The 72,089-nt window shown below is 43.8% G+C and overlaps 1 pseudogene; it reads right to left on the bottom strand.

Annotated features, from left to right (window-relative positions):
- Nucleotides 1-45,698: 45,698 nt before the first annotated feature.
- LOC134369106 (histone-lysine N-methyltransferase PRDM9-like) lies at nucleotides 45,699-66,422 on the bottom strand (annotated as a pseudogene).
- Nucleotides 66,423-72,089: the final 5,667 nt, after the last annotated feature.

Here is a 72,089-nt window from a genome sequence, read left to right as displayed (position 1 = left end):
CAGGTTAGGTTTATGTTTAGGTTTAGGGTTCTGGTCCAGGTTAGGTTTCTGGTTAGGGTTAGGGTTAGGGTTATGCCTGGAGTTTGGGTTAGGTTTAGGTTTCTGGTTCGAGTTCTAATTCGGGTCAGGGTTTTGGTTAGGGCTCGGTTTAGGGTTCGGGTTAGTGTTAAGTTTAGTATTCCATTAGGATTAGGGATCGGTTCCTTTGTAGGGTCAGAGTTAGTGTACAGGTTCAGGTTCGGGATCAGTTCAGGGTTAGGATTAGGGTTAGGTTTAGGGCTAGGATTAGGGTTACAGTTCGGTTTAGACTTAGGTTGAAGGTTAGGGTTAGGGTTCAGGTTCAGGTTAGGGTTCAGGTAATGGTTAGGGTTAGGATTCTGGTCCAGATGTGGGTTAGTGTTAGGGTTAGTTTTAGGGTTAGGGGTAGGGTATGGGTTAGGGTTAGGTATCGGGTTTCGGTTACATTTAGGTTAAGGGTTAATGTTTGGATTCTGGTTAGGTTTAGCATTAGGGTTATGGTTAGGTTTAGGTTACGGGTTAGGGTTCTGTTTATGGTTAGGTTTATGGTCCAGGTTCCGGTTCTAGTTCGTGTTTGGGTTCGGGGTAAGTGTTAGTGGTCGGGTTCGCATTCAGGTTAGGGTTAGGGGTAGGGGTACCATTAGGCTTCGATTTAGGGTTAGGGTTAAGGTTCCATTTGGGGATACGATTCGGGTTTGGGTTAGGTTTATGGTTAGGGTTCAGGTTAGGGTTACCCTTTGTGTTCGGCTTCTGGTTAGGTTTAGGTTTAGGGTTAGGGATCGGGTTCTGTTTATGTTTAGGGATATGGTTAGGATCAGGTTTTCAGTTCGGGTTTCTGTTAGGGTTAGGCCTAGTGTTATGGTTCAGATTCGGGTTCGAGTTGGGTTTGGTTTAGGGTTGGGGTTCAGGTTCGGTTTTGGCTTCTGGTTAGCATTAGGGTTAGGGTTGGGTTTCGAGTTCGGGGTCAGATTCGGGTAATGGTTAGGGTTAGGGTTATTGTTTTGGTTAGGGTTTGGGTTCGGATTAGGGTTAGGTTTAAGGCTATGGTTATGATCCGGGTTCAGGTCGGGTTTGGGTTTCATGAAGGGTTAGGGTTAGCGTTAGGCGTCTGGTTCGAGTTCGGGTTAGACTTAGGGATAGGGTCAGTGTTGGGGTTAGGTTTGGTTTAGAGTACGGGTTAGTTTTAGGGTTTGTGTTCTGGTTTGGTTTCGAGTTCAAATTTGGCTTATGGCAGGGTTCCAGGTCCGGTTTTTGTTCAGGTTAAGGTTAGGGTTAAGGTTAGGGCTTGGGTAAGGTTTAGGGTTCAGGTTAGTGTTCGTGTTTGTGTTATGGCTAGGGTGAGTGTTAGGGTAAGGTTTAGGATAAGGGTTATTGTTCAGGTTAGGATTATGGTTCGGGATAGGTCTCTGGTTAGGTTTGGTGTTAGGGTGAGTGTAAGGTTTGGTTTCGGGGGCAGTTTCGGGTTTTGGTTCTGCTTCGGGTTCGGGTTAGTGTTAGGGTTTGGGTTTTCTTTCCAGTTCGGGTTAGGGTTATGGTAGTTTGAGGGTTCCGATTTTGGTTTGGGGTCTGGATAGGGTTTGTTTTAGGGTTCGGGTTCTGTTTTGGGTTCGGGTTCGGGTTCGGGTTAGGGTTATTTTTAGGTTTAGGGATTGTGTTTAGGATTAGGGTTCGTGTTATCGTTCAGGTTTGCCCTATGGTTAGGCTTAGAGGTAGTGTTAGGTTTAGGGTTTAGGTTAGGGTTAGGGTTAGGGGGAGGGTTTTCTTTCGGGTTCGGATTATTGTTAGGTTAGTGTTATGGTTCCGTTCTTTCTGTATATTTAACCATGTTATCTGCACAGAGGGACAAATTGACTTTCTCCTTTCCAACTTGGATGCCCTTTATCTCTTTCTCTGGCTCTATTCACAATTGCTAAGATTTGGAACCAACCTAAATGTCCATCAGTAGATAATTGGATAAAGAAAATATAATTTTCACAATATTGCTCTGGTCAGAACTTCCAGTTCTATGTTAAATAAGAGTGGAGAGAGTCGGCATCCTTGTCTTGTTCCAGTTCCCCATTCAGTATGCTGTTATGTGTGGGCTTATATATGGCTTTTATTGTATGAGATTATTTCTATACCGAATTTGTTGAGAGTCTTTATAATGAAGTGATGTTGAATATTATCAAATTTTTTTCTGCATCAAGATCTATATATTATTTTGATGATTTGGTGTGTTACATTTCTTGATTTTCATGTATAGAACCATCTTTGCTTCCCTGGGATAAATCCCAGTTCATTATGGTACATAATGTTTTTGATGTGTTTTTGGATTCAGTTTTCTACTATTTTATTGAGATTTTTTGTATCTATGATTATGAAAAATATTGGACAATAGTTTTCTATTTTTTTTGTGTCCTTGCCTGGTTTTGGTGTCAGGCTAATGCTGGCCTAGTTGTATGACTTTGGAAGAATTCAGTTCACTCTGATTTTTTGAAATATTTGAATGTTGTATTATTATTAGTTCTTCTTTAAATGATTGGTAGAATTCAGCAGTAAAGCCATCTGGCCTTGCACTTTTCTTTGTTGAGAGACTTAGTAAAAACATAAAAATATAATTCGATCTTGTTCTCTGTTATTGGTGTATTTAGTTTTTCTATCTCTTCTTGGTTCAGACTTGGCATGTCATATATGTTTAGGAATTCCTCTATTTTGTCTAGGATAGAGAAATAAAAATTTTGAATTTACTGGCATATAGTTATTCATAATGGTCTCTGTTGATCTTTTATTTTTTAGTGGTATCATTTGTAATGACTCTATTTGCATATATCATTTTGTTTACTTGGGTCTTTTTTCTTTATTTCTTTGTTAGTCTGGCTAATGGTTTGTCAATTTTGCTTATGTTCTTAAAGACCTACTCTTCATTTATTGGTCTTTTATATTGCATTTTTAATGTCAATTTTATTTGTGTCTACTCGGATTCTTATTATTTCTATTCTTTTCCTTGTTTGGGGGTTAGTTTGTTCTTTCTTTTCTAGTGCCTTGAGGTGCATTGCTAGGTTTTTTATTTGATAGCTTTAGATTTTTTTGATATAGGCATTTATTTCAATAGACTTTTTTCTTGCCTTGGCAGTGTCACCTAAGTATTGTTATGCTGCATATCTGTATTCATTTGATCCAAGTTTTTAAAAATTATTTCCTTCTTAATCTATTTGTTCCATTGTTTGTTTAAGAACATGTTGTTTGATTTTAAAGTATTTGTGTCACTTTGAAAGTTTCTCTTATTATTAATATCTAGTTTATTCCATTATGGTCAGAAAAATACTTGGCATGATTTTTATTTTTTTGGCCTTGTTGAAATTTATTTTGTTATCTAACGTGGTCAATCCTGGACTATGCCCTATGTGTTGAAAAAAAAATGTGTACTCTACAGCTGTTGTATAAAATGTTATGTAAATATATCAGTTCTGTCTTGTCCATGAAACCATTTAAACAGCATGTTCTTTTAAAAAAAATTTTCATTATGTTTTTGTTCTAATGATCTGTCCAATGATGTGAGTGGTCTTTGAAGTCCCTATTATTCTGTTGACAACTATCTCTCTGTTCAGATCTAAGAATATCAACTTTATATACCTGGGTGCTCTGATGTTGGGTGCATATATATTTATAACTTATTCTCTCATTTTATTGATTCCTTTATCATTATATAATGCCCATCTTCATCTTTTAGAATAGATTTTGATTTAAAGTGTGTTTTATCTGATGTAAGTATAGCTACTTTTCACTTTTGATTTCCATTTGCAGAAAATATCTTTTTCCTTCCCTTCACTTTCATTCTGTGTGTGTCTTTGCAATCTTCACCACTTTGGGCCTAAGATGTTCCCCAGTGGAACCTTAACATGCATTAACTTCTGGGAGTTTAAATGAGGTGAATGATATTACTTTTTTGTGTATATGTGCAGATGGGATGGTAGTTTGCTTATTTCCTGCATCAATACTGTGGTCAAGTTTTCTTCTAACATACCTCAAAAATATTTATAACTTCCCACCAAAGGAGGAAGCTATAAAAACAAACAAACAAACAAAAGAATGCCAAGTTGATTGGACAAACAAAATTCTGCTTATTACCATCATTTTGTATCTGCTGCTTTTGTAATAGTAAAAAAAAACAGACATTATTATGAAAAAACTTTGCTTATCTCTTTTCTGGTCTGGCTTCTCTCCAAAATTATTTATAAACTTGCTTTTCTGCCTGAATCATTCAATACCAGACTCATTTAGTTTATCTCTGGGAGCCACATGATTTTTCTCTAAGAATAGTGGTAAATTTTTCATATTATTTAACTTTAAATTCATCATCTCCAATCTCAACTGTGCCCGTCATTCTAGACCAGGTTGTACTTTGAAGTTATTTAAACTGTGCCTTCATAGGGGCAACAGATTCTGATACCAAATTTTTTGGTTTTGAATTTTTACTCTATTGCTGACTACCTGTGTAACTTTGTGAACAGTATTTAATAATATCTGTGCCTATGTTTTCTCGTTTATTAAATAAGGATAATAATTTACCCTAGTATTATTTTTTTAACTATAAGTACATTACTTAAAAGAGAGCTGTGTATAAGTAAACGTGATATAAATGTTCTCTTATTGTTAGCAATCTTTAATTTTTATTCTTCTCCAGATTCTTTCCATTCAAATTTAAACATGCATGTGTTTTTCACATCTTAAGAATATTTATTTGTCCCACATCTGCCCCCAGGGAACATTCAGTTTCTTATGTCCAATTTATAGCCCAACGCCTCATTTCTGCACTTGAAATCTTTACATTCTTGTCTTCTTCCATTAATATCACTCATGCAAGCATCTTTTACACTCTGACTTTGGAGTCCCCAACTATTAAAAAATCTTCAGCTAAGATCATCTTTTGTTTAATAAAATTTTGGTTACTAAAATTCTTGCTTCTTTGACTTCTCTGCATCATTTTACATGGTTGAGATATTTTTTATGGTGTTCCATGCTAGTTTTCTTTTCTTTCTAAAAAATTTTTCTTTATAATTGGCACATAATAACAACACGTTTATGGAGATACAGCATAATATTTAAATGCATGTGTACATTTTTCTAATGATCAAATGAGAATAGTTAGCATATTTATCACTTAAACAATTTATTTGTGGCGATAACATTCAAGACTCTGTTTTCTAGGTAGTGTAAAATGAACAATGCAGTATATTTATCTGAAGTCACCCTACCATGTAATAGAAAACCAGAACATACCTTTTCTATCTTTTACTTTGTATCAATTGACTAACCCATATGCAATTGATTATTGCTATTTGCATTTACCCTACAATGAAAGAAAATACTGCAACTTATGTCTTCTATCTAATTGTAACTTTGTACCCATTGACCACTTTCTCTTTATTTTCCCTCACCCTGCTCTTCCCCGCCTCTCATAACCACTATTTTACTTTCTACTTATATAGAAATAATGTGCTAAGATTCCAATATGAGTGAGATTACGCATCATTTGTCTTTCTGTACTTGGTTTATCTCACTTAACATATTATTCTCCAGATTTATTTATGTTGTCACAACTGAGAGAATATACTATATGTAAATTTATTTATGTTCTCTCTATTCTCTTTCATTGTTCTCTGTACGTTTTTATGCCAGTATTATGCTACTTTGGTTACTATATTTTTGTAGAAATTTTGATGTCAGGTACTGCGATGCCCACAGATTTATACTTTTTGCTCAGGATTGCTTTGGCTATTTGGAGTCTTTCATGGTTTTCCACAAATTATTTATTTTTTTCTATTTGTGTAAGATTATCATTGGTATTTTTGTAGGGAGTGTGCTAGATATATAGAGTACTTTGGGTAGTGTAAATATTTTAATGTAAATAATTTTTTAGTTTATGAACACAAGATATCATTCTAATTAATTGCCTATTTCAATTTCTTTTGTAAATGTTTTATAGTTTTTATCACAGAGACTTTTAACCTCGTTTAAATTTATCACTAGTTATTTATTTTATTGTAGTTGTTGTAAATGCAATTACTTTCTCAGTATTTTTAGATAGTTTGCTGTTGGTGTTTAGAAACATTAACATTTTTGCGTGAGATTTTTTTTAATCCTGAAAGTATACTACATTCATTAGTTATAACAGTTTTTGTAAAGTCTTTAAAGTTTATATATGTAATAAAGTTTATGTATGTAATCACATTGCTTGCAAATAGATATCTGATTTCCTACTTTACAAATTGTATGTCTTTATTCTGTTGTCTGATATTTTTGGATAGTACTTCCAGGACTTTGTTTTAAAAAAGCAGCATAAGTTGGCAACTTTTCCTTCTTCAAGTTCTTAGAGAAAAAAATCTTTTAACTTCCCTCTTTCAGTATGATGTGGTTTTGTCATATATCACTCTTATTGTGTTTGACAATGTTTTTCTCTGCTTCCTTTTACAAAATATTTTATTATAAAACGATATAGAATCTTGTAAAGTGCTTTTGTGCATATTTCTTGGTTCTGTTATTATGATTTATCACTTTTATTAATTTGCATATGTTGAATCATCCTTATATTACTGGAACAAATCTTACTTGATCATGGTGAATAATCTTTTAAATGTGATGTTGGATTTTGTTTGCTAGTATTTGCTGAGAATTTTTGCATTTAGGTTTATCAGCAATTGGTCTTTATTTATTTATTTTTATGTCTTTGCTTTTTGATACCAGTATAATGCTAGACTCATAATAAGTTTAGAAGTGTTCTCTTCCTTTCAATTTTTTGATGGCATTAAAGAAAAAAAAAAATTGTTTGTTGCTTTTGTTTTGTTTTTAGTGTTTGGTAGAATTTAACAGTGAAGTCACCAGGCCCTGAACTTCCATTTGACAGATGGCCTTATTACTGATTCAACCTTATTGCTCATTATTGGTCTCCTCGTGTTTTCCATTTCCTCATGACTTGTTCTTCATACATTGTAATTGTACAGAAATTTAGGTATTTTTTGCTAGTTTTTCCTGTTTGTTGAAATGTAGTTGTACAAAATGCTATTTTATTATCCATTTTATTTCTGTGATTTCAATTGTAATGTCTTCTTTTTATTCATGTGAGTTTTCTCTTTATTTTTAAAGGTAGTCTAAAGTTTTGTCAACTTTGTTTATCTTTTCAAAAAACACTGCTTGTTTTATCGACTTTTTAAATTTTTAAATCTATATCTTTTCTAATCTTTGTTGCTTTTTCTTCTACAAATTCTGGGTATATCAATTTTTTTTTTTTTTTTTTTTAGTTTCTTAAATTGTAAAATTAGGTTGTTAATTTTACACCTTTCTTCTTACTGTAGACACTCTTTGCTATAAATTTTCCTCTTGAACTGTGAATGTTGTAATGTATAGACATGTTGTGTTGAGTTTTCATTTTAATTTGTCTCAGAAATTTTTCAGTTTTCTAATTTTGTTAAAAACCCATTGATTCAGAAGCAAATTGTTCAATTTCTATGTATGTGAAGAGTTTTTAATGTTCCTTTTACTACTAATTTCTAGTTTAATTTCATTGTGGTAAGCAAAGATACGTTCTATGATTTCAATATTTTTCTTAAATTTTAAGGCTTATTTTGTCACCCTACATAGGGCCTACTTTAGAGAATGTTTTGTGTGCTGTTTATAAGAATGTGTATTGTTTAGATGTTAGATAAAAAGCTTTCTACATGTTTTGTGTATTTGGCCCTTTTAATCTAGAACTTTGATGTTTCTTTGCTGATCATTTGTGCATATAATCTCTTTATTGCTAAAAGTGGGGTGTTTAACTCTCCTTTATTGCAATGAGTCAATATCATTCTTTAGGTTTATAAATATTTGCCTTTTATGTTTGCATGCTCTGGTGTTTGGTGCATTTATATTTAAAATTATTATATGCTTCTGGTGTTTTGGCTTCTTTATCACTATGTAATGCCATTATTTCTGTTTTTTCTTTTGATACATTATTAGTGAATTGTATTTATCTGATATAAATATAGCTACTTTTATTGGTCTTTATTTCTATTCATAGTGACTCCATTTTGTTCAAATTCTAAATTAAAAGGTATTTTTCTTACTCTTGCAACCTGAACGGCATAGCTTGCAGCTCGACATTAGAATACAATGATTTTGGTTCACATGTTTCTCTTAATTATTGTCTGTGGAGTAGTGAGCAAACAGACATTTGGGGTTTTGGTAACAAATGGATTATTTTTTCCCCATTTCTTCACTTTCAGCCTGTGAGTGTCTTTTTAGATGAAGTTTGTTTTGCGGAGGCAGCATGTGGTTAGGTTTATTTGTTAAAATGTATTAACCTACTCTAATCCTTTAATTAAAAACTGTACTGTATTTACATTTAGAATTATTGTTACATTAGTAGTCACTACAGCTATTTCATCACTTGTTTTTTTGTTCATATTTTTTGCTTTTGTAGTCTCTTTTAACTTTTTTTTTCTTCTCTTACTGTCCTTCTTGGTATTTAAGTGATTATCTCTGGTGGCATATTTTAATTCTATGCTATTTATTTTCAGTATATATATTATAAGGTTATTTTATGTTTACCATGTGTTGGGAAAATAGAATAGTTTGGTCAGGGCCCTCACCTCAGGCCCAGTTGGGTGTGGTTTTAGCACATCTTTGTAAGCAAATTGTGCGTGTGTGTGTGTGTGTGTGTGAAGTTAGTACAAATACACACCAATGTATCTTTTTAGTGTTGTTGCTATTCTTGAGTTCTTCAGAAAGAGAGAGAGAGAGAGAGAGAGAGAGAGAGAGCAGTTTTAGTGAATGAGACAGGTGGACATCTGCCTAAGGCATCTGCCCTGTGCAGCCATGTTTTCCCACCTTTTGCTCCATGACATTTTGGCTGGTTACCCAGCTTATAGACTTATGTGAAGGAGTCTGGTGACGCAGCCTGGCGTGTGTGGGGTCTCGTGACCCAGACTGGCATCTGAAGAGTTTGTGAGCCAGTCTGTGAATGGGCTTGAGGGGCCTGGGAGCTCCAGACCCAGCCCTAGTGCAACAGTTGGCCCAGTCAGCAGGATTACCGGCAGGTAAAAGAGCCCGACAACTGGTATGGTTGCCTACCTTTACAATTGGTGATGTTGACAGGATTCCAGACCTTAGCTGTGGTTCCACAATTGGTGTAGTTGGCAGGATTAAGAGTGCCACACCATGATACTGACAATAAACGTCTTACAGTTATAATAGGTTATTTAAAACTGATAACAACATAACTTTTATTAGAAACAAAAGGATGAAGCAAAAGCATACTCTAAACTTTAACTTTATTACTTTTTACCTTCTGAGTTTTTAATGTCTCTGTTTACATATTTCATTCTGTCTCTTAACCAGTCCTCATAGTTATTACTTTCAACATTTTCTTTTTAGTCTCTATTAAAAATATGTTATTTACTCTCCACATTTACAATATTAGAATATTTTAAACTTGTCTGTATATTTATATTACCAAACAGTTGTATACTGTCTATATTTTGTTGTTACAAATTAATATCTTCTTTTTTCAGACTGAAGAATTTTCTGTAGCATTTCTTTTAGGATGGGTCTGGTGTTGATAAATTTCTTCAGGTTTTTCTTGTCAAAACTCTCTTCTTGCTAAAATGGTAGCTTTGCTGAACAATAGTTTTGGTTGGCAGTGTCTTTCTTACCTTTCATTTATCAGCACTCTAAACATATTATCTCAATCTCTCCTAGCTTGTGAGATTTCTTCTGATAAATCCACTGAAAATCGTATTGAGGATCCTTGAAATGTGACGTATTTCTTTTTGCTGCTTTTAGCATGCTTCTTTATCACTGATTTTGATAATTTGATTATTTTGTGCCTAAGAAATATGGTAATCCCATTTGGGTTGAATATGACTAGTAAATTCTGAGATCCATGTACCTGAGTGCTGTTGTCTTTCTTCAAGTGTAGAGAACTTTCAGCCATTATTCTAAAATATGTTTCTAGGCCATATTTGGTTTGTTTCCTTTGTAATTTATTTGCTTGGTTATAGTTTTCCATAATGTTTACAGGCCTTTCTCATTCTTTGTCTGTCTATCTGTTATCTATCCTCTATATAATCTATTTATTTTTGTTTCTCAGATTCGGTGGCTCCAGGCGTCCCTGGGCTTGTGGCCACATCACTCCAGTCTCTGCCTCTGTCTTTGCATGGCTTCTTCTCTGTGTCTGTGTCTCTTCTGCCCCTTATAAGGACAGCTGTCATTGGATTTAGGACCACCCTGATCCAGAATGACCTCATCTCAAGGTCCCTAACTAATCACATCTGCAAAGACCCTGTGTCCACATAAAATCCTCTTCAAGGTTCTGGGTGGACATTAATTTGGGGGTGTCCCGCTCCCCCCACTGCAGGTTTTATTATGAGGTCCATCTCTGGTCTCCACATTTTTTCTTCAACAAATAAGACTAGCCGAGACCCAGGAAGACTAATAAATCCAGTTTTATAAAGCATCTTTCACACGACCAGATGTTTAGCTCTGTTTGTGGCAACATAAGAAGAGAGCCACAGAAGCAGTAAAGTCACAGGTGTGAAACTGCCAGCAGCAGCAGGGCAGATCAGCAGACACTGGTCTCGGACGCTGAGAAGATACTGTGCCAAGTGCATGGCAGCCCCAGCACTGTCCTCTGAGAACACTCAACACCCAGGATGGAACAGGGTCTGGATGGGCAGGCAGCTGACCTCACGGTGTCTGCGTATGACCGGCAGGCCCTGGACCCAGCCCCTGAGCGGAAGCCCGGTCTCCCCCCACATCGAGTCTTCCCCATGGAGATAGCAAACTCCAAAAAGGTGGACAGAGATCATCATTGGTGACAGCAATAACCACCTGCACAGAGACAGAGCCAACGGGTCCCAGGGCTGGGAGAGGAGGGCATCCCTGCGACCTAATTCTAACCCTCCCCACCAGGAGAAGAGCCAGGACTGGAGAAAACACAAACTGATGTTCTCAACCTGTAGAGGGTCCAGCGAAGCCAGCAGATGCACATGTTCTGTCTCCTAAATGCTCTGTCCTCTGGACACTCTGTCATCGATGGTCTATCCCCTGGATGCTCTGTTCCCTGGAAGCTCTGTCCACTGAACACTTGGTTCCCTGGACACTTTGTCCCCTATTTGCGCGGCCTCTGTGTACATTGTTCTCTGGACACGCTGTCCTAAATGCTCTCTCCTCTGTGTACTTGGTCTTCTGTCTCATCTCCTGATTATTCCATCCACTGCCTGCTTGACCCCAGGTCCCCATCCCCCAGGAGGAACCCCTCTTTTGGCTCTGCCTGAAACCCTGCTCTGCTCTGTCACCCAGGGATTTGGGGAGCACAGAGGTCTGTCCTGGATGTGGACACTGCTGTCCTCTGAAGGGCAGAGATGGCCGTGTGGCCATCGTGGGCTTTGCAGCCAGCAAAGGACCAGGACCTGGTCAGCTGAAGGAAAGAGGAAGATCTCTACTAACTCAGGCAGCGACCTCACTGAGTGACTGCCCCATGGGCAGGCAAGAGGCCCCCTTGTGGGGAGGCTGGTGGGAGGGGATGCTGATATCCATGCAACTACCTCCGGGTCCAAGGTGCAAGATGTATCAGAGTCCCAGGAGCAGCAGGGCTGACACAGTGGGTGATAGGAGACACCCCTGGGGGAGATGGTGAAAAGGTGGAACCCCAACATGGCCCCAAACCCTGAGCCTCTGCAGTGGGGAAAACCCTCCCATTCCTCCAACAGGGACCAAACTCAAAGGGAAAATCCAGGAGAGTGGCTTGGACCCATCCAAGCAGTTGGCTGCGTGGACACTTCTGCAGTAGGAGAGGAAGGCCATCTAGTGGGGATGGAGGGAGTGGCTCTGCAAGCAGCCATGGCTGGGAGACCTGGGACAATTTCTCAGTGCTGGCAGGACATGTGCTGAGGCAGAGAGCTTGGCTGAGTGATCCTGACGGAGTGTCGAAAAGGCTGGTCCAGGAGGTGGCAAATGCCATCCAACCCAGGCAGCATGATGGGCATGGCCTGTGAAGACCTCAGTGCGGAAAGCTTTGGGCCACCTGGCAGAGAAGTCCAAGCACAGGACCGTGACTACTCAGAGAGGACCTGGAAGGCTCAAGTGTGTGTCCTCTCAGAATAAAGATTCAAGTCTGTGATTCCTAGGAAACCCTCATGGGAGCCAACACCACCTGCTTTTCGGAGGATTAGGACAAAACCTCTCATTCAGGTTAGGATTGTGGTACCAAGTCTAAGGACAATGACGACTCAGCACCCAGTGAGACAGTGTGATGGCCTCTAGGGCCACTGGCCTGTAGGATTACTGACCTCCGGTGTTGCTGACCTCTGACCAGCTGGCCAGCCTGCCCCTAGGGCATTAACAAGCAAAAAGAAGCCCAGAGACTTTAAGAACCAGCCTGACATCAGCCCCTAACATCAGCCTTGAAGTGTGCTTTGTTACAGTCCATGAATCAGTATTGACACATTATTGTTAACTAACACACACTGGGGGCTCACTCTCAGTGTTGTGCATTTTGTGGGGTTGGGCAAATGTGTAGAGAGCACTAACATTTATGGAGCAAATGTATTTCACAGGGCCTGTTTTCCAGGGCCGTGTGGCTTCAGGTTTAGCCTAACCATTTAAAATTACATATAGAAATGTTAACCTTGCAAAAGACAGGAAACTTTCTTCAGGCTAGGGTCTCTGATGTGGATGGAGAGTTGTGGCAAAGCAAGGTTGCTGGCTCAAGGACAGACAAGTTACTGATTGATGCGTAAAGATACTGGGAAATCGCTGCAGGGAAAAACAGTGTTTTCTAAGATCAAACTTTTGTTGGTGGACCGACTTAACCTTTTGCACATTGCATTATGGAATGCACGTTGCTGTTTCACGTTGCTGAATTTTACCAGCCTCTACTGTTAAACTACAATTGATCATAAGTACACCTATGTTCCCTTCCTGTAACTTCCTGGTCTGGAGAATAAATGTGGGCAGAGAACCCCAGTGTGTAGTTAATTTCCCATAGGAAGGAATGCTTCTGTCTTGAGGGTTCCAGGAAATTAACCCCTTCGGGTCTCTCACTGCTCAGAAGAAATGGGCTTTAAGTAACCCTTTTTGTGGCTCCATCAACCAGGGGAAGAACGGTGACAAATCCATGTGAGGGAAAGCAACAAAATGCAAAAGGTCATGTATCCCCATTCAAGTTGTAGTTTCACTGCCCTGAACATCCTCTGTGCTCCACTGGTCCATCCCTCCCTCCCCTGACCCCTGCCAACCAGATCTATTTACTGTCTCCATGGTTTTTTGCATTTTACAGGTGTCATGTGGATAGAATCATACAGGATGCACCTTTTTAGATGGCTCCTCTCACTCAGCAACATGCATTTCATGTTCATCCGTGTCTTTACATAGCTCAATAGCTTATTTCTTTTTATTGCTGAGTAATGCTCCATGGTGTAGTTGTAGCAGAGTTTGTTTTCTGCTCACCTACTGGAGGATTTCCTGCTTGCTTCCAAGCTTTGGCAATTATGAACAAAGCTCCTATAAACACGTGTGGGCACATTTTTGTGTGGACATAGCTTTTCTGCTCGGTTGCTAAATGCCAGGAAGCATGATTGCTGCGTCGCAACAGAGTGTTTAGTGCTGTTAAGAAACTGCCAATCATCTTCCAAAACCACCCCACCATTACATATTCCAGTCTTTCTTTTCTTTCTTTCTTTCTTTTTTTTTTTTTTTGAAAAATTTCTGTAACCTACTACTGTCTGCCTAAACTAACAATCGTACCTTGTTTCCTGCCGATTCCTTAAAGAGCCATGGGGAGTTTAGTCTCCCCAGAAGGTCTGTCCACCCCTGCGGGCTGTACCAGCTTCCATCCAACAGACCGAGCTCTGAAAATGATGCCATCTGGTATCAAAGACGTCCCCCATTAGTCCTCACAGTCAGCTCAGCATAAGCACAGACACGGTCACTCTCCCTCACCCTGTCCCCTATCCCCTCCATTTCCTTCAAGGCCGGGGCATTCTGAAAACCTCTGGCACAAAACGGGATCTTAGGGGAAACAACGAAGCCGTTAGTGTCAGGATAGCTGCCCATCCGCTTCTCAGAACTTAGGCTCTTCCCCCAACACCCTCCTTCCTAAGTTCAAACCCTATGAAGCTTCACTAGACTGTACGGAGGCAGACACTGACCTTTCAGTCTCCCCTCGAGGTTCACTGGAGATAAACTGTCTTATTTGATAACATTTGGCTTGGAGTCCTTAAGTCTCTTGGTCTCGCTGACCTAACACACCCATCCCTGGTCACAGGGCTGCAACCTTTCAAAAGTTCAGCAGAAATACAGCAGGTGCAGAGATACACCACGCACACATGGCAAAACCTCAGCAAGTCGTGAGTCACTAGCAAGCATCTCTAAGTGTTCATTTTGCTCTTCTTTCCATTTTTCCGTGTATTAGAAGAATTTCAAAATGCAAGTATTGGGTCAAGCAACCTAGTCGAAGGGGAAAAGTCTTCCCAGTATATGTGGCTGAGGAGACTCCCCTTTGAGAATCTGCCCCAGGGAGGAACCAAAAGGTCCTGAAGAAATGTGAGAATGGAGGTGCTCATCCCAGTGTTATTTACTGTAGAAAAACATGAAATAAATGAAACACCTGCCAGTTCGATTGTACATTCAGGTGGTGAAATACTGTGCAGCCCAGAAAGCCGTGTTTTTGGAGCACGTTTGAAATGTTTCCACAACGCGTGCACACGAGGAGGCTGCAGGAAGTCGGAGCTGGCTCTCAGAGGATGGTGAGGAGGTTTTTGTTTCTTCACTGTACTGGACACCTGGGGCTGCTGGGCTGGGCAGGCATCGTGCAGGAATCAGACACAAGCCCACCCCTGCGACCCTTGCTGAGGTGTCAGCGGTGAGAACTAGAGGGCATTTTGTAGTGAAGTCGTGGTGGGCTCCAGGCACCTGCAGACCCACCTGTGGCTCTGGCCCAGCAGGTCAGGTGGGTGACTTGTGGCTCTCTGGCCATGAGGCAGGTGGTGAATCTGAGGTTCTCATAACAGTGGGTGTTTGTTGCCCCATATGGAATGCTCTCCTGGTTTACTGTCTGTCCCAGCAGGAATGGCAGGGATGGAAGAATGCTGTGGTCGAGGCAGGAGGAGGATGCAAAACCCCCTCAGGACCTTTGAATTCCACCCCCAGTGTCAGGGGCATTTCTAATACCACCATGTACATTTCCACCCTCTCCAAGGGATCTTCCATGCACATGCTGGACACACCATTAGCAAAAGCAAGTGATTAACGGCAGGAGAAAAGAGTTCACTTGTACCTCCCTTCCCAGTGTTCCCAGTGTTCCCGGTATCCCCAGTATTCCCAATGTTCCAAGTGTTCCCAGATTTCCTGGTGTTCCTAGTATTCCCAGTGTTCCCCGTGTTCCCAGTATACCGGGTGTTCTCGTGTTCCATGTGTTCCCGGTGTTCCCCGTGTTCCCAGTGTTCCTGGTGTTCCCCGTGTTCCAAACATTCCCAGATTTGCTGGTGTTCCGAGTATTTCCAGCGTTCCCCATGTTCCTGGTGTTCCCAGTGTTCCCCATGTCCTCAGTATTCCCAATGTTCCCAGTGTTCCTAGATTTCCCAGTGTCCTAGTGTTCCCTGTGTTCCCAGTGTTCCCAGTATTCCCATTGTTCCTGGTATTGCAAGTGTTCACCATCCTCACCAGTCGTGCTCAGCCGGGTCCGCTCCCAGAGGACTAGGTTCACATTGGCCTTGCCCAGCTCCAGGATCCCTGATGTGAGAATCTGTACCTGGGCTGAGGTCCCCTCCCCTGTCCCCTGGGACCCGCTGCCCATCCCCCAGTTTGACCCCTCAGTCAGGAGCACCTTCCAGTGGGCCTCATGTCCTCCCACGTTAATGAAGGTGGCCTAGTCCCTGTGGACTGTCTTCCTCACTCCAGACCAGGACTTGGAGACCAGTTCCAGCACCCTGTTCCTTCACAGGAGGACAAGTCAGCACTTTGAAAACACGAGCCACGGGCCTCCACATCTGAGACACTGGATGGTGCAGCAGGCAGAACCAACTGCACACCCTCGTTTGCCCACACGCATGGCGAGACCCTTGTGGCCACATCACTCCAGTCTCTCCCTCCATCTTCATGTGGCTTCTCCTCTGTGTCTGTGTCTTATCTCCTTCTGCCTCTTTTAAGTATTGGGTCTCGGGGCTGGCTTAGCTCAGCACAGCTATGTTAAGTGGCTTTTCCACTGTTCCCCTCCTGGCAAGGGGTAAACATTACCTTCATCATCAAGGGAAAGTCTTGTGCATTGTGTCCGCAGGCTTCAGGCTGGATTGCTTTGAACCAAGACAGTGGCTCATTGGGAGCCTGTGCCTTAACCAACCAGATGTTATCAGACCACAAGGGTGGTTTCACTTGCATACCACTGATTTCAAAACTGCCCCTTACTCTGCCAGAACCCGCAAAGCCTTATAATCCTCCTGCTTTCCTTTGTTGGTGGAAACTAACCTGGCTCAGTCTCCCTTCCATGTTACTGGAATAAAGGTTTTTGGCTGAAATAGTGCCTGGCTCGGTCTCTCTCTCTTTCCCTATTCTGTGTCTCACTGTATCTAATAATAAGGGCCTTGTGATGACACTGAACCCACTCACACAATCTGGAGCAATCTCTGCATCTCAGGATCCTTAACCAAATCACATCTGCCAGGTCCCTTTGCCATGTGTGGGGCCGACTCACAGGTTCTGGGATGGGGACGTGGGCATCTTTGGGGACAACATTCAGCTGACCACAAAGTCTCACATACAAGAGGTGGAATTCTAGCACAAGAGCCCCAGCTGCAGGCACATCTCCAGGTGACCCTTGCTAAGAGGGAATGCCACGAGTACCCTGACTGGTTCCAGGAGAGCTTTGGGGCATAAGGAGCATCTGCCTTGTGGTGGGAACTGCTCAGACCCCTGTGTCCTGGAGACCTGGCAGGGCTGGCAGGAAGTCAGGGGCAGGGTCACACAGAAGGAACAGTGCCATGCGAGGATGCGGCTGCCCCTCCCCTCCCCATCTCTGCTCACAGCACCTGCCTCAGAGCTGAACTCTGACCTGCCAGGGAGCCAGCCCAGCTGAGGGGCCTTGGAAGAAGCACCCCCCCCAAATGAGCCCAAACGAGAGGGGAGTCTTCAGTGGTGGCCCTGCACTGCACATCCCAGGCCCTCAGAGAGACTCTGTGGTGACAGTGGGTGGACGTCCTCCCCAACTTTGCGTTGAAACAGAGCAAGGACAGCCCAGGCATCCCTTGTGCATGGATAGGTGGATACACATGGTCTGTCCACACCATGGAGATGGTTCACCCGAGGCCTGAAGCTGTGACATGCTGATGCGGGTGAGCCTCACACAAGGAGCGGAGGGGAGGACGCCAGACACACACGGCACAGAGCATGTGAGGTTTTTCACACGTGTGTACAGAACAGGCGAGTCCACAGGGACAGAAAGCAGATCAATGCTAGCCGGGGCGGGGACTGGGGTGACTGCTGATGGGGACGGGGTCTCCTTTTGGGGTGATGAGAATATCCCGGGTTAACAACACCGTGATGTATTAAAAACCAGTGAGTCGTTCACGTTTGAATGGTGAAAATGATTTTAAAAAGCCAAACCATCTCAGAGAAAAACGTCATTGGAATTTTGGGAGGCATTGCATTGAATTTGTAGATCACTTTGGGTAATATGGACATTTTCACAATGTTCATTCTTCCAATCCAAGAGCATGGGATACTGTTCCATCTTCTCGTGTCCTCTTTATTTGCTCTCAACAGTGGTTTGTATTTCTCTTTGCAGAGAATTTTCACATCCTTGGTCAGCTTTATTCCTAAATTTTTTAATTTTATTTATTTTTTTTCTTTTTTTTGTGGCTCTTGTACATGGGTTAGCTTTCTTGATTTCTTTTTCTGCATGTTCACGGGGGAAGTATAAAAATGGTACTGATTTTTGTGTGTTCATTTTGTATCCTGCAACTTTGCTGATATCATTTATCAACTCCAAGAGTTTTTCTGTAGAGGCTTTACTGTGTTTGATATGTAGGATCATGTCATCTGCACACAGGGACAGTTTGACTTCATCCTTTCCAGTCTGGGTGCCCTTTATTTCCTTCTCTTCACTGATTGCGCTGGCAAGTACTTCCGACACTATGTTGAATACCAGTGGTGAGAGTGGGCATCCTTGTCTAGTTCCTGTTCTTAAAGGAAAAGCTTTCAGCTTTTCCCCATTCAGGATGATGTTGGCAGTGGGTTTATCATATATGGCTTTAATTATGTTGAGATACTTTCCATCTATGCCTAACTTGTAGAGAGTCTTTATCATGAAAGGATGTTGAATTTTGTCAAATGCTTTTTCAGCATCAATAGAGATGATCATATGGTTTTTGTCTTTGCTTTTATTAATGTGGTGTATCACATTTATTATTTGCATATTTTGAACCAACCTTGCATCCCTGGGATGAATCCCACTTGATCATGGTGTATAATTTTCTGTATGTGTTGCTGTATTCTGTTAGCTGGTATTTGATTGAGGATTCTTACATCTCTATTCATCAAGGATGTTGGCCTATAATTTTCTGTTTTTGATTCATATTTGGTTTTGGAATTGGTGATAGTTGCCTCACAGAATGAGTTTGGAAAAATGGCCTCTGTTTCAATCTTTCGGAACAGTTTGTAGAGAATTGGTATCAGTTCCTCTCTGAAGATTTGGTAGAACTTGCAGCGAACCCATCCAGTTCTGGGCTTTTCTTTGTTGGGAGCCTTCTGATAACAGCTTCAATCTCTTTTATTGTTATTGGTCTGTTCAGATTTTGTATATCTTCTTTCTTCAGTTTTGGTAACTTGTATGCATCCAGAGATTTATCCATTTCCTCCAGATTTTCAAATCCAGACATTTATATGGAACAACAAAAGACCATGCATAGCCAAAGCAATCCTGAACAAAGAAAAATGAAGCTGGAGGCATAACACTCCCTGACTTTAAATTATATTACAAAGCTATAATAACCAAAACAGTATGGTACTGGTGTAAAAACAGAAACATGGACCAATGGAACAGAATAGAGAACCCAGAAATTAAGCCATATGCCTTCAACATCTGATCTTTGAGAAAGGCAGCAAGTCTACATACTTGGGAAGAGACTGCCTTTTCAACAAATGTGCTGGGAAAACTGGATAATCATATGTAGGAGAATGAAACTAGACACATGTCTGTCACCATATACCAGAAACAACTCAAAATGGATTAAAGGATTATATATACATCCTGGAAAATAAAACTCCTTAAAGAAAACATAGGGGAGGGCTGACCGCATGGCGCACTTGGGAGAGAGCAGCGCTCCCGCTATGCAGGTTCGGATCCTACATAGGGATGGCCGGTGTGCTCTCTGGCTGAGCACAGTGCAGGCGACACCAAGTCAAGGGTTGCGATCCCCTTACCGGTCACGAAAAGGACAAAAAAAAAAAAAAAAAAAAAAAAAGAAAGAAAAAAAAAAGAAAAAGAAAATATAGGGGAAACGCTCCAGGAAATAGGAGTGGGTACAGAATTCATGAATAGGACCCCCAAAGCACAGGGAACTAAAGGTAAAATAAACAAATGGGATTATATCAAACTAAAAAGCTTCTGCACAGCAAAAGAAACAATCAACAGAGGAAAAAAACAACCAACAGAGTAGGAGAAAATATTTGCAACATATACATCTGACAAAGGTTTACTATCCATAATATACAAGGAACCCAAACAAATTTACAAGAAAATAACAAATAAACCTATTAAAAAATGGGCAAAGCAGCTGAACAGATATTTCTCACAGGAAGATATACGAATGGCCAACAGACATGTGAAAAAGTGTCCAATATCACTCCTACATCTGGGAAATGCAAATCAAAACCACACTGAGATACTATCTCACCCCAGTTAGGATGGTTAACATCTGAAACACTGACAATGATAAGTGCTGGAGAGGTAGTGGAGAAAAAGGAACTCTCATCCACTTTTTGTGGGGCTGCAAAATGGTACGGCCTTTATGGAAAACGATATGGAGCTTCCTGAAGGAATTACAGAGAGATCTACCATATGACCCAGAGATCCCACTGCTGGGAATAGACCCAGATTAATGGAAATCATCATGCCAAAGGGATACATGCACTCCAATGTTTATTGCAGCTCTGTATACAATAGCCAAGAGCTGGAACCAGCTGAAATGTTCATCATCTGATGAGTGGATAAGGAAACTGTGGTACATCTACACAATGGAATTCTACTCTGCGATAAAAAAGAAAGATATACTACCATTCACAAAAACATGGATGGACTTAGAGAAAATTATATTAAGTGAAACAAGTCAGGGACAGAGAGAAATATCACATGTTCTCACTTATTTGTGGGAGCTAAATATGAACAAGTGAATAAATACACAAACAAATAACAGTTGGGGGGGAAGAAGACAGAAGAAGCACAAAAATTCCTTGAAGTATTTAGGCCAACTGCACAGATATGATGTGGAGGTGGGGGAGGAGAAAGGGTAAAGAGGAACAGATAAAGGGGCATGAAAATCAAGTACAACGTATTTTGAGAAGTAAAATTAAATTAAATTAAATTCAAAACAAACAAACAAATAATAATAATAAAAAGCCAAACCAGAGCAGCAGCCCCAGGCCCATGCTGACACCTGCTGACCCAGGACCTGTTCCTGGGAATGGGCTGGGATACAGCAAGGTTGTTTTCTTCAACTACAGTTCCCAGTGCTGCTCTGATGGGCCACCATCAGCCCATCTGGGCAGCCAGCCCCACCCTGCCAAGGCCAACCCAAGGCAGGCAGGCCCAGGAGGGCCAGACCCCACAGACCCAGAGGTCTTAATAAATCGCCTTCCCTGCAGCCACAGTGCACCTGAGGCTGCACTTCCTGCCTCCCATCAGTGCTGCAGGGCTGCAGGCCAGGAGGGGTGTGAGGACTCCCGGGCCCTGCAGCATCCAGCTCAAGTGGCCTGCGGGACCCACCGCAGGCAGAGCTGGACAGCGAGCTACTGCTAAGGTAGGTGCGGCTCCCACACTTGCCATCTGAAGTTCTCCTACAGCAGGCAGACATCGGAAGCAAGAAAAAAGCCCTAAGGAGGCATAGCCTAGGTTAATCCACCCAGATAAAAAGAGCGCCTGGGGCCAGAAACCAGGAGGCGTGACTCAACTCCAGCACTGTGTGCCTCTCACCTGGCTCCCATCCAGTGTCTGCTCCTTGGTGTCTAAAATCTTTGCACACATCTGGCCTGGTGTTCCCTGCGAGGGATGGGTGAGCCACCACAGGAGCAGCCAGCACAGGGACAGCTCACATTCATAAGAGGCTGGCTCTGGGGGCCTGCAAGCTTTTTCATGAGGACTGACCACTGGTGACTGTGAGAAAGTCCCCGTCTCCCTGGGGACTTGGTCTCAACTTCAGAATCCTGTTCATTTGCAATGCAAATGTCAGGAGTGGGTTTTCACAGATGTGGCTGGTGGCTTCCTAATCACCAGTGTGAATGGTGATGCTGGAGTCTCCACAATCAGAGGTTGACTGAGATGTGCCTGCCCCTCCTACTGTGGCTTGAGTATGGTGGGGGATCTGGTCATGGGCTGCAGCCTCTGGGATGGGTCCAAGGCATGAACTCCAGCAGCCTGTGACCAGACACTGTGCTATGACTCCCGGTGACCCCGAGGATGACTCTAAGGGGTGTGTGATCCAGCCTCTACAACCCTTTAAGGAGACCCACACTCCCAGGAGCCTACACAATGGGGACTGCAGGAGTGTCCTGGGGCAGCCATAGCAAAGGACCACAAACTGGGGACTTAACACAACAGGAATTGATTCTCCCCCAGCTATGGAGGCAGAAGTCTGAGATCCACAGAAGGCAGGGCCACGCTCCCTCCGGAGGCTCCAGGGGAGGATCCTTCCCACCTCTTCCAGCTCCTGGTGGCTCGAGGAGTCCCTGGGCTCGTGGGCACATCATTCTGGTCTCTGCTTCCATCTTCACATGGCTTCTCCTCTGTGTCTGTTTCCTCTTCCATGTCTTATGAGGACACCTGTCATTGGATTTAGGGCCCACTCTAATCCTAGATCATGTCATCTCAAAATTATTAATTACATCTGCAAGCACTCTTTTTCCAAATAAGGTCCCCTGAACGGGTACTGGGGATAAATCTATCGGGGGCACTATCCAACCCACTACAGTGTGTAATAAAATAACCTTTTGTGTGGGAGGTGACCGAGGTCTGGAGCAGACTGTTACAAATAGCACTGGGCAGGGTCTGGGCTGAACAAGGGTGCCGAAGGCCCTTCTGGTGGAAGGTCCATGGCCCGGCCTGTCAGAGTATGAGCCTGTCTGCAGCGAGGCTGTGCCAGTACCAGACCCAGAATGAGTTACCTTGGAAAGCTGGTTCTTCTGGAATTCATCATTAAGACCATCTTGTAACCAATAATTACAGGGTTAGAAGAAATCGTTCACAAGACACATGATGGCACTGCTGTCTTAGGCTCAACAGGAATGAAATGGATGTTTAAAACAAGGAAAGCTCGGGCAGTTGCAAAGTGTGGCTGTCGAGGAAACTAAGCAGGCTTCACGGTTTCAGGGAAGCCTCTCCTGAATGCAGACAGCAGAGTTGGGTGAGGCTGGACCCCAGGGTTCTTCCCGAGGGCATACATTTAAGCACCGTCGCGTGAGTAATGGTCTTGAGACACATCTCTGCAGCGTGGGCTGTGGTTGAGGAAGTGTGAGCTACATTAAGTCTCATTTTCTGTCACAGCTGGGGAGGGGTTTGCAAAGCACTTTTGTGTTTAGGAAAAAGTCGAGGTTATGAAGAGTCCCGACACACCAGGGGCTGGAAGGAGGAGGCATCCGTTCCCTCACGTCAGCATTTAGGGATGCAGGTGGACAGCTCTGCTGCTGTGGTGACTCAAGCCCAGCCTGTGTCCTCCTGGCTTGTCACCTTCCTCCTGGGTGGAGGATCAGCAGCAGGACAGGTGGGTGGTTGTGCGGGGTGACCACGGGGCACAGCGTCCTTCCTTCCTCCTCACATCAGGCCGGCTGGGGTTCACCTCACCTCCACCCACTTCCCACTGGAAACTTGGGGTCATTGCGCCTGAGCTGCAGGGTGGGGCAGGTGGGAGATGTTGTCTGGACACAATCTCAGGACAAAGGAAAGCAGACTGTGGTGGGTGCTGGGTAGCTCCAACACTGTGGGGTGAGCTGGACTCTGGGCACAATGATGCCTGAGGTGCAGGTCAGTGCAGACCAGACCCCCGATGCAGTGTGGCTGTGGGAATCCTGTAAGAGGGGCGTGTGGTAGCTGCCAGCCTGACGCTAACAGTGGCGGTGATCATGCCAAACAACTGCAGTTTTGCATCAGGCATGGGAGTGGAGTTCCTGGAGAAAATCGCAGGAATAAAGTCGCCTTCTGAGAGTGTATGTAGCTGTGTTCAACATGGATGCAGTCATGTTATGCACAAAATTTCTCCTATTGCTTCCTCTATTTGTCTGCACATTATACACCCTTATCTATCCTGTTGAATAATCCAGCTAAGTCCATGCAGATGGCTGTGGGCCACCGTGCTGCAGCAACTGGCTGGTCAGCACGCAGTCAGGGGCCAGGCCCACAGGGATGTTGCCATTCTCTTTCTTGGTGTGTTGGGGCACTCGTGGTATGTCGCTGCTTTGTAGTGAGCACTCGGGTGAACATGCTTGTAACGGAAACATTTTCAGGGTTTATGAGGGAAAGTGGCAATTAACCTGTCACTCAGCTGATTCCAGCCCAGCCTCCCAGAGAGCCTGCAAGTGGGACAGCCGTACTTACAGGAAGCCCGCTTTGTTTAACAACACAAACCAGCAAATTCGCTGTAATTGCAGACACTTGGTAGAGAATGGCCAATAGCTTGTCTGACATCAACCTGCATAGTTAAAATTCCCAGGTGCCATAAGTCTCTGTTGCCGAGAAAATATCCAGCACTCTCAATTGAGAGGCATTAAGTGCTCTCAGCACCCCACATAGCATTAGGGTCTCACCTTGTGTTCACAGGGCAGCTTAGGGCTGGGGCCACACGTGTGACACACCCTTTCACAAAAGGATACCATGTGTGTGCAGAAGGCCAACTAGAGGTGCCTGGTAGCTCTGATGAGATCTGCAGAACTGCTTCTGTTTCCGCTGCCCCCAGGGAGGTCACTGAGGCCCAAAGATGCCAGCAGACCCCAGGCACCACTTCATCGCATGACAGGTAAACTCCTGGTCAGGGCCCGACACAGAACACCCATCTTAGCAGACAGTGGCCTCCTTGGCCACAGAACACACTAATCTTTGGAACCCAAGGGACACACCTAGAGGTCCCAAGTGGGGACCACTCCTGGATTCAGGAGGCCACAAATGAGTTTGGAATGATGGTCAAAATTAGTAGAACAGATGCAACTGTCCAGAAGAGCCTGGTGTGGCCTGAGCACACTCAGGTGAGGACACCTGGAGTCCCATGTTTGTGTGGTGAGTTGGGCGAGAGACCAGGTCAAGGCTGAGGCATGGGCACAATGGTTTCTACCCTGGTTCTCCACACATCAGACACTCTGTGAGCCCAGCATCCCTCCCCAGTGAACCATCTGCCCCTGCAGAACAGCAGCGTCCCTGCTCCAAGGCTGAAATCCCTTCGTCACGTGGGAGATGTTGCTGGGAGGTGCAGGGAGCATGGAGCTGGAGGCAGAGTTGCATGGAGTTTCAACATTGACAGCGTGCACCCTGGGACAGCAGACTCTGCTATCCATGCGCCCAGGGCAGCCCCTAACTGCTCAGCATCGCAGCCTCGAGGCTGCCAGTTAGGGTTAGAAGAGTCCCAGTCTAAGCATGGCTGTGATGCTCAGCATAGTCAATTATGCACAGTGTCGAATACTCGAAAGCACTCACGCATCAAGCACACGTCGCAGCCAGACCAGCCAGACTGACAGAGGGAGCAAGAGGCTGCTTCCTGAAGGTTATGTACACCAAGGCACAGCCCTCTCCTCAGGACACCCCCAGGTCCCTGGGGACCCTGTAAAGTTACAGCGAACATACAAGGGGGGTGCGTGGGCTCCTTGAGTCTGGGATCTGATTTTACTCTGTGTGAGCCTGCCAGGGCCACCATAACAAAGTCCTACAGCCTGGGCGGCTTAAACAACAGACATTTATTTCTCCCAGTCCTGGAGGCTGGAAGTCTGAGATCAGGACGTGGCAGGGCTGGTTTTTCCTGAGGCCTCTCTCCTTGTAGACACCATCTTCTTCCTCTATCCTCACATGGTCATCCCTCTGTGTGTGTCTGTGTCCTAATCTTCTTTTCTTATAAGGACACCAGTCCTCTTGGATCGGGACTCACCCTAGTGACCTCATTTTATCTCAATCACCTCTTTAAAGACCCTGTCTCCAAACACAGTCACATTCTGAGGTCCTGGGGTCAGGGCTCCAACACATGAGCTTTAAGGGGACTTGGCGCAGCCCATGCACCCTACTTAGGGCTAAAATGTGTTCTAGTCCCTCTCGCCTCAAGTCCCATGGGGTGATGTGGTGGCTTGGGGGACACTCTATGAGCAGGGGTTGGAGTCCCAGCTGGGAAATCCACTGGCACTTTTAATCCCATGGTGAGGGGGCCAATCCCCTCCTGAGTTGAGCGGTTCTGGGGTGTCTTCCATCAGGCTGTGTCACCTCGACCTTCTGGGGCACTCATGCAACCCACCCAGGAGTGCTTGGTGTCAGGAAGCTAAGGGGCATCCTGGAGAGGACTTCGGGGCTGTGTGATGTCCCCCCTGACAGATGCTCAGCAAACATGGAGACCCTCAGGAGTTGGGAGTTGGGGTGCCCGGGTCCGACGTTTGGTTCCGGAAGCCTCATGGGTCTGGGTGTGTGATGCTGGGGGCGAGGAGTGCATTAGGTGGTGACGCAGGTGGGGGCTTGACGGGGCTGTGGCTGCAGGTGGCATGAGTGGTGGGATTAGATTCTGGAGGAGGAACCGTTAGGAGCACTAAGGTGCAGAGCTAGGGCGTGAAGGGGAGTGGGAGATAGTGGACAGCCCCTGTGTCTGGCTCAGAGCAAACCCCCGGGGTGGGCACAGCAAACCCCATCTCTGCTGACTGGATGCCTCTTAGACCCCAGGGGAGGTGGCCACTTGGTGGCTGCATAGATGCAGCTGGAGCTGGGGAGAGGAGCCCAGGTGGAGGCGGCACTGCTGGTGTCATCAGCATAGCGATGACAAGGAAGGGGCAAGGGGACGTCTGTCACCAGCAGACCACAAGAGTGGTCAGGGGCCATCTTTGCTGAGGCAGGTTCTGAGCCACACAAGGCAGCGGCCTCGATGGCTTGAGCCTCTCAGTTCAGATGCGTCACACCTCTAAATCCAGCTGCTGTGAAGTTGCCATGGCACAGGCTGGTGGCTCAGAGGGCTGCCCTGCTGGGCATCACTGGGGTGTCGGGCAGCAGAGACCCTCTGCCCCGGGGAGGGTCTAGCGTTGTCAGCACTGCCTCCTGGCTATGGGACTTTCCACCTGTGCTGTGGTTTCCATGGTTCCCACTCTGCATGGCACTGTGCATCGAGTAAGTCACCCTGCCCACCCCCAAGGTGTCCATGGCATGTTTGGATGACAGATATGGGGTGGAGAAGCTGCTGCTTCGGCTATGAAGGGAAGCAATTGGATCCCTGCCTTCTTCTCAGCCCTGAGCCCAAACTGTTGCTGCTGCAAATGGCCTGTTCATCTGACTGTCCAAAAACTAAATAGCAAGTTTTTACCTGTTCCCAGCTGCAACAGGACTTCCACAGGCTTGAGGGGAATCATGGCCCCCAGGGACAGGAACACTGGGACAGATTCTCTCCCACTCCTTCTCCATCTCCCAGACACCTGCAGAATAAAAGAGACTTCGGGGTTTTATTTGGGTTTTTTTTGGAGGATCTCTTGGGGGAACTTAGGGGAAAAAAGTCCAAAAAATCATACCTTCAAAAAAGACGGAAGAATTATTTCATGATTCCAGCACCTTAAATATCGTGAAGGAACTTTTGTGAACCAGCAGTAAGTGCTTGATGAGGACACATGATTTCAACGCAGAGAGACGGTGAAACTTCATAGCAGACTCAGAACCTACTTACAGCACGCTTGCGGCATCGCCAGGGCTAGACTGGGCTCTGGGTGTTTAGGAGTGAAAAGGGCAGTCTGTGCAATAGGTTCCTGGGGCTGCCACAACAGAGGACCACAGGCTGGGCAGCTCGAACAGCTGAAGCTTGAACAGCAAGGTGTCCCCTCTCACTGTTCTGGGGCACAAGCCCAAGATCGAGTGTCGGCAGGACTGGCTCCTTCTGAGGCTGTGGGGAAGAACCTGCCCCACACTTCTCTCCCAGCTTCCAACGGCCACAGCGGCCTTGGTTTGTAGACAGCCAGCTTCCCCCTATCATAGACAGCCAGCTTCCCCCATCCATGTCTTTCCTATACCCAGATTTCCTCTTTCAAAAAGGACCCCAGTCGTACTGGATTATAGGCCCACGACAATGACCTCATCTTACCCTGATCGTTTGTAAAGACCCTATTCGCAGGTACTGGGGATTACAACTTTTTGGGGAAACACAATTCAAGCCATACCAGTCTGCCTTTGAAAGATATACAAGCAATCAACGACATACATAATAATATGGAGAGCTAACTTTTATTGAGTACTTACCATGTGCCAGACATGGTGCTAAGTGTGTTATACACATTCATTAGCCCTGCAACAGCTCTGTGAGGTAGCACTATGGGCTGAATTGGGCTCCCCCACCCCAATTCATAAGTTGAAGCCCTAACCCCCAGTAGCTCAGAATGTGACTATATGTGGTCTCACGGTGATAAAATGAGGTTGCTAGGCCTGGCCCTAATTCAATGTCCTGTTCTTATAAGAAGAGGGAATTTGGGCACAAAGAAAGGATGCTTGTACACAGTGAAAAGACCACGCGAGGACCCAGGGAGAAGAGGACCTCACGAGAAACTGGCCCTGCCACACCTCGATCTTGGCCAGGACTCTGAGAGGATAGAGCTCTGCTGCTGAAGCCCTGTTCATGGTATTTTGTTATGGCAGCCCTGACAAACTCGTACAGGCAGGAACATATACTCTCCCTGTTCTTCTGACAAAGAAACTGAGGCACAGAGTGTTACCAACCGGCCAGGCTTGCCCTGCCCTCTCGCATTAAACAAATGACCTCGAAGTCCAAAATCTGATGCAAGGATTGGAAGGTTTATTCAGATTACACGTACTCAACTAAATGTCTAACCAAGCAAACAAACAAAGAGAAAAGAGGAGCAGTGGAACCAGTTCAGCCTAGACCCAATCGGCAGGGCCAACCTACCCCATTAACAAGAATTGAAAAAGAAATTCTCCCCCTTGTTTTCAGCATAAAGAAGAAAAGTACCAACTAGATTTAAATCAAAAAAACAAAGCATAGCCAGGAGCCCTCCACGGTGCACCTGCACAGATGTGGATACAATCCAAGGAAACAGAAGAGGTCTCGGAAAGTCAGAGAAAGGTAAAGAGAATAAAGCATTGCCTTGTCAGAACTTAGGACAGGGACTCCAGGAGAGATCTGCCAGCAGCAGAGACATGAGAGCAAAATAGTCCCAGTGGCCACTTGCCTCTTGCAGCTGGAGTCCTCTCCGATGCCCTCCCAATTTTTGCCAGTGATTAAATTAGGCTCTCGGATTCCAAAGTCATAGAAATGAACAATGTACCCAGCAGTAAAGCAAGCAGCGCTTTATGAAAAGAGGAGATGGACTTATTCATGAGGGGGGTAGCAACAGTAATTTAGCCCCCCCTGGGGAGCTGCTCAGGGTCTTTTTATAGGAAAGGAGTTAAGGGGTGGCAGGCAGCATCACTGGAGGTGGTCCGTTCTGTTCTTCCTGGTTGTGTCATGAGTGCATGCTCAGTAGGCAGTGCTGTTCATCATTGTCACCCCAGGAGGGTCATTGTAGCAGTCACCTTGATACTTTGTGCACAGGTGGGAATTCCTAAAGCGGTCTTAGGTTAATCTGTAACTTTTACAATGATAGTAAACAAGCCTTGGGAAGGCGTTTTGCCACTCAGGAAATATTTGTTTCCTGTCTTATGTCAGTCTGTTTGTCAGGGCAGCCCATGGGGTAATCATTTGCCCGGAGGGGTCTCATGACTGAGGAGTGGAAAAGTAACGAAGTGTCTTCTGCAGGGAAAATGGAGTCAGTTTGGTTGCAGGCTTAGCCTTACTCTGTTCCAAGAGAGGTTTAGTGACTTAGCTCACGTGGTCAGGACCCGACAGAAACGAGGCCTCTCTCTGCAGCACACACACTCTGGGATGCTGTGCTGTGCTTCCTTAGACTCCCTGGAAAAATGTGGTTCCTCAGTGCACCCTCAGTGTGCAGGAGCGTGAGTGTGGAGATAAAACCCGTTTCAACCATCTTAAGCAAATGGGCACAAGGCGGAGGAGTATTGGATATGTTGGGGAAGGAATGAAGGACCAAGCCCAGGAGCGAGAGACAGACCTGGCCGCAGAGATAGCTGGGTGCGGACTGGATGCACTGGGCTTTGTCTCCTCTCCCCGCTGCACCCTCGGAGGAAGAACTGGCTCTTCTCCCATCACAGAGCATGTGCCACACCTCACAGTCTGTGACGAGGTAGATTGATTTAACTAATGCCATATTTACTGTTCGAAAAGTGTCCTTGTTTGAACCCACCCCCAACACCTATGGTGAAAATTGAAGCTTAAAAATTGTCCTGTTCTTACAAAAATTTTAAATTCTGCCTGCCTTTGCTGTTTCCCGCCTATGCTGTCCCTGACTAATAAAACCAAGAGCTGTTTCTGGATGTATCTAGACAACCTGAGGAGGAAACCGCCCTGTGGAAGTTTTTGCTGTCCCTAAGTGATTAACTGGCTTGTCTTGGCTTCTGTAACCAGCTGGCAGGAGGCCTCGCGAAACCCTCTCCCTCCTCATACTAGGAGGAAACGTGTGTGACTATATGATAACTTTAAGTGTGTGACTAAATGATTTTCTTGCCTGTGTGACTATGTGCCTTTAATAGACCCTTTCAATTTAAACTCAGGGCTGTTCTCTTACCAGAATATCTGGAGAGACAGTTGCCGGTAAAGACCCCCTTTTAAAATTCTCAGTTGGGCGTTCTGGTTCCTTTTCTGTGAGACAGCCTCACCACAAGTCCAGCTGCGGAGAGACTGGGATCCAGGGTGGTCAGATTCCCACGGGGCAGATGTCCACTGGCTGCCGCCAGCCCAGCACTGCGGGAGTTGGTGTTTAGTGGGTGCAGAGTCTCAGTCTGGGAGATGAGAGAGTTCTGGAGAGGGACAGTGGTGATGTTTGCACAGCAGTGTGAACGTGCTCAATACCCCTGACCTGGACACTTACATGGTCAAGATGGTCAGTTCTATGTTACGAATGTTTCACCACAATAAAGATTATTCCTTAGAGAGAGATACTGACGGGTGCACTGAGAGATGGGCTTAGATGGGCCCCACTTGGGTTGGGCCCCAACCTTAAGCCATGCAGCTTGCGAGGCGCCGTGGCTGGGCGCTCGCAGGCGTCAGTGGCATGGACAGGGAGGTAAGTCCCCAACCCAGGATGGCGCAGGCAGCAGAAAGGCGTCCTGGCGAGGGATCATCCCGGGGCTGTCCAGGGCCAGGGGACCCTCGGGCTGCAGCAGCGAGTAGGACTAATGGTCCCAGAGGGAGCGCGGCTGTGAGGGCGTCGTGTCCATCCATACTCGGGGGGCCAAACGGCAGAGAGCAGGTGTCCGCGAGAGCCCTCCTGACCCGCGGGCGGAGCGGCGGACCCCGGGTCGCGGTGCGTGCGGCCCGTCTCTGGACCCTGCTGGCCGGGTCCACACAGCTGTGGGGCGGCGAAGCCTGGAGTCCGGGAGCCCGGGACCCCGGGCCACAGCCGCACCGCATGGTGAGCCCCGGGGACGTGTGCCAGGCGCGTTCCGGGGCGGGAGTCAGGACGGGGAGGGAGCCAAGGAGCGACAGGGGCAACCAGGAGGCCGCCCAGGGCCATGCTCTGCCAGAGACTGCGCGACGTCTTCCGTGAGCCTCCCAGCGCCCGGGCACTGCCGCGCGCCCAGGGCCACCTGCGTGCCGGGGCCCAGCAGCCGTGCCGCTCCCCCCGTCCAACGCCCCGCTCTCTGCCGGCGCCACCCCGCCCACCCGCCACACCCGTCACCGCTCGGCTCCACTCGGTCCCATCCGCCACCGCTCGGCTCCACCCGCCACCGCTCGACTTCACTCGCCACCGTCCGGCTCCGCTTGGTCCCATCCGCCAGCATTCGGCTCAGATGGCAGCCTGAGGGTGGGGTGCAGGTGTAGGTCCTTCAGAGTGACAGCTGAGGGGCAGGTGTTGGTGCAGCAGAGTGACAGCTGGGGTGCAGGTGTATGGAAGTGGGCAGCTGCAGACGGGAGGTTTGCCCCTACTTTAGCTGGTTCCCGAGTGTCCACCTTCTGACTGCATCCTTCACACTCTCCGCGAGCCAGACGGAGCCTGTCAGCAGGTGGGAAGCCGACCGTGCAGGGCGTCAGCAGTCCAGGGGATCTGCCATCACCGGACAGGGGCTACCTCAGCAGAGCTTGAGCCACGACGCCAGGTGTAGTGGATCGAATCATGCCCCCCGCCAACTCATTGCAGCTTGAATTGTGTCCCCCAAGTTTTATGAATTAGAAACTTAGGGAGGTCAAGATGGCGGAAGAGGAGAGGTGCCTGCCGCTTTTCCGCCACCAGTAGAAGCAGCCTGAGGCCCGCGCCAGTTGCAGCTGTAGCAGAGTCAGAGCAAAGGAACGGCTTCGAAAGGGTGTCTTTACCCTGCTGAGAACCGGGAATCTTCCCGCAACGCAAGCAAGGGACCCCCCGGTGCGCCGTAGCCTGCGTCTCAGCCGCAGCCGCAGAAGTGGAAACATGGAAGCCTGAACAGCGTGTGTCACCCCAGGCTGCAGCGGTGACCACAGCTTCTGACCCCCACCCCCCGCCTCCACCTGCCCGTCCCTGGAGCTGGAAGCAATTCAACTGGTGGCCTAGACAGGGAGACGTCCAGTGGGATAGGCAGAAGTTCCATGGAGACCACATGCCCTGCAGGGCCGCCACTGCGTGATCCAACAGGTAGGCTTCACAGCTGCCACCCAGCTTCATTCCCAGCCCAGCCCAGTGCACACAGAGCGGGGAGACGTCCGGCAGGGGAGGCGGGAACTCCACAGGGTCCACGCTGCTGCTGCACAATCCAGCAGCAGGTAGGCTTCATCACCGCCGCCCGGCTCCATCCCAAGCCCGGCCTAGCGCACACAGGGCAGGGAGACATCCTGCAGGGGAAGGGGAAGCTCTGCAGAGACCACACGCTCTGCGGTGCCTCGGTGCATCCCAGAAGCCCGGAACAGAGCACACAGGAACAGGGAGTCACTGAGGTAGCGATACCAAATTGGCAACCACAGCAACATCTTAGTCAATAGTGCCAAACCTGTGGACTGTGAAACCCCCTGCCACAATGAATAAACAACAAAGAAAAGATAGAAATAAAAAAAATCAAGAAAGTACACCACCAAAAGATAATAAATCTCAAGCTCTAGATCCTATAGAACAAGAAGCCCTTGAAGTGACTGACAAGGAATTTCAAGTGATAATTCTGAGGAAACTGAATGAGATACAAGAAAACTCAGCTAGACATCATGATGAAATGAGGAAAAGTATACAGGACATGAAAGAGGAAATGTACAAGGAAATCAATGCCCTGAAAAATAATGTAGCAGAACTTGCCGAACTGAAGAAGTTATTCAGGGAAATAAAAAACACAACAGAGAGCTTAACCAACAGGCTTGTGGAACTTGAAGAGAGAACCTCTGAACTTGAAGATGGGCTGTTTGAAATAACACAAGCAGACAAAAAAAAAAAAAAAAAAAGAAAGAAAGAAAGAAAGAAAGAAAGAAAAAAGAATCAAAGGCATTGAAGAAAATCTGAGAGAGATATCAGATAACCTTAAGCGCTCAAATATCCGACTCATGGGTATTCCAGAAGGGGAGGAAAAAGGAAATTGCATTGAAAACATATTCAACAAAATAGTGGCAGAAAACTTCCCAGGTATAGGAAAAATCACAGATCTTCAGATCCAGGAAGCTCAACGATCTCCAAATGTATTCAACTCAAAAAGGCCTTCTCCAAGACATGTTATAGTCAAATTGGCAAAACTCAAAGACATAGAGAGAATCTTAAAAGCTGCAAGAGAGAAGCATCAAATCACCTATAAGGGAGCCCCAATCAGACTAACATCAGACTTTTCATCACAAACCCTAAAAGCCAGAAAGGAAAGGGATGATATATTCAAAATACTAAAAGAGAGATTGCCAGCCAAGAATACTCTACCCTGCAAGGCTATCCTTCCGAAATAAAGGGCAAATAATATATTTCTCAGATAAACATAAACTGCGGGAGTTCACCACCACACGACCACCTTTACAAGAAATTCTCAAGGGAGTACTGGGTTTGATTCCTGAAAAATAACTACCACTGCCATAAAAACCCAAGAAAAATCTAAAGCCACTAGTATAATACAAATGGCATTCATGAAGAGAAAACAAACAAACAAAAGGCTATCTACAACCTAAGGAACCAACAAACACAGAAAACGAACAGTAAATCAGAAAGCAAGGAACAAAAGACACTGAAGCCAACCAAACAACAATCAACAAAATGCTAAGAATAAACCAACACTATTCAATAACAACTCATAATGTAAAAGGATTAAATTCCCCAATCAAAAGACACAGACTTGCTGACTGGATTAAAAAGGAGGACCCAACTATACGCTGCCTTCAAGAGATCCACCTCACCTATAAAGACTCACATAGACTAAGAGTGAAAGGATGGGAAAAGATTTACCATGCAAACAGAAAAGAAAAACGAGCTGGAGTAGCTATTCTTATATCTGACAAAGTAGACTTTAAACTAAAAACCATAAAAAGAGACAACGAGGGAACTATATAATGATAAAAGGACTGTTCCATCAAGAAGACATAACAATCATAAATATGTACGCACCCAAAGTTGGAGCAGCCAGATTTATAAAACAAACTCTATTAGAACTAAAGAAGGAAATAGACACTACTACCATAATAGCAGGGGACCTGAACAACCCACTGTCAATATTAGACAGATCATCTAGGCAAAGAATCAGTAGAGAAACACAAGAACTACACAATACTCTAGACCAATTGGAATTGGCAGATATCTACAGAACATTCCACCCAACAACCTCAGAATATTCATTCTTCTCATCAGCACATGGATCATTCTCTAGGATAGATCACATATTAGGTCACAAATCAAGTCTCAATAAATTCAAAAAAATTGGAATTATCCCATGTATCTTCTCAGACCACAATGGATTAAAACTAGAAATTAATAACAAACGAATCTCTGGAAACTATACAAACACATGGAAATTAAACAGCATTCTACTTAATGACATATGGGTCCAAGAAGAAATCAAGCAGGAAATCAAAAAATTTCTTGAAACTAATGAAAACAATGATACGTCATACCAAAACCTGTGGGATACTGCAAAAGCAGTATTGAGGGGAAAATTTATTGCATTAAACGCTCACTTCAGAAGAATAGAAAGATGGCAAGTGAACAACCTAACACTTCACCTTAAAGAACTAGAAAAACAAGAACCATCCAAACCTAAATTTAGCAGACGGAAGGAAATCATTAATATCAGAGCAGAACTGAATGAAATTGAAAACCAAAAAACAATTCAAAAGATCAATGAATCAAAAAGTTGGTTTTTTGAAAAGATAAATAAAATTGACAAACCATTACCATGGCTAACAAAAAAAAGAAGAGAGAAGACTCAAATAACAAAAATTAGAAATGAAAAAGGCGATATTACAACTGATTCATCTGAAATACAAGGAATCATTCGAGACTACTATAAACAACTATATGCCAACAAATTTGAAAATCTGGAGGAAATGGATAAATTTCTGGACACACACAAGCTCCCAAAACTGAACCGTGAAGACGTAGAAAATTTGAACAGACCAATAACAATAAAGGAGATTGAAGCTGTTATCAGAATGCTCCCAACAAAGAAAAGCCCAGGACCAGATGGATTCACAGCAGAATTTTACCAAACATTCAAACAGGAATTGACACCGATTCTTTACAAACTATTCCAAAAGATTGAAACAGACGCAAGTCTCCCTAACTCTTTCTATGAAGCAAACATCATCCTGATACCAAAACCAGGTAAAGATATAACCAAAAAAGAAAACTACAGGCCGATATCCTTGATGAATATAGATGCAAAAATCCTCACTAAATTACTAGCAAACAGAATACAGCAACACATACGTAAAATTATTCATCACGATCAAGTGGGATTCATCCCAGGGATGCAAGGTTGGTTCAACATACGCAAATCAATAAATGTGTTACACCATATTAATAAACTCAAACACAAGGACCATATGATCATCTCTATAGATGCTGAAAAAGCATTTGATAAAGTTCAGCACTCATTCATGACAAAGACCCTCTATAAGTTAGGTATAGAGGGAAAGTATCTCAACATAATTAAAGCCATATATGCCAAACCCACAGCCAATATCATCCTGAATGGGGAAAAGCTGAAAGCTTTTCCTTTAAGAACAGGAACTAGACAAGGATGCCCACTCTCACCACTCCTATTCAACATAGTGTTGGAAGTACTAGCCAGAGCAATCAGAGAAGAGCAGGAAATAAAAGGCATTCAGTTTGGAAAAGATGAAGTCAAACTGTCCCTGTTTGCAGATGACATGATCCTATATATCGAACAGCCTAAAACCTCTACAAAAAAACTGCTGGAATTGATAAATGATTTCAGCACAGTAGCAGGATACAAAATCAACCCACAAAAATCAGTAGCATTTCTTTTCTCCAATAGTGAACATGCAGAAAGAGAAATCAAGAAAGCCTGCCCATTTACAATAGCCACCAAAAAAATAAAATACTTAGGAATTGAGTTAACCAAGGATGTGAAAAATCTCTATAATGAGAACTACAAACCACTGCTGAGAGAAATTAGAGAGGATACAAGAAGATGGAAAGATATCCCATGCTCTTGGATTGGAAGAATCAACATAGTGAAAATGTCCATACTACCCAAAGTGATATACAAATTCAATGCAATCCCCATCAAAATTCCAAAGACATTTTTCTCAGAAATGGAAAAAACTATCCAGACGTTTATATGGAACAATAAAAGACCACGCATAGCCAAAGCAATGCTGAGCAAAAAAAAATAAAGCTGGAGGCATAACACTACCTGATTTAAGCTATAATACAAAGCTATAATAACCAAAACAGTATGGTACTGGCATAAAAACAGACACACTGACCAATGGAATAGAATAGAGAATCCAGAAATCAACCCACACACTTACTGTCAGCTGATCTTTGAAAAAGGCACCAAGCCTATTCAGTGGCGAAGGGACTGCCTCTTCAGCAAATGGTGCTGGGAGAACTGGATATCCATATGCAGGAGAATGAAACTAGATCCATACCTCTCGCCGTATACTAAAATCAACTCAAAATGGATTAAGGATTTAAATATACCCCCTGAAACAATAAGACTTCTTAAAGAAAACATAGGAGAAACACTTCAGGAAAGAGGACTGGGCACAGACTTCATGAATACGACCCCAAAAGCATGGGCAACCAAAGGAAAAATAAACAAATGGGATTATATCAAACTAAAAAGCTTCTGTACAGCAAAAGAAACAATTAAAAGAGTTAAAAGACAACCAACAGAGTGGGAGAAAATATTTGCAAAATATATATCTGACAAAGGATTAATATCCAGAATATATAAGGAACTCAAACAACTGTACAAGAAGAAAACAAGCAACCCAATTAAAAAAATGGGCAAAAGAGCTAAGTAGGCATTTCTCTAAGGAAGATATACAAATGGCTAACAGACATATGAAAAAGTGCTCACCATCACTCAGCATCCGGGAAATGCAAATCAAAACCACATTGAGATACCATCTAACCCCAGTTAGGATGGCTAAAATCCAAAAGAACGATAAATGCTGGCAAGGCTGCGGAGAAAAAGGAACTCTCATACATTGTTGGTGGGACTGCAAAATGGTGCAGCCTCTATGGAAAATGGTATGGAGGTTCCTCAAATAATTGCAGATAGATCTACCATACGACCCAGCTATACCACTGTTGGGAATATACCCAGAGGAATGGAAATCATCAAGTCGAAGGTATACCTGTTTCCCAATGTTTATCGCAGCATTCTTTACAATAGCCAAGAGTTGGAACCAGCCCAAATGCCCATCATCAGATGAGTGGATACGGAAAATGTGGTACATCTACACAATGGAATACTACTCAGCTATAAAAACGAATGAAATACTGCCATTTGCAACAACATGGATGGACCTTGAGAGAATTATATTAAGTGAAACAAGTCAGGCACAGAAAGAGAAATACCACAGGTTCTCACTTATTGGTGGGAGCTAAAAATTAATATATAAATTCACACACACACACACACACATACACACACACACACACACACACACACACACACACAAACTGGGGGGGGGAAGATATAACAACTACAATTATTTGAAGTTGATACGACAAGCAAACAGAAAGGTCATTGTTGGGGGGCAGGGGGGGAGGGAGAAGGGAGGGAGGTTTTGGTGATGGGGAGCAATAATCAGCCACAATGTATATCGACAAAATAAAATTTAAAAAAAAAGAAATACTAAAAGAGAGATTGCCAGCCAAGAATACTCTACCCTGCAAGGCTATCCTTCCGAAATAAAGGGCAAATAATATATTTCTCAGATAAACATAAACTGTGGAGTTCACCACCACACAACCACCCTTACAAGAAAGTCTCAAGGGAGTACTGGGTTTGGTTCCTGAAAAATAACTACCACTGCCGTAAAAACCCAAGAAAAATCTAAATCCACTAGTATAATACAAATAGCATTCATGAAGAGAAAACAAACAAACAAAAAGGCTATCTACAACCTAAGGAACCAACAAACACAGAAAACAAACAGTAAATCAGAAAGCAAGGAACAAAAGACACTGAAGCCAACCAAACAACAATCAACAAAATGCTAGGAATAAACCAACACTATTCAATAACAACTCATAATGTAAAAGGATTAAATTCCCCAATCAAAAGACACAGACTTGCTGACTGGATTAAAAAGGAGGACCCAACTATACGCTGCCTTCAAGAAACCCACCTCACCTATAAAAACTCACATAGACTAAGAGTGAAAGGATGGGAAAAGATTTACCATGCAAACAGAAAAGAAAAACGAGCTGGAGTAGCTATTCTTATATCTGACAAAGTAGACTTTAAACTAAAAACCATAAAAAGAGACAACGAGGGAACTATATAATGATAAAAGGACTGATCCATTAAGAAGACATAGCAATCATAAATATGTACGCACCCAATGTTGGAGCAGCCAGATTTATAAAACAAACTCTATTAGAACTAAAGAAGGAAATAGACACTACTACCATAATAGAAGGGGACCTGAACACCCCACTGTCAATATAGGATAGATCATCCAGGCAAAAAATCAGCAGAGAAACACAAGATCTAAAAAATACTCTAGACCAGTTGGACTTGGCAGATATCTAGAGAACATTCCACCGAACATCCTCAGAATACTCATTCTTCTCATCAGCACATGGATCATTCTCCAGGATAGATCACATATTGGGTCATAAATCAAGTCTCAACAAATTCAAAAAAATTGGAATTATCCCATGTATTTTCTCAGACCATAATGGATTAAAACTAGAAATGAATGACAAACGAAATTCTGGAAACTATACAAACACATGGAAATTAAACAGCATTCTACTTAATGACATATGGGTCCAAGAAGAAATCAAGCAGGAAATCAAAACATTTATTGAAACTAATGAAAATAATGATACATCATTATTATTATCCCAAAACCTGTGGGATACTGCAAAAGCGGTATTAAGGGGGAAATTTATTGCATTAAATGCTCACCTCAGAAGAATGGAAAGATGGCAAGTGAACAATCTAACACTTCACCTTAAAGATCTAGAAAAACAAGAATGATCCAAACCTAAAGTTAGCAGACGGAAAGAAATCATTAAGATCAGAGCAGAACTTAATGAAATTGAAACCCAAAAAACAATACAAAAGATCAATGAATCAAAAAGTTGGTTTTTTGAAAAGATAAATAAAATTGACAAACCATTAGCATGGCTAAAAAAAAAAAAAAGAAGAGAGAAGATTCAGATAACAAAAATTAGAAATGAAAAAGGCGATATTACAACTGATTCATCTGAAATACAAGGAATCATTCAAGACTACTATAAACAACTATACACCAACAAGTTTGAAAATCTGGAGGAAATGGATAAATTTCTGAACACACACCAGCTCCCAAAACTGAGCCATGAAGATACAGAAAATCTGAACAGACCAATAACAATAAAGGAGATTGAAGCTGTTAGCAGAAAGCTACCAACAAAGAAAAGCCCAGGACCAGATGGATTCACAGCAGAATTTTACCAAACATTCAATGAGGAATTGACACCAATTCTTTACAGACTATTCCAAAAGATTGAAACAGACGCAAGTCTCCCTAACTCTTTCTATGAAGCAAACATCATCCTGATACCAAAACCAGGTAAAGATATAACCAGAAAAGAAAACTACAGGCCGATATCCTTGATGAATATAGATGCAAAAATCCTCACTAAAATACTAGCAAACAGAATACAGCAACACATACGTAAAATTATTAACTACAATCAAGTGGGATTCATCCAGGGATGAAAGGTTTGTTTAACTTATGCAAATCAATAAATGTGATACGCCATATTAATAAAATCAAACACAAGGACCATATGATCATCTCTGTAGATGCTGAAAAACGTTTGATAAAATTTAACACTCATTCATGACAAAGACCCTCTATAAGTTAGGTATAGAGGGAATGTATCTCAACATAATTAAAGCCATATATAATAAACCCACTGCCAATATCATCCTGAATGGGGAAAAGCTGAAAGCTGTTCCTATAAGAACAGGAACTAGACAAGGATGCCCACTCTCACCTCTCCTATTCAACATAGTGTTGGAAGTACTAGCCAGAGCAATCAGAGAAGAGAAGGAAATAAAGTGTATCCAGATTGGAAAAGGTGAAGTCAAACTGTCCCTGTTTGCAGATGACATGACCCTATATATCGAACAGCCTAAAGCCTCTACAAAAAAAAAAAAAAAAAACTTCCTCTTGGAGGTGATAAATGACTTCAGCACAGTAGCAGGATACAAATCAACACACAAAAATTAGTAGCATTTCTATTCTCCAATAGTGAACATGCAGAAAGAGAAATCAAGAAAGCCTGCCCATTTACAACAGCCACCAAAGAAAATAAAATACTTAGGAATTGAGTTAACCAAGGATGTGAAAAATCTCTATAATGAGAACTACAAACCACTGCTGAGAGAAATTAGAGAGGATACAAGAAGATGGAAAGATATCCCATGCTCTTGGATTGGAAGAATCAACATAGTGAAAATTTCCATACTACCCAAAGTGATATACAAATTTAATCAATCCCCATCAAAAGTCCAATTACATTTTTCTCAGAAATGGAAAGAACTATCCAGAAATTTATGTGGAATAACAAAAGATCACGCATAGCCAAAGCATGCTGAGCAAAAAAAATAAAGTTGGAGGCATAACACCACCTGACTTTAAACTATACTACAAAGCTATAATAACCAAAACAGTATGGCACTGGCATAAAAACAGACACACTGATCAATGGATTAGAATTCAGAATCCAGAAATCAACCCACACACCTACAGCTATCTGATCTTTGACACAGGCACCGAGACTATACACTGGGGAAGAGACATCCTCTTTAGCAAATGGTGCTGGGAGAACTCGATATCAATATGCAGGAGAATGAAACTAGACCCACATCTTACACCATACACTAAAGTCAACTCAAAATGGATTAAAGAATTAAATACACACCCTGAAACAATAAAACTTCTTAAAGAAAACATAGGAGAGACACTTCAGGAAATAGGAATGGACACAGACTTCATGAATACGACCCCCAAAGCACGGGCAACCAAAGGAAAAATAAACAAATGGGATTATATCAAACTAAAGAGCTTCTGCACAGCAAAAGAAACAATTAACAGAGTTAAATGCAACCAACAGAGTGGGAGAAAATATTTGCAAAATATACATCTGACAAAGGATTAATATCCAGAATATATAAGGAACTCAAACAACTTTACAAGAAAAAAACAAGCAACCCAATTAAAAAATGGGCAAAAGAGCTAAGTAGGCATTTCTCTAAGGAAGATATACAAATGGCCAACAGACATATAAAAAAATGCTCAACATCACTCAGCATCCGGGAAATGCAAATCAAAACTACACTGAGATACCATCTCACCCAAGTTAGGATGGCTAAAATCCAAAAGTCTCTGAACAATAAATGCTGGCGAGGTTGCGGAGAAAAAGGAACTCTCATACATTTTTGGTGGGACTGCAAAATGGTGCGGCCTCTATGGAAAATGGTATGGAGGTTCCTCAAACAATTCCAGATAGATCTTCCATATGACCCAGCTATCCCACTGCTGGGAATATACCCAGAGGGATGGAAATCATCAAGTCGAAGGTACACCTGTTCCCCAATGTTCATCGCGGCACTCTTTACAATAGCCAAGAGTTGGAACCAGCCCAAATGTCCATCATCGGATGAGTGGATACGGAAAATGCAGTATATCTACACAATGGAATACTACTCTGCTATAAAAAGGAATGAAATAGTGCCATTTGCAACAACATGGATGGACCTTGAGAGAATTATATTAAGTGAAACAAGTCAGGCACAGAAAGAGAAATACCACATGTTCTCACTTATTGGTGGGAGCTAAAAATAGATAAATAAATTCACACACACACACACACACACACACACACACACACACACACACACACACACACACACACACACACACAGGCAAAAAAAAAAAAAACGGCTTGGGGGGGAGACATAATAGGTATAATTCCTTGAAGTTGATACGATGAGCAAACAGAAAGGACATTGTTGGGAGGGAGAGGGGAGAGAGAGGAGGGAGGGAGGTTTCAGTAATGGGCCACAATAATTAACAACATTGTATATTGACAAAATAAAATTAACAAAAAATAAATAAATAAATAAACTTAGCCCCCACTGTGACTGTTAAGAGGGTGGGAAATCCTATTATGGTAATTGAAAGGTGGAGCCTTAAAGAGGTGACTGGATTGTAGGACCATGCAGTAGTGAATGGATTAAAAATGGTGCTCAGGGGCGTGTTTCTGAGGGCTTTAAAAGAAGAGGAGAGCCTGACTCTCTCTCTCTCTCTCTGTCTTGCTTCCTCCCACCATGTGATCTGCTGGTACCCGCCAGCTGCTGCTGCTTTTCCTCCATGAGTAGAAGCAGCCGGAGGCCTGCGCCAGATGCAGCTGTCCCAGAATCCTAAGCCAAATAAAACTCTTTCCATTATAAATTACCCAGTCTCAGGTATTCTGTTACAGCAACACAAAAGTGGGCTAATACACCAGGGTCTGTGACTAAATTTTGCCACACACTGGTTGAGTTCTTGGATAATTTGCCAAGAAATGGAGACTTTTATGTAAGTGTGCTTATGTACAAATACATATACACCTCTATATATCTCTCTCACCGTATAAATATCTCACTATATATCTCTCACTGTGTATCTCTCATTATATAAAAACCTTACTATTTATTTATTTCATTATGTATCTCTCACTGTATAATCCTCTCATTATACGCATATCTCACTATATAAACATCTCACTATAAAATATCTCACTATATATCTCACTATATAAATATCTCAGCATATCTCACTTTACATCTCTCACTGTATATCTCTCATTATACACACAATTGAACTCTCTTCTCTCATGTTCTTTTCCATCTATCACAATATTATCGATGTCACTGGCTGCAAGAAGCAGCAGTCACTGGCTGCTTCTGACCTTAATTGGGTCGACACACATGGAGTTTAGGACAAGGTCAGGCCGATGTGCTCGGTGTCAGCTCTCTGCAGGTCATCAGCTGGGGGACACTTGGGTGACTTCTGAGATGTGCTGACCATTCCTGCCCATCTCCAGGCACCACGGGTACATTGCTGAGGGTCAGACTGGACAATGGGTAGATTGTGGTGACAAGACCCACCCAGGGCAATGTGGGTGCCCAGACACCTCAATCCCAACACCTGGCATGGTCCAGTGACTGCCATCCCTGGCTGCACTGCAGACACTCTCGGGATGCTTCTTTTTCATTCTGGCTAGTTGATTTGAAATTCTTATGTGGTCGTCATAGGGTTCAGGGCTACCTGTGATCCAGGTGGAGGCCCCTTCTCAGTCTGGCTTCCACTCTCATCTACTGAAAGGAAACAAGCAATGTAGACAGGGTTTAATTCCCTGTTGGAAAGCAAGATGCGGACAGAAGTTTTGAGAAATGGTTCCAGGTCCAGAGCTGTGTGGCCCCCCATCCACACCCCAACACCCCAGGGCTCTGTGAACCCATGGGGGTGGGTTTGTTCTGTTGATGGGAACTGTAGGGACAGAGACGCCAGTATTGCACGGGTTAATGTTAGGATTATGCCTCGAGGTTTAGGGCTGGATATCATGGTTGTGGTCAGGGTTGGTTCTCAGGTAACCTCAAACCCTTCCTTAACTTGAAAGGGCTGAGGCCAGTGTTTCCTGTACTCAGTTGCATTTTTCTAGGATCCCAATTTGCTCCAGCACTTGTTTAAAATTCCCCATATTACCTTGTAATATGTCCAGTGCAGTCAGTCTCCAGCACGTTGTTTCAATCCTGTAACCCTCAACAGGCAGGTGGATGTTTTGTCAACCTTTGATTTCCTTCCTCAGCATTCTGAGCACATCAGGACAGCCACGACACATCTGCAGGGTTTACTTTTAGCACTTTTCTTAGAGGACTTAAATGCTGTTTTCGAGACTCTGGGTTTCATCACAAATTCATTGCTTGTGATGCACTTGCCAACTCCAGGTCAGCTTGTTGTTTTTCTGTGAACTCACCACCTCTCTCTCTCTCAACAGCAGAATCTGATCAGAAATTGGCTCCCACGTCGAATGCTGTATGCCAGTCACAGCCCTGAGGGAAAGAGGTCTTCAAGTCTGAACCTGTGGGCTGCCCACCTAGCTCCCTGGAGCTGTGCCTGGACAGGGCCTTGAGACCCATGGAGCCTCCATGTTGGGCAGTGCCCCCAATGCTCAGAGCCCACCCGGCACAGGATCAGTAGCTTTCTCCCCAGTGCCCGCCGGCCTCTCACTGAAGACACACTCAGTCTGTGCAGGGACATGGTTTTCTTCTCTGTGTGAGGATTCACTCCCAGAAGGGACCAGGGGCAGAAGGAGGAGCGGAGGAGTGGGCACCGTCCCCTTCTCCCCCCTGCTCCTCTGTGGAACCCTGGCCCTGGACACCAGCCTTTTATACCCCATCCCAAGCTAACCAGCTTCAGACAGGTCACAGTGGAGTCCCCAAAATGTTACTCCCATGACTCCATCCATCTACCACCTCCTAGAGCATTCTCCTCCTGGGTCCCTGCCCAGTCAGATATGTCCCATGACTCCTTCCCTTCTCCAGGCCCCGCCTCCCTCTCCCCAATTCCAGAGACTTCATTTTACAGGTGGAACGTTTGGGTCTGGGGGAGATGACCTACCTTGGAGCATATGCAAATTATATGTCGGGCAGCCTCAGACCAAGACCGCAGTGGTCTCCTCCCACCACCCTCATGCTGTTTTCAGGAGCTGGAGGATCAGGGACCAAGAGCCCACAGCTGGGGAGGGCTCTGTGATTACAGGGTTTGGGCCCACCCCACCACCGAAGCCCTGCTCTGTAAACATGCCCCAGATCCTGGGGCTGCAATTGCCCCCTCTGCTATGATGCCTGATACCCAGCCTAAGACTGGACCCATAGAGAAGGGGTTGGGGGCTCGGGGAACTGGTTTCCTGACTCCTTTTCATTGTCTCTTGAGTTCCCACTCATGTCCCTGCCTGGCTTCTGCCTCTAAGGCTACAGAGATCAGAGGAAACAGGAAAGGCCAAGGGGGTGCTGGTGGAGGCGGGCCCCTCCTGGCCCATCTCAGTCTCCATGTCCTCCCCTGGTTCTCTCCCTGGGCCCAGGAGGTGATTTAAGCAGGGCTTGGTTCCCATGAGACCCAGCTGAGAGTCCAAGTTCTCCGTGGCCTCCTGGACTCTCCCACCTTTAGGACTGAGAACAAGGTACACAGCCTGCACTGCAGCTTTGTATGGGGATGATGTTTATTGGAACAGGAGGCCAGAAGGACATGGAGGGGAGCCAAGTGGGACATGGAGGGGATCCGCACCCGTCCACAGACCATGAACCCTTAAGGAACCCCTGCCTCCCACATTTTCTGCCTCATCTCTGGTCATGAAAATGGAGGGTGTGTTTGATCGGTCACATCTGTCTCTACACTCCTGGGGAATATGAGAGGTCAAGAGAAGTTCTCTGAAGTTCCCTCAGTGCTGGGTTGTGGAGGTGTGTGGTGGCCACACACTCTCTGTTGAGATGTGGTTTTACTGCTGACTCACTTGCCCTTCCTGCAAACATAGGGCTTCTCCCCTGTGTGCGTCCTCTGGTGTCGCATGAGGTGTGACTTACAGCCAAAGCCTCTCCCACACTCCCTGCAAACATAGGGCTTCTCCCCTGTGTGTGTCCTCTGGTGTCAGATGAGGCCTGACTTGTTACTGAAGCCTCTCCCACACTCTCCACACTTGACTTTTGCAATTCTTGAGATTCTTACCCCCACAGATAACTTGCCTGTGTTCTCTGGATTCACCTTCTGGCCTGTTCTGGACTCTTCTTCCATCTCACTCTCCCTAGAACTCCCCATTTGGCCTTTGGGCGGGCTGGAAAATGTGCTTGAAATCCTCCTGTGCCTTGTCCTCTTATATAAGGGTTGGACCTTTCTTTGGCCTCTTGACCTTCGGCCTCATCATTCCAGCTGTGTGGATCAGGATGTTGCTGCTCCTGATTCTGACCCACTGCACAGAAATCTCCTGGCTGGAGATGTTCTCTTGCAGATGTCTCTGGGAAGGTTGGAGAGGAGTGATTGTGTTCCACATGTTGCCTGAGGAATTTCTGACTGGAGAAGGCCAGAGGGCATGAAGAACAAGGGTGGATCTCTGGCTTTGGTTCCGCTGAAAGAAGAAGGTTTTGGTCAGGGGAGGTGTAGACAACTGGGCCATCTGCTTTGTTGTATAGTAAGGCCTGCTCCACTAATCATTCCTCATGTGTTAATACAAGCTGTCTCCCACCAAGCATTCCTTTACAGTCTATTTTTCATTCTGTTTTTGTTTACTACATCTTCCTCAGAAATCTAGAAAGCCCACATCAAGGGCCTTGTCTATGGATCAGCCAAACCAGGGACCTTCAATAGCATCAGAGGCAGCTTCAGTCTTTATACAGAAGGAACTGCAGTGACTTCCCCCCCCCCACACACTACAATTATCTTCTAGGTCATATCATATCCTCTTCTCTCCCTAATCTCTGGGTACTTTTCCTGATAGAGCATCTGCAGCTATTTTATTCTACTGAGAAATAATAACTCTGGATTACATAGATGGTGATAGAGTTTGGATGTGTTGTCCCCCCAAAACTCATGTGAAAATCTGATCCCCAATATGGCAGTGTTGGGAGCTGTTTGAATCATGGGGGCAGATCCCTCATGAATGAATTACTGTTCTCCCCGGAAGGTGGCAGTAGTGAGTGAGTTCTCACTCTATTAGTTCCCATGAGGGCTGGTTGTTTAAAAGACCCTAGCACCTCCCCCATCTCTTTCTCTTGCTTCCTCTTGCCGCTTGTACCCACCAGCTGCCTACCACTTTCCACCATGAGTAGAAGCAGCCTGAGGCTCATGCCAGGTGCAGCTGTCCCAGAATCATAAGCTAAATAAACCTCTGTTCTTTATAAATTATCCAGTCTCAGGTATTGTGTTATAGCAACACAAAAAGGGCTATTATGGATGGACTCATCCTTAGTGACTTTTCTTATGAGGGGAAAAGGATCTAGTAAGTCACGAACTACTTCGTCTGGAGATGCACAAATGTAGAAGGCAGTGTAGAGTTAAAGATGTAAGTACACCTGAGTTTGAGTCTCCCCAGTCAAAGACATTTAATTGAGGACTCTTGTGTACCTGGTTCTCCATCAGGAAGTGGGATTCAGAGTGGTCCAGGCCCCCTTGAGTAAAGGACTCTGGTTCCTGCTGCCTAAACTAGATTATGGATTGCTTCCATCTCAGTGTCCACAAATCATAAAATAAAAATATGTTCTTCCTTGGGTGACACATCAAGTATTCCTACTTGAGGTATTTCATTCAGTCTTAACCCATTTCAAATTTAATAGGAAGTTCTGTTTTAATTGTATCCCTAATCAGACTTCTTTCCTCCTGACTCCCATCTTTATCCAACCCACCATCTTCTCTTACCTGGAGACTGATGTGGCGTCTGAGGGGATTACCCACTGCAGATTATTTTCTGAAAATTAACTCAAAGTCCACAATTGTTTCCATCTCAGGAAAATCCCCAGTGTCTTGGCAGGAATCATGGGCACTACATGTCCAGGCTTCTGTGTATCTCTCTGACCTCTGCTCTCTTCTCTGCTTCCTTCACCTGGGTGGTCTCAGCCATTCCTCAAACACCCTCACTCTCTCCTGCCTCAGAGCTGTTGCACGAGCTGCTCCTTCTGCCTGGAGACATTTGAGCACAACTCTGCACCTCTCAAATGTTATGTCCTGAGAGGAACCTTCCCTCATGTTCCCTGCCATACCCTCCCTCCCCTCATGATGATCTCTAGGCACTTTTCTTGCTTAGTTTTCTTGAAAGCATGAATGACTGTCTCATTTTATGCACATGCCTGTGTGTGTCTGCGTGTTTCCCTAACTCACATGTCAGCTGCTCAATAGCACTTATTCTGATCATCTTGTTCTATCCATATTTCCTGTTTCTCGAACATTGTCTGGCACAGAGTAAGAATTCAAATGACACCTAATTGAAATAATGAATGAATGAAAAACAACATATGTATGTTATTTAGAAATACGGAAGAAATTAAGAAATAATTAAAAGAGCCAGAAGAAACTGCCTTGTTGAAACAGCCGGTAGGTGCTTGAGAACTTGTTCTTTGTCTCTAAGCCTGTCAGGACTATATGTTGTTATATATTTTGCATATAAAGTAGTTAAAAAATAAAATGAGAACAAAAATTTTAAAATATAAATTGTCCCTAAAAGTCAAATGCATATGAAACAAAGCCTTAATTTCAGAAACACCTGATTTGAAATTTTTCTGACTTCAGACTGCATTTTACTCTACTTAACAGTTGTACCATGAAAATTCCCAAGGAGAATTCTTTCTCTTCTGTCCTTTTTAAAGAATAATGTGGTGCCTACCTCTCCCTGCTGTGAGCTCTTTCTTCCACTTGCTGTCCCACTTGATACCCAGCTCCTGGCCATATTCATCCCCGTACCAGACCAGCAGTTCACAGCCCGGCCTGATGACCTGGCAAGTTCAATAGAAGATCTGCCCATGGTATTGAAATGCCACCAGGTTCTGCTCCTCATCATCCCGGGCACAGTTCACATACCTGGGGTTGAGGCAGACAAAGGGACAGAAAATAACAGGCAGTGAGTCTCCACTACCTGCCAGGGCCGTGTTGGGCTTGTCACCAGATGGTCAAGGCCCCCATGCTGTGACGGGCCATGCCGTTACCCTCCTCCAGGAACCTGCTGTTCATACCTAAGCCTCTTTCTCCAAGTCCTGCTTATGGTGCTCATCCTGCCTGGAATGCTTTTCCCCCCTTGCCTACTTAACCATTCTTCAAAGCCCAATTACAGACTTACCTCCACCATGATTGGCCATAAAACACTGACTTCTCACTTCTCTAAACTCTCAATCGATTTCTACTTATACCACAGAATTTGGTGTTTGATCAATCATGTACTCTGCTTCTAGATAAGCTCACATCATTCTATACTCACCCCAAGTCTATCTTCTTTTGAAAGACCTTTTTCTAATCTCCCATAGTTTACCCAGGTGCCATTCACCTGCCTCCCTGGGTTCCCATAGAAACTTAGAGGTCCCTTTGTCCTAGCATGATAATACACAATAATAACAACATATCCCTATTCTTATCCTCTAATAAAACAAGAACCTTCATGGAAAGGGGCTGGTCCATGCAGCACAGAGGTCCATGACCACACTGAAGCTCACTTCTCAGGCTTCAGGTTTTAATTTCACTGAAGCTGGGAAGAATTCCTGTCCTCACAGATTAAAGGTCCCTTGTTTTACATTGTCTTGGCCTTGTGTACTTCTCCTATAATCAAATGTTTCATTTATGCTTGCAATAGTCCTTCACAAGGGCATGGGTTGTGTGATCTATTCATGAGATGTACTCCATTTTCTAAACTAGAGTACAGCAAATGCTTAATAAATGCTGATTAGATAAATTAAAGTGTGAATCCAGCATCCCCAATGAATCTAGGCTCCTCAGGGTTTATCCTGGTGCCCCAATTTTGTCTATCATAGAGATTTAGTTTTTTGATTAAAAAATGGTAATGTTTATATTTTACCTCTTTTTTCCTGGATGTTCATAATAAGAAAGTACATTGTAAGGGGAGCAGAGAGTGTAAAAACCATCGAGGGAGGAATGCTGAGGAGGAAAGAAGCTGAGCTTGAGAGAGATGAGTGTCCCTGCTGGAACCCGAAACCTATTGGCCTTACCTCATCCAGTTGGCCCGAGATTTGTCCTTTCCATCCACATACTCATAGCAGTTTCTCCCCTTGGTGATCTGAGTTTCAGAAAAATAAGTTAGTCATTTTTGGGTTTGATGGGCAGGTAATAATCAGAATTATTTTATTCTACTGTCATCCATGCATTTGAGCCTGCATGGATTCAGCCGCCAGTGGTGACACATGCTGTGTACTCCTCAGCATCATCTACACATCTGAGTTGATTTGTCCAGTCAGAGCTGAGGCCCCATAGGGAGAATGCACTTTTTCTGTCTCTGTGCCACTTTTCTCCCACTCACCCACTGACCTTTAAATAGGAGTTCCAGGTTCATGTAAAGACGACTAAGTACACAGATCTAACCATGTTGTCACTATCCATGTTCTAGCATGTAGAAGGTGATGTCCCACCAAAGGCACAGAAGGGATATAGGAAGCCAGAAGATGGGGTAAGGTAGGCCCTTCTCACCATCCAGGAGTAGCCACTGTTGGCTGCCTCTTCATCTTCTGTGATCTGGCCCTCATAGGGGCCAAAGTGCTGACCCAACAGCAGATCGGATGCCTCATTCCATACTCCAAGCCCGGCCTCGGGGATGCCCGACGGCCCAATTCTCAGCCCAGGGGGCAAAGTGAGGGCTGAGTGGTTGGGATGCCCCTTGTCCACTGCACTGTCCTTTACAAATGTAGGGGGTCTATAAGCCAGTCAGCTGTCGATGAAGAAGTCCTGGCATTTCGCACAATCTGAAGGCAAGAGCAGCAGGGATTAGGAAAAGTATAGTGCGTGTTCCTGGATATAAAGAGCTTCAGAAAGAGCCCAGCATTTACATAATTCAGCCTCAATCCTGTACTCCAAGCCACCAGAGTAAAGGAATGATTTGGGGTCACACAACAAGATATAATTATTGTACCGGGACATAGCCTTCTCCATGAGTGGGCCAAAAGGGTCACTTACACAGGTAGTCATCATCCTGAGGCTCACAGACCTCTTTGTATGCATGACCCTTTCTCGCAGGCTATACATCTTCATTTCAATCTCCTTTCTCTTGAGTTCTACATTGGAGAAGAGTAAGTGAGTGAAGTTAGGAGTCTGGAGTGTTTGTCCCTGTATCTTCAGAAATTGTGAAATCTCCTGCAATCAAATTATTGTCTATCCTTCTACATACTCTGGCTCGCCACCTCTTCACTACCTCTTAACTATTATTTCAGAGAGACTAAGACTCTACACCCACACTGACTACAAATGCATAATTCAATTTTAGTTTCTGGATTCCCAGGATCAGGATTAACTTCCGAAACTTTCTGGTCACAAAACAGTTAATGCATGCATTTATTTATCCATGAAATATTTGTTGAAGGTGCATTACATATTAGGCATTGAACAAGGGCAGGGATATACAGTAAGAAAATGTGGTCTCTATTATCACAGATGGATTTATTGGACACCTTGACTGTATATTTATTTTAGTGCTTTTAAACAATATATGAGCCATTGGTCTTTATCTTCATTTTACAGATTAGCATTAATGAGCTCAGAGAATTTATAATGTCTTCCCAAGGTCCAAATGATTCTACGTGGATTACAACAAGTGTGTGACTTCAGAGTTAGTGTTTGTTCTTACATGTTATTCAATACAGCATCTAACTTCTGGTCTCAGCTTAGTCCAGCTTAAGCACAGGTCTATCGAAAGTCTACGCCACATATCTAGACCATACTCATCAACCTTTCTAAAGGACCTAGAGGGACTAAAGTCCCCAAATTATTTTCTCTTACCCAATTTTTCTCTAGAATGCTGTCCGGAGGTACTTGCTTCAGCAGGAGGGGACACTCGTTTCGGGGCCTTCTCTGAGTCCCTTGTGTTCAGTAAATCTGTTGTTCCTGACAATTTCTTCAAAATAGATTCATTATTTAACAGTGATCTGGATATTCCCTTTAATGTGAGAATCACATATTAAAAGACAACATACATTTCTTTAGTTCCTTAGGGCTTGCAACCTGTTTTCACATGCATGACTTTAGTTAATGGTTCAACAATCCCTGGAAAAACTTGGAGTGACTGAATACCAGAGAGAAAGGGAAAGGCCTGTGTGGGCAGGACAGTCTTAAGGCTCTTTTGCTTCAACTTTCTATATATACATGAGAGCGAGGGAGGGAGAATAATCTGGAAGACTACCTGGAGACTCAACAAGGTCTGTGAAAGAAGGAGGTAGGGGCTTATAGGGAAAAAGAGGGGATCTTCTATGAACTAGGAGACATTTGACAGAAGGAGAAAGGTAGGAAAGCACAGAGGGTACAAAACACATCTGGAGAATGAACAGTGAGGTTGGGAAGAGAAGAAACAGTTGGCATAAAGGTTATCTAGACAACTAAGAGAGTGATGCTAAGAGCTGCAAACTGCCATATCCTGGAAGGGATATTTAACTTTGAAATTGAATTAACTAGTTCCTGTTCCAATTCTGCCTAAGTAATGGTGTACTACCAGCTAATTCTATTCACTTTCCCGATCCGTAAATTGGCATACATGCTAATTCTTAATGGTACAGTGAACATGAAATGTAATAACGCTCACCAAAGTGTTTTGAGATTAATAATTTCTCTTATAGTCCTGACATCAATTTTCCTCCTCAACCATCTCTACAGTCAAAATCTAATTCAAAGATATTATCTTCAGCACTCTCTGACCCTGTTACCTCTATTTTAATTTGAAAAATTTGGAATTATTCAGAAAACACTGAGGGGGTCATCAAGGGCTCTGAGTTGGGCCTGGGACTCCTGAGAATAATCAGGTATGGACCAGGCTCTCAAAGAGCTCGTAATACAGAGGTGGCAGGCTATACAAATGATTACAAACAGCATGAGATTTGCCTAGTTCGGGCCCAGAGGAAGGAGCAGTTAACTTCTTCCTACAGGGATGAGCATTTCAAATCAGTACCAGGATACATTTCTACTGAATAGTGTAATATACATGAAGTGCTAAGTCATTCTCCTATCTGTTGTTTCTCAATCAAACTTCAAACTTCTCAGGGCTAGGAGCAGTCTTCTCACATCCGAATGGGTCCCTTATGAGAGAGTAGGAACTATCTCCGTCTTCATCTGGGACCAGGCACAATGTAAATTGACTGTATATTGCCAAGCTCCCCTCAGACTGTCTTAGCGTATCTCTCACTTAGCACATCAGAGAAGAATCAGGTTGAAATAATCAGTCAGATGAATAATGTAAAGGTGTATGAGTAAGGCAGCATGAACTTTACAAAAGAAGAAAGATTTAATCAGCTCTTAAGTACTTTAGGGAAAGAAGGAGTATTGGATTAGACTGAACCACTACTGACTGTGATGTCAGGCATAATCTAACATTTCTGTACTTCAGTTTTCTCATCCACAAAATGGTTATGCTTATAGTACCAACTTCATAGGGTTGTTGTAAGGTTTGAGTGAGTTTATTCACGTACAATGCTTAAAATAAAGTCTGAAATATTGCAAAAATAAAACAAGCAGTAGTGATTATCATTGCTCTTCTTATTAACTCTTAAAAGGATGATGTCTGCCATTATGCTAAAGAGATCAGAAAAAGGGAGGCAGCAGTCCTACGATACTGTGCACATTCTCCTTCTCTTACCTGTGTTTGGATCTTACATGAGGAAGATTGTTGTGTCAATAGGATTTTTCAGGTATTCACCTTCTGGTGTTTACTCTGTTCCACTCTGAAGACCACCCAAGGAGGATTGACCAAAAGGTGATGAGAAATCAGTGTTTTGATGGGTAAATATTTCCAAGCTCAGAAGATTCTCATTAGGGACAGAGAATTCTGAACTAGAGAGTGACAATTCCAAGTATTATCCAAGGGTGATTTGAAAATGGTTTCTGAAGTACCATGAAGACCTTTGCTTCTATTGGAGGCACTGCTAATTTTCTTAAAATGTTTTTTTTAAAAATAGAGCTCTGGATCTTGGTGTTAACACCACACTCTAACCAACTGAAGTAACTGGTCACACATCAAAAAACAAACAAAACAAAACAAAACCTCATCTCTGCTTCATCTTGTGTTGACAAGGTTTCTATTACATTTTTTTTTAAAAAATATATTGGCTTGACTTTCATGAAAAAACGCTGAACAAAACCACACAATGGAGGAAAGGACAGTCTCTTCAAGAGATGGTATTGGGAAAACTCGATCACCATATGCAAAAGAATGAAGATTGACCCTATGTTACACTACATACAAAAATTACATCAAAATAGATTAAAGGCCTTCATGTGACACCCAAAAGTATAAAACTTCAAGAAGGAGACATGGGGGAAAGCTTCAAGAAATTGAGTTTGGCCACGATTTCTTGGAAATGACACCAAAGCATAAGTGACAAAAGCAAAAACAGACAAAGAGAACTATGTAAAACTTAAAAACTTCTGAGCACCAAAGGAAACAATCAAGGAGTGAAAAGGCAACCTACAGACTGGAAGAAAATATTTACAAACCATATATCTGATGAGGGGTTAATATCTAGAATATATAAAGAATTCCTACAACTCAGCAAGAAAAAAACTCATTTAAAAGAGTGGGTGCTATGACTGGGTTTTTTTCCTCCAAAATTCATATTTTGAAACCCTACTTCCTGGTGTGATAATATTTGGAGATGGAGCTTTCGGGAAGTAACTAGGGCTAGATGAGTTCATGAGGGTGGGGTCCTCATGATGGGATTAGTGCTTTTTATAAGAAGAGGAAGAGAGGGATTCCCCCCAAGAGGTGGAAGTAACCTAAATATCCATTAAAAAATGAATGGATAAGGAAAATGTGGTATAGAAATACAATGGAATATTATTTAGCCTTAAAAAATAAAGAAACCCTGCCATATGCTGCCACATGGATAAATCCTGAAGACATTTTACTAAGTTAAGTAAGCCAGTCACAATAAGCCAAATATGGCATGGTTCATTATTTGAGGTATCTAAAGTAATCAAATTCATAGAAACAAAGTAGAATTGTTGCCAAGAGCTGGGGCAGGAGGAAATGGGGTATTGTTGTTCAATGGGTATAGTTTTATAGTCATGCCAGGTGAAAAAGTTCTAGCAGTTTCTTGCACATCAGTGTGTATATAGCTAATAATATGAAACACTCAAAAACTGTTAGGAGGGTGAGTTTATGTTATGTGATTTCTTACCACAATAAGAAACAATAAATTGACTAAGATGGGGATTTAACTGAATCCAGATAATGATGTGTGACAAACCGTGGGGTTAGTCATTTCTTCTTCTAAGACACTTGATCCAATGACTGCACTATTATGAGATTAGGGTTAGAAAGCTCTTTGGTGGATTTACAGTTCAATTAAGGTTTAGTTAAATTGCCCACTAATTAATTAACAATGTTTAGCAAAACAAGTCTTTCTTTATGACTTTAAAGAATGGTAAACTTTCGGGCCGAGCCCGTGGCGCACTTGGTAGAGTGCTGCGCTGCAGCGCAGCGACGCTCCAGCCGTGGGTTCGGATCCTATGTAGGACTGACCGGTGCACTCACTGGCTGAGTGCCGGTCACGAAAAAAAAAAAAAAAAAAAAAAAAAGAAAAAAGAAAAAAAAAAAAGAATGGTAAACTTTAAACGTATAGAAAAGTACAGAGAATAATGCTGGAAAACATAAATCCACCACCATGCAGTCCCATTTCAACATTGTGCCACAGCTGCTTGAGATGTTTTTATTTCTACTTTTTATTTCAAAATTCAAAAGTAAAAATGAAACAAACAAAAAAGGTAACTATGACATAGTGAAGCCACCTGCCAGCCCTTCCTCCTTCTCTTGTGATGATAACTTCTGAGTTTGGTATTTCTTACTCACATTCAGGTTTTTATACATTTAGCACTTATTACTGTATCTGTAAATAAAATATGTAATCATTTTACACGTTTAAAACCTTTATATGAACAGCCTCTTGCTGTATATACTCTTTCGCATCTTGCTTGTTTGTTGAACATTTGTTTTTGAGAGAACATGTTCTCCTTTGTTAACTCCTAAGATAAAGCCGAGACATCAACCCAGGCTGGTTTCAGGAGGTCACTTCTAATTCCTCCTGGCCCCTCACCTTTCTGCCTAGGTATCCATTCTTCATCGGAATCCTCAGTGTCATCCACATGGAGTTTGGCCTGCCTTCATTGACACATGAAAGCTGTTCGAGGGGCTCTAGAAAGAAGCCAAATCTTTGTCCTAAAAGGGAAGAGGTGGGAGGAGGAACAAAGGGTGGTGGCAATGGAAAGCACCACAAAGCCAGTGTGGCTCAGCATGGGCTGGGAGAGTCTTGAACAAGGTCAAGATGTGAGCTCTGCATGACTAGTGCTGACACTCAGCCATACCCTGACAAATAAAAATAACAAAATTTCCCCTCCAGATTTGTCTCCATACAGAAGGGAACTGTGGGCAGATGCAGCCACCTAAGAGAGAGCCATAATAATACAGGGACAGAAGACCTGTTTTCTATTTCCCAGGCTGGTCTTCAGCCAGCACTTGGAGTAACCTATGTTAATCAGTTCATTATAGTTCCTTTTCACATTCTTATAGCACATTTTCTTCGATTCTCCCATCTCTGCCCATTCTTCCTTGGAGAAGTATATCGAAAAGCCTTTGAAAGCATCTTTAGCCTAGAGAAAATAACATAGTTCATCAGTGATTTACTGTATACATCACAACACCGAGTGGGGCCTTTTCTTCTACCTTGTAATCATAACAAGCAGAACACAGCCTGGGGCCTTGGGGTGGTCTCTGTGAAACAAGGATAAAGACATTTGTTCCCGCCCTCCCCAGATTGTGTCCTGTTTGAGAGGACACAGCATTTTCCTAGCTCTCCCCAACACAGAGAGTTTGATTCCAGTGTCCTTTTCTCTCCCATGTCCCAGACGGGACAAATTGTCCCCACTCCACGCACATTCACAGCCAGGGTCACACAGAGTTGCAGGCCATGGGTCTGTGGCCTTCCAGACACCAGCTCCTGTCACTCGGTTCCCCTCTCCATCCTTCTTACAGATCCTGCTTGGAGCCCAGCTTGACTTCCCCCAACTCTCACCTTGGGCTTCTGCCCTGTACTCCCTGCATCTCCCTCAGGGGTCTCCTCCCGGGATCTGTTGGAGCTCTCGGTGCTGGGACAGGCTGGCAACTCCCTGCTCCAACTCCAATGTTGGGAAGAACCCTTGAGTCTCCCAGCTACAAGGCCAACGTTCCTGTGGAAAGAGATGGTGCTGAGAGGAGGCCACAGCCCAGACCATTATGCACAACCAGGCTCTGTCTTCTCCACTTGGCCATGTTGTCCAGACCAGGAAGATGTGGAGACTTTGCAAGAACTGGAGGATGTTGGGGAGGTCTGAGGGCTATCGATGGGATAGGGGGAGGGTCTCTGCTGGCCATGACAGACCACCTAACATAAGCTGTTCTGTTTCAGTGCCCCTGCACCTTGACACGTCTGAGGAAGGGTGGCAAAGGTGCCTGAGGGTCAAGGCTCAGGTATCTTCGAGGGGAGTCCTGAGATGTGATGGCTGGGGGAGGCCCATGGAGACTTTGAGGCCCCCTGACTGATGGGACTCGGGTCAGACTCACCAGCTCCACTGAGAGGAAATGAACATTTCTCATAGGAAGCTTCTGGGATCTTCAACTGGAGATTCTGGAAATCTGTGGGAGTAAAGCAGTCTGGATCTCTAAGGAGCAGCAATCCCACAGGCTGAGGAGATTGCGGGTCTCCAAGGCCAATGAGATTTGGGGTCTCTCAGGCTGAGGTTCTGGGGGTTTTGGGGTTGAGAGGATTTGGGGTATCTCAGGCTGATAGTATTTGGGGTTTTTCAGGACAAGATTTTGGGTCTTTCGTGCTGAAGAGATTTGGGATACTCAGGTCGAGAGGCTTTGGGATTCATCAGGTAAAGGGAGTTTGGGGTCCCTGAGGATGAGAGGATTTTGCATTTTTGAGGCTGAGGAAACTCGGGGTCTCTCAGGCTAAGGAGATTTGGGGTCTCTCATTAGGGGGCATTAGGCTCTCTGACACTGACGTTATTTGGGGGTCTTTGAAGCAGAAGGACGTTTCCAGGCTGAGTAGGATCTCTGAGCTCGGGGAAAGTCAGTCTCTCTGTGGCTGCGGAATTTAGCGTTTCCCAGGCTGAGGGGAATTGTGATTCCTCAGGCTTAGGTTGTTTGGACTCTAATCATTAGAGGATTTGGCGTTCCTGTGGGTGAACGGTAGATTTGAGGTGTCTGAAGCTGAGGTGCGTCGGGGTCTCAGGCGAGGGGGTTTGAGGTCGGTCCAGGTTAGCGGATTCGAGGTCTCTTGGGGATCAGGGGATCTGGGGTTTCCCAGGCTGAAATTTGAAGGTCTCGGGCTAAAGGTGTACAAGGGTTTCATACTGCACGGCAAAGACTTCCCGAGTTCCTGTCAGTCTCCCTGGCTTTCTCCTGCCCCGCTGCGCACCCTGACTGGCGCCCGCTGGGATCCTCTCTGGTTGAAACGGCCACGCAGCCACCGGTACCACCAAACCACCTATCAGAGTTGTGACCCAAACGCTCCCGCCAATGAGCGATCAGAAGGACATAAATGGGCGGAGAGTAGGGAGGAGCCAAGCCTGTCAGTCACAGGCTCCCCTCAGTCCTAGGCTCGGGTGGTAAGGCGGGACCTGGTCTTTCCCGCCTTGTGGACAATCCGCCCCAAACCTAAGGGACTGGCTGCTCTGGGTGGATCCCTGAAGGGGTGATTGGATTATAGCACCATGCAGTAGTGAATGGTTTAAAAATGGTGGTGAGTGACGTTGTTCTGAGGACTTTAAAAGAAGAGGAGAGTCTGTCTCTCTGTTCTCTCTCTCTCTCAGCTTTCACCATCTTGCAGCGTGAGACCCCTGGGTCACTGTTGCCACCACCAGATGGACTTTGGACTTCCCAGCCTCAGAAACTTTCGCAATAAATTTCATTTTCTTTATAAATCACCCAGTTCAGGTATTTTTTTATAAGCAACAAAAACAGACTAATACAGCAAGCTTTTCTCTCAGGCTCATCTTTAGGCTTCAGGTAATCCACAAGAGAAGACTTGAGCAGATGTAAACTGCTCGTATAGTTTTGACGGTGTACCAAAATTCTGAGCCAATCTGAAAAGAACAAGACAGCATTTTTTTATTTGTCCTGTCTTACATTTTGTTCTGGGCACATAAAGATATGTCTCCCAAATTACTGCTTAATGGAACAGAGACATCAGTGATTGCACACGACAAGTATGGTCTACTCAAAACAGTTTTGAAAAGTAAGTTTACAAAATCGACTATAATGATCAGAAATAAACCATGGTGAGGGAGAATAACGTGTTCTCCAAAATTACTACATTGCAATAATCATAAATTCCAGGTTTCAAAAACAAAACAAAACAAAAACCTAACAAACGGGAAAACTTTTCAAAGCATGCAAAGAAACATGAAAGCACTTCCCATTCACGGGAAAATAGTGATGATGATGATGATGATGATGATGATGATGATGATGATGATGATGATGATGATAATTTTAAAAATGGTGGGTGGGGACTCCCAGCCAATGAACTTATTAGACAGACTTTAAATCACCCAAAACAACTGTCATACATATGTCCAAGAGGTAAAGGGAATGATGCACAAAGAAATAAAAGAAACCAAGGGAACAATGTCTAACCAAATAGAGATTCTCAATAAGGAGATAGAAATCAACAGCTCGAAAACCATAACATGTGAATTGATACCTTCACTAGAGGTTTCAAATGAAGGTTTGAGCATGCAGAAGAAAAAATCAGAAAACTTAGTTAGGTCACTTGAAATGATCCTGTATGACGAGCAGAAAGAGAGAAGAAAGAAAAAATTAAACACAGCCTAGGAGACTGTGTGATCCCCATAAAGCAAGCCAATTGTATTAATCCACTTCTGTTGCCGATAACAGAAAACCTGAAACTGAGTGATTTATAAAGAAACAAAACATGTTTCTTACAGTTCTGGAGGCTGGGAAGTCCAAGGTCCAGGAAACATATCCGGTGAAGGCCTTCTTCTTGGTGGTGACTCCACAGCAATGCAGGCTGTCACAGGGAGAGAATGGGTGAGCAAGAGAGCTAACCTGCTCACTTGCTTTCCTTCTAAAGTTGTCAGAACCACACCCATGATAACTCATTACTTCACGGACAAGGGCATAGTACTCACAATCCAATACCTCCTCAAAGACCCTATCTTTCAAATATTATAATAGTACTTCCCACTCTCTTAGCACTGTTACAATGGAGGTCAAGCCCCAGTGAGTTTTGAGGAACAGTCGAAGCCCAGAATGACAGTCCCAGAAGAGAGGCTAAAGAGAAAAGGGCAGGAAAACAAACAAACAAACAAAAACAACAACAAAAAAAAACCACATTTCGAAGAATAATTGCCCGAACTCCCAAAATTCTTGAGAAGACATGAAAGTTCAGATAGAATGTTCTTTGGCTTAGAAGCCTTTAGACCAAATTATCTCTTCCTGAAGCCCTCACATTTCTTCAACACCCAGACCCTGTAGGCAGAATAGGCTCACACTGTTACCTGCCCTTTCTGAATGCCCTGTTTAGTTTATGTCCCTCTCTCACTTCTCTGCAGGAGGTCAACGAGAATAGAGATTTTTTGACACCTTCTCATGCAATGACAAACCCATACATAAATAGCTTAGAACAAACAAATCATGAAGAAATTGTGCATAGAGTAAGTTTATTAAAGGAATAATCCAGTTAAAAACTGGAGGGGCTGTGACCATCAACTCCATTCACCACTGCACTGTGTTTACAGAACACTTACAAGTAAACCTGACAAGTAAACCCAAGATTCCCCCCCGCCCTTGAAAACGACCTGACACATTCCCTTCAAAGCGTTCATTCTCTTTTGGGGGCTAGCGGTAAAGAGGGCACAACTAGGAGGCGTAGTTGTTACTGACTTTTCCGAAAGCCTCTCTTATGTGATCCAAGTGGGATTTATGCTCCTCGTTAAATTCAGTGAGTGCACAAGCTATCCCTGTTTCTAAATATGTAACAAGGTTAGTTATGCCTATAAGTAAAGCATTTCCGTGACTCCAAAAAATAACTCACAGATAATATCAGTTAAAGGAGATAGACGGATTTGATGCAGAAATGGAGAAAACAGCCAAATTCACTTGGAGACAGACTCAGACACAAACTATATATGAATGAATGAACAAACGGTAACAGTGGCAGATAGCAAAGCAAAGAGATGAAAATATTGAAACCACTGTAGAGATGTGAGTGTTCAGTTTACATCAGCAAGGATAAATGATATCAGATGATAAAAGTATAGGCAGAGTCAGAGGAAGAGACACACACTCACACACAGAATGAGAAAGACACCTGGTGAAATGCAGACACTCAATTTGAATTTTAAACAGAGAATACCAAGACACTGACATCAGGAAAAACAAATGTGGTTCAGAGATATCAAGTCAGAATGCTCACAAATTAATCATGTGATTATGAGGCCCACATGCACTGATACTCCATGGAAGGAAACATTAGGGAAAATGTGCAATTTCACACTTCTTTTGGTAACCCCAAAACAGCGGGACCATGTGAAAGCAGTAATATGACTGAATTACACCTATGAGTCAAGGACGAAACTCAGGAAGCTGCATTCTCTTGGGTGGACATGACCAAGCCACTAGGCAATCGCAGTTTAGTCAACAGTAGACAGCTACGGTTTTGCTAGACCCTCCATGGAAGTTCTCCTCACATTTCACTCCAAGAGCAGCTACAGTTAAAACTGGCAACCAAGGGCTAGCGGGAGATAAGTATTTGGAGAACCCTTTCCTAACCTTTTCTCCATTCATTAAACGCTAAGTAAGACCCCTAAACTTGCAGCTAAATACTCAGGAAAGGGCACACAGAAATCTGCTGACCTGCTCTCATGCAGGGCTTCTGGAACTGCTGTCTTTTACAAGCACAATGGAAGATAGGTAGCAGTACATGGCACCGGAAAAGGCTCCTGCTGTTTGGATCAAGATGGACCAAGTTGCTTAGAAAGCCTGTCCCGTTCTTTCCTTTTATGTTAACCTTATGCACAACATGCTGAAAACACCACAGAAAATGAAAGGTTTCTGGGTTCCTAATACGGTGTGGGGTATCATTTACTAAGACAACATTCTCACTGGAGTATACCAAGAAAGGAATGTACTCATAATGGCTTTACCTATTTACATTTTGGGATCTTCACCTAATACACAGGGTCTTGGGTAAAAGCTTAGACCATCTGAAAATAGGAATATTAAGAATAATGTCTACATCTAGGATCATCTAGGGACAGACAGCACATGGGTGAAAGTCTAGCAGTTGTATATTTAACCACTCCACCTCCCTGCTCTGTTTATATTTTTTGCCCAAACTCAGTCACCTGGAAAAACAACGGGACTCACATACAACTACAAGGAGACCCGCTTTTTCCCAAAAGTTTATCTTTTCACTTAGTCACCTTTGCCAGAAACAAAGCCACACCTTCAGTGCCTTCCCTCATCCCTTTGTGTCCTTTCCCACAGTCCCTTCATATACCATATATTCCCATTTCTTAAAATGTTGCTGGGAAGCCTGGCCCTGACAGGTTGATTGTCCCAGCAAAGCACTGTGCATTCATCTACCTAAGGATGACATTTGGTTCAGAAGAGAAACGAACTTTAATATTTCCACCTTGAATTCTCTTAACGCACAAGAGAGGATATTTGGAGGAGCCCTGTGCAAGAAAATTTCACCCTGATTATCTTACTTCTGTAATCACTAGGTCCTTTCCTTGAACAACCCTCACATTCCTGGGAAAAACAAGAAGTGTCAAACTAAACTGTTTCTCTTTCCTTTCTTCTTTCTCCACAACCCCCTGCTCTGTGGGGAAGGAATAAAAAAAGTCCTCAGACGGAATCCCAAACCTTGTGTATCTGCTCTCTACAACTTTATAAGCCCAGATCCGCCACAGACTGACAGTTCCTGGACAAAGAATTAAAAATCCCACATGGATTTGACCTATGTAGAATCTCACCCCAATCCGGTACACAAGCACACACACAGAGACACATATGTTTGATGGTGTTTATTTCTCCTTCACACCAATCCGATTTTATCCAAGTGTCTTGCTGTCTGCATTTTTCATCACCTGACCGGCTTTTCTTTCAATCCTGAGCATGAGAACACTGTATCTGAAGTCACTTTTTAGAAGTTCTGCTTTTTTAGGTAAAGTCTGATGCTCCGAGATATTCAACTCAAAAACTTGGAATACTCTAAAACACACAAACACACATAAAAACTCATTTTCTCTGAAAAATGTTAAAAATTGCTTTAATTATGCAAGGTCCTGCCCAGGAAAAACTAGCCCTTCCCCGTTTGTGACCTCTTCAATTTCCCCTTACCATGTGTTAGAAATTGCTCTCCGTAACATCTGCCCCACTGCCAGTGTTCTCTGTATGAGTAGAATAAGCTAAGGAGATAAACAAGAAAATTAAAAGACACTGATTACCAAAATGGAAAATTGATGAGAGAAAGGAATGAGACTGTACAAATATTCATAGCCTTTTGTGGAAAGGGTGAAAGGAGGAACATTTGATGAGCCAAAATTTAAGGGGGTGGAGAAATGACTGAGGGTGGGGTTGGCTGTCATGGAATTAAGTTCAGAGAAGTAAAGGATTGAGCTTTGCTTCTGTCCAAACGACTCCGGACACTGACTATAGTGCAGTGGGCTTAAGCTTCCCCAGCTATAACTTGTTTTGCAGTGCAGTTTCTCCAACGTTCCTGTTTCATCTTGATGCCCTGGGTGACCTGGTTTGTGTCATTCCCTGTCTTTCAATTTCTACACTTGTGAAATGAGTGTCCAGGTACCTACAAACATGCATTTCAGCCCCTACTTCCTGAGCTGCTCACCTGCCCTCTCGGTTCCCTGTCCAGGCACCTGCATCCTCATGTGGTACCGCAGGGGATTGAGCCATAGGTCTTTACAGATGATCTGTTAGGGGAACCAGGACAGGACCGCTCAGGGTTCAGACACCATTCCCAAGAAGGCTGGGAACCCTCCCTGGTCATTTCTGAATTTTCGCAGTGAGGCCCTACCTCAGCGATCCTGTTAGATCCTGCAAAGTTGTGGTCAGAAAACCAGTTGAAGAAGTTAACACTGCTGTTGTGGTGCCTGCGGCTATAAGCCTCATGTTCATAATCCTGATACCACTGAACTGGAGTGGAATGAGATGCCCTGTATCCTGCAGGGAAGAAAAGTATACAGGAAGGGGTTGGAGCATGCTGACGATGATAAACCCAACACCTTCACTACCCATCCTGGGATCCACCTCCTACCGGTGACATTAATGAGATATTCCTTAATAATCACTTTATTCCGGAAGTACGGGTTGTTCCGAAAGAACAACATGATCTTGCAGCAGTGAATGGGATGCCTGATTTCCTCCACCTGTCATGACAAAGTGGAGAAGGTTAAAATTTCTCTTCAGGTCACCTACCCTTTTCTGTTTGCCTGAAAGTATTGCTTCTCTTATCCTTCCCCGCTCAACCTTCCAGCCTCAGTCTCACTAGTTCTGACCTCCAAGTCGATCATGTAGCTAAGCAAGTCTTCATCTTCATCGCTGATCATGGCCAACATCTCGGGGTGGTTCACAATCTGCCTCAGGTCAAGGAGCCTTTCCATGCTACGGAAGTAGGCGCTAGAAGCAACTGAGCATGTATAACCAGCTAGGAGAGTGTGTTGCGCAGGGGTCTCCCACACCTCACACATTGTGTCTCCCACACCTTATGCACCGTGCCCTCCCTGCCTTTCATGAGACACACTCAAGGCAATGGGTGCCTTGCATGGCCTTAAATGGGAGACTGTCCACGTTGACACAGGGAGGGGCTCCTTTCTGAGGGATGCTGAGCTCTATGTGTCCCTGATGTACTAGGGGCAAAAGTGAATCTGCTTGTATCTAAGTATGCACTTTATCAGCTCTTACTGACTAGGGTGGGAATTCATACACTTTCCTACAGCATTATTGTCAGCAAAGCCTGTCCTTCAAACACCTTTTCTACATGAGAACTCCTTTGTGCTATTCACGACACTGATCCAGAATGACTTCTAATTCTCCGCCCCAGTTAGTGTCTCTGTGCCATAAGTATTTGTATTTGCACGAGTGTGGCTGCAGCTCCGTCTTCCCTCAGTCTGTACCTTCCCCCACAACCCCCAAGTAGATGTTTTCCAGTACAGGAATGGAACACTGGTCCTTGGTGCTATCAGTTCCATTCTCTAAACAACTGAGCAACCGGCCAGAAAAGCCTGTATATTCTCATGTTGAGCTGTCCCGTGGATCGATTGCTATTACCCTTGCCCATGCTCCTACTGGTCAGTACAAAGCGAGATTCAAAAGGATACGGCTTTGGCCCAGAAGCCAGGGATGCCCTGGATGATGGCCCTTCGGTGACCGAGATGAGTCCTGCGTCTCTGCACCAGGTTCTGCCTCAAACGAGCAAAGGCCCTCCTGGCTTGGTTGTTCACGGGCTCCAACTCTAACTGAAGGGCCTCCAGTGACTACAGAGGGGATAAGGACAACATGGGGCTCCACAGAGTCTGTGTCGGGGTCTTCTATTCAAGCTTCTCCTCAGGCTCTACAAGTTGCATCAGAGTTTCCTCCCCCAGGTCTTCTTCCTGAACTTATTCCTCAAATTCCTCCTCCTCCTCTTCCCTGTCAGGCTCCTACACCACCCTCTCACCGTCCATCACGTGCTGCGCCCACTCCCCCTTCCACTGCTCCTGCTCCTCCTTCTCCTCGTCCTGCTCAACTCCCTCCACCTCCTGAATAACATCCACCAACACAAGCACCACATCCTCCTGCTCCTCGACTTCTCTCTCCCCTTGTCCCTCTTCGGATTTCCCCTTCTCTTCCTGCTCCTCCTGCCACTCAACGACCTCCGCCACCGCCATTACATCCACAAGCACAGCACCACGTCTTCCTGCTCTTTATCCTCCTGGTCGTCGACTTTTCCTTCCTCACAAGCCTCTTCCGGTTTCTCCTCTTTCCTCCTCCACAGCGACCTCCACCACCTCCACTGCCTCAAACAAAACTGGCGCCACCTCCTGCCCGGTCGCCGCCGCCTCCCTCTCTGCCAAGGCCTCGCTTTCCTGCACAGCTTCAACCCCGGTCCCGGAGGCCTCCTCGGGCGTCCCACCCAACTCTGCCAGGGTCGCACACCCCACGCCATTACTGGCCTCTGGCGGCTGCTCCCCAAGAGGCCTACCGGCCCCTCCCTCCCCAGGGCCCTTTCCCACACCTACCTTTATCCAGTGTTCGGCGGAAGACCCTTCCTCCCGGGAGCCCGCCTCACTCGCCATGCTGCCCTGGTCCTCAGCAGGCTCAGCTGCGCCGGGTAGGCAAGGTCGAAAGCCTTGAGCTGCACACCCCCAGCAGCAGCTAGAGAAGCCGAGCCACAGGCAGCTTCCGGCTCTGAGAACTTCCGGGAGCCTCGCGGTCGGTCACGGCATTCTGCGCATGCGCAGGACTTTGGCCCGCTCTGCCGGCTTCATGGCGCCAAGGCACCCAGCCACGCCCAGCCATCTACTGTTGGTCCACGGCCAATGGATGAAGAGGTAGTGGCTGTCACGCAGGATGGCCCCGCCTCCCATACTCAGGCATCTGGGGCACAACTGCCCCGCCTGCGAACCCTGGCCGTTGTCTCTAGGAAGCCCTCCAAGCTTGCCCGGTGCAGTGCACACACACAGCCGGTTTGCACTTTGTAAAGTCCAATGAGTGTTCCACTCCAAAGTCCATGCCTGCGTCTTGTGTGGCACCGAACCCAGACAACATAAAGTACTTAAGGACACGAAGTGGGCGCATTGGACAGTACTGGGTATTTCAGTTCCAGCCCACAGACAGAATGAGGTTCTCTGAGGGTCGGGCCCATGTGTTGCTCTATATGATGCCGCGCTGGATTTCATCGGGTCTAGAGGCAGAGAGCAGTACTGCAAGCCCTCCCTCAGGATTAGGAAAATTAGGGGTCTCAGAAATAGTGCACGATTGTCTCTGCAAGTATCAGACCCACTCCTCCTCAGTGCCTGGCACAATGGAATTGATTCAGCAGAATGTCCGTCCGCCTGCATGCACACATTTATGCAGTGCCTTCCCAGAGACTGAGAGAGCAAGCCGTGGCCTCCTTTCTACCAATGGCAGATGGCCACCGGCCGTTTGTGCTTTGGAAGAAAGGAAGTCATGCGCAGGAATGTAGGTTCCTCTCTTCGGTATGTATAGTGGGTCGGTAGGTCAAGGGTGTCGTCCAGATCTCCTACACCCTTCTTCCTCGTGATCTTTCTCTTTACTCCCCTCCCTGTTGGGTAGAGGGTACCGATCGTGGTTCCCCATGGGCTGTGTTGAGTGACTGATGTCACTGTCTTGTTTTCTAGTGTCTCGATGGACTTGTACACAGGCACCCCCTTGCTTCACAACTGTGTTTTCTGCCCTTCCTTCTTTATTCTGGTAACCTGGTTTTGCACTTTCACTTGCACAAGTAGACTCCCGGGCTACCTCCTGCAAAAGAGGCAAGGTGAAAGGGACCAGGGCAAAGAGCACATGAAGTACACAGTAAAAACTGCCTGGGACCAAGTTATGTGAAGTCCTACCTGTCCTTCGACCCTTTTGATGATGACAGATTAGCACCAATTAGTACACCTGTACCACCACATCCTTCTTTCTCGATGCCGCCTGTCCCCAGGCACCATGCTTGAGCCTCAAGCACTCTCTGGTCAATCAGCCTCTGAGTCCAACTTTTTCTTCACGACGCTCACATGTTCCCATGGTTTTCCCTGAACTTCCCTGGGAGTGTCCTCACACCAGCTGCTGTGTGAGCCCATGTCTTCAGTGGCTTTTATTTTCTATAACAAACGTAGAGGAGGCCCCTGGGAGCCAACGAGCTCTGAGATGTTCTCCTTTGCTCCTGACATGCAGAAATGTAAACTGTCTAGGTAAATATCAGGAAGGGGATTTTGAGGGAAGTAGAGTCATGCAAGCTTGTCGAAGCATTAGGTCATCTGAAAGTGAGGAAAAGAGAAGGAATCCTCCCCTCCTGACCGATGGAGACTTTGCACTGCACACTCATGGACACCGCATGAGAGTGGCTGTCCCGGGAAGTGTCCATGCTCTTGGGATTGTCATTACTGGTCTCTTTTCCAGGAGCGAACATTTCTTAGTATGCCTCCTGGTCTGGGTCGAATGTGAACGCCCTCTTTGATTTCTTTGTAAGAGTCACTCCTTTTTTTTCCTAAAGTGTATGTCTTATCTGGACATTACACCACCAAAAGCAATCCGTGAAGCCTAAACACGTGAAATCAATCAACCACCTACTAGAAACATCTTGGTTCATTGAGGTATGAAAGAGTTTCCCTTTATCTCAGTGAAACAAGGTGAGATCTCTAAGTCACCCTCAGACGGGCTGCAGAATAATGGTGACCAAGATGAGAGAAAGAGCAGTAAGGGCATGTGACACAGAGTGCTATGGACATCTTGAACTGAAAATTTTGACAGGCAGGCATAGAAGACGCGAGACTCATCGAACAATACACCTAGGGAGATCAGGTGACACCGTTTCACTGACACAGACACTGAGAGAGAGAGAGAGAGAGAGAGAGAGAGAGAGAGAGAGAGAGAGAGAGAGAGAGAGAGAGAGAGAGAGAGAGAGAGAGAGCAGAGACTGAGGATATGAATGGACGAGTACGGGGACATCCTCACGTGCACGGTGCACTGTAAAAGAGTAACAAGAAACACCTCATCGAAGAGGACACGAGGAAAGGAATTGTTACAGAGGGAGTGAGCCAGAAAACTCACAAATTGATCCGGTCATTACCCCTGGATTGTGACGGGCTAGGGCCCATTGGAACTGGCATTGAAGAGAGGACAGCACGGGCAAATCAAACCCATGGAACCTCACCTGGGATAACCCCCTATCTCTTTCTGTGCCTGACTCATTTCACTTAATATAATCCTCTCAAGGTCCATCCATGTTGTTGCAAATGGCACTATTTCATTCGTTTTTATAGCTGAGTAGTATTCCATTGTGTAGTTGTACCACATTTTCTGTATCCACTCATCCGATGATGGACATTTGGGCTGGTTCCAACTCTTGGCTATTGTAAAGAGTGCTGCGATGAACATTGGGGAACAGGTGTACCTTCGACTTGATGATTTCCATCCCTCTGGGTATATTCCCAGCAGTGGGATAGCTGGGCCACATGGCAGATCTATCTGCAATTGTTTGAGGAACCTCCATACCATTTTCCATAGAGGCTGCACCATTTTGCAGTCCCAGCACAATGTATCCCACCATTCTATATACTATTTTTATGAAGTGCAACTTCTTATTTAGATTCCATAGATGACTGAAATAGCGTGGCATTTGTATTTCTGTTTCTGAAATTTTACTCATAATTTCCTGCAATGTTATCCATGTTGTTGCATATGACAGGTTATTGTTTTTAATGGCTGAATAGTATTCCATTGTGAATATGTGCCATATTTTATTATTCATCTATCCATTCTTGAAAACTTACCTTGATTTAACGTCTTGGCTATCGTAAATGGTGATGCAACAAACATGAGATTGCAGATATCTTTTCAAAATACTAATTACATTTTCTTTAAATATATTCAAATTAGTCTGTTCCTTGACCATTTTGTTCTACTACTTTTAATAGTTCAAGTAAATTTCATACTATTTTATATAATAGTTGTACTTAAATTTTATTTCCACTGAAACTGTGTGTGAGCGTTTTCTTTTCTCCACATTCTCATCAACACTTATTGGCCATTTTGATAATAGTCACCCCAGCAGGAGCAAGATGATATATCATTTTGGGTTTGATGTGCATTTTCCTGATGAGTAGTGAAGCTCAACATTATTTTCATATACCTGTTTTTCTTTTGTATGTCTCCTTTTGAGAAATGTCCATTTAACTCTTATAACTATTTTTAATTCGGTGTTTGTTTTATTACTATTGAGTTGTTTAAAGGTTGTTATATACACATATTTTGGGTGTTAACCTTTATAAGATTTATAGTTTGAAATTTTATTTTTATATTCTGTAGATTGGCTCTTTACTCTTCTGATTTCCTTTGCTAGTTTAGTTTGATGTAATCCCAATTGTTTATTATAGTTTTGGTTGCCTCTGCTTTTAGACGCATCCCTGAAATCATTACTCAGCCTGATGTCATGAATTTTCTTCAAGACTTTATGGCACAGCCCTGCATTGTCTTGTAATATTTTTTATAGTTTATAGTCTTACACTTAAGTTTTTATCTACTTTGAGTCAGTTTTCATAGAAGGTCACAAACAGGGGTCTAATTTTTTCTGCAGGTAGATATCCAACACATTTGACAGTACTTCTTTCTCATTGTGTGTCCTTGGCACGTTTGTCAAAAATCATATGGCTATGAATAAGTTTATTTTGAGTCTCTCCATACTGTCTCATGTTTTGTTTCCTTGTTTTGTTTTAATACTAGTCCATTTCTGTTTTGGTTACTATAGCTTTGTAGTATATTTTAAAGTAAGGTGAGGTAACCCCTCCACTTTGTTCTTTTTGTGAAAGATTGCTTTTCTTTTTCTGTTTTATTGGGGGGATTATACAAATTTTAGGACTTTTTTTTCTGTTTTTCTGAGAAATTTCTTTGATATTTTGATAGACATTGCATTTCTGTCTACATTGCTTTGGGTAGTGTGGATTTTTGAACAATATTTAGTTTTACAATCCACAGACACAAACTATCTTTTGATTTTTGAGTCTTTCTAAATTTTCTTCATGAATGTTTTATGTTTTTTATTGTATAGATCTATTAGCTCTTTGGTTATATTTTCCTAGCCTTTTTGTACCACTATAAATATAGTTGTGTTCTTGTCCTTGTTTTTCCAGATAGTTAACTAGAGTATAAAGATGTTACTATGTCGTGTATGTTAGTTTTGTGTGCTCCAATTTTACTAACTTTATTTATTATATCTCACAGTTCAGGGGTGCAGTATTTAAGATTTTTATATGTAAGACAGTATTATCTGGAATGAGAAAAAGTTTAACTTGTTTATTTTATTTATTTTTTTTTTAAGTTCGGATGCCTTTAATTTCTTCCTCTTTGCTAATTGTTCTGGCTATCCAGGAAAATGTTGAATAGCATTTTTGTCTTGCTTTAAATCTAAGTAAAGTAACTGTAACTTTTCTTTAGTCAGAGTGATATTATTTGTGACTTTGTCATATATGGCTTTAATTATACGAAAGCACATTTCTCCTACATCTAATTTGTTTGTAGTTTTTAATCATAAAAATTGTTTAATTTTATCACAAGATTTTTTTGGCACCTATCAAAATAATTATAGTTTTGTGTTTTAATTCTGATAATGTGATGAATCATGTTTATTGATTTGCATGTGTTTAATCATCTTTGCATCCCTGGGATAAATTCCAGTTGATCACATTAAATAATCTTTTTAATGTTCTGTTGAATCTAATTTGCTAACATGCTAACATCTTGTTGATAGTTTTTGCCTCTACATTCATTAGGTTAGGTAATTAGTGTGTAACTTTAGTTGTTTTGGTTGTTGTTTTGTCCTTGTATGGCTTTGTTATCAGAATAATTCTAGCATTATAGAATGATTTTAAAGTACTTCTTCCTTCTCAATTTGAAAAAAAAAAAGTGAGAAGAACTGGCATTTTACGTTTTTAAATTTTTGGTAAATTTCAGCAGTTGAGGTGTCAGAGACCCTGGGCTTTTTAATTTAATTTTATTTTTTGTTGTTTATGTTCATATTTTTTTCGCTATTGAAATATAACTGATTATACATATTTGTGGGAAACAGATTGATATCAGTACCTATGTACCTATGTGATGATCAAATCAGGATAACTAGTACATTCATCATTCTTTGTGACCCTTTTCCACTTTCTCACTAATCTTTCTCCCCCTCCCACATTTCCACCCCTAGTAACCACAGTTATGTTCTCTCCTTTTGAAAGTTCTTTATTGTGATTGTTGTATTTTTACTACTTATTTATTTATTTGTTTTTTAGCTCCTATTCATGAGTGAGGACATGTGGTATTTCTCTTTCTGGTGCCTGGATTATTTCACTTAGCATAAATTTCACTAAGAGTGAAGAGATCCTTGTGAAATGTGGAAGGAAGAAATGGAAACACAGAAAGAAGAACAGGGCATCCAGCCTCAG

This window comes from Cynocephalus volans, unplaced genomic scaffold, assembly GCF_027409185.1.
Source record: "Cynocephalus volans isolate mCynVol1 unplaced genomic scaffold, mCynVol1.pri scaffold_35, whole genome shotgun sequence".
NCBI lineage: Eukaryota > Metazoa > Chordata > Mammalia > Dermoptera > Cynocephalidae > Cynocephalus > Cynocephalus volans.
This window is presented reverse-complemented; position numbering and strand designations above follow the sequence as displayed.